Source organism: Nicotiana tomentosiformis, chromosome 9 (genome assembly GCF_000390325.3).
Source record: "Nicotiana tomentosiformis chromosome 9, ASM39032v3, whole genome shotgun sequence".
Lineage (NCBI taxonomy): Eukaryota > Viridiplantae > Streptophyta > Magnoliopsida > Solanales > Solanaceae > Nicotiana > Nicotiana tomentosiformis.
The window spans coordinates 85,073,132-85,145,220 of record NC_090820.1 but is presented as its reverse complement, the minus strand read 5'-3'; the positions used below and the strand labels follow the sequence as shown (position 1 = coordinate 85,145,220).

The 72,089-nt window shown below is 38.6% G+C and overlaps 1 protein-coding gene and 1 pseudogene across 5 annotated transcripts; one reads left to right on the top strand and one right to left on the bottom strand.

Moving 5' to 3' along the window:
- Positions 1-14,351: 14,351 nt before the first annotated feature.
- Positions 14,352-30,801, bottom strand: LOC104094482 (zinc finger CCCH domain-containing protein 41-like). 5 transcript variants are annotated; one of them, XM_009600426.4, is made up of 6 exons: positions 26,673-28,283; positions 23,452-26,502; positions 18,052-18,886; positions 16,486-17,685; positions 15,684-16,034; positions 14,352-15,161 (listed from the first exon to the last, which is right to left on the bottom strand). In XM_009600426.4, exons 3-6 carry the CDS (start codon positions 18,781-18,783, stop codon positions 14,619-14,621), a joined length of 2,826 nt encoding a protein of 941 aa, XP_009598721.1. In that variant the 5' UTR covers positions 18,784-18,886; positions 23,452-26,502; positions 26,673-28,283; the 3' UTR covers positions 14,352-14,618. The 5 variants fall into 5 exon arrangements, with proteins under 5 accessions (XP_009598721.1, XP_009598719.1, XP_018625723.1 ...); XM_009600424.4 differs by lacking the exons at positions 23,452-26,502; positions 26,673-28,283 and adding an exon at positions 30,274-30,801; XM_018770207.3 differs by lacking the exons at positions 23,452-26,502; positions 26,673-28,283 and adding an exon at positions 30,274-30,800 and having other exon boundaries at positions 18,052-18,727.
- Positions 30,802-60,289: 29,488 nt separating this feature from the next.
- On the top strand, positions 60,290-61,558 carry LOC104106874 (uncharacterized; annotated as a pseudogene).
- Positions 61,559-72,089: the final 10,531 nt, after the last annotated feature.

Genomic DNA, 72,089 nt, shown 5'->3' with positions numbered 1-72,089 from the left:
GGTCCCTTACAAATCGAGGTCCCTGACAAAATCGAGGTCCATAACAAATCGAGGTCTCTTACAAATCGAGGTCTCTTACAAATCGAGGTCCCTTACAAATCGAGGTCTCTTACAAATCGAGGTCCCTTACAAATCGAGGTCCATAATAATCGAGGTCCCTTACAAAATCGAGGTCCCTAACAAATCGAGGTCCCTTACAAATCGAAGCAGCCCATGATCGAGGCAACCCATGATCGGACTCCATGATCGGACTCCCTATGATCGGACTCCCCATGATCGGACTCCATGATCGAACTCCATGATCAGACCCCATGATCGAGGTTACCCTGGACATATCTGTAAGTTATAAAAACAGGGAGGCTTCGTCCATTTTGCCCTTTTTAACAACTTGGAGCTTGAGCAGAAGCGATATTTGATATATTTTCAAGGAAAAACATTGGGGTAAGTGATTCTAACTCGGATTTGGTCAATATACACGAATATATCATTGTTTTCACCATTTAATTAGTGTTTTGAGATTGAAATTTGTAAAATTTTAGAAAATCTCATAGAAATGAAAATTAAAGATTTGGAGGTCGAGTTGTTATCGGATTTTGATAAAATTGGTATGGGTGGACTCGTAATTGAATGGGTTGTCGGATTTTATAAGTTTCGCCGGATTCCGAGATGTGGGCCCCACGGGCAAATTTTGAGCTAATTTTGGATTTTAATGAAAACGTAATATTTTCTTATGAAATTGATTACTATAATTTTTGTTGACTGTATCGAATTAATTATGACTAGATACAAGTCGATTGGAGTCAGAAATTCGAGGAAAAAGCATAATACTTAGTTAAATTGGAGCAAGTCGAGGTAAGTGACTTGTCTAACTTTGTGTGGGGGAAATTTTCCCTAGAATTAATATGAATATGATTATTGAAATGTGTTGAAAGTCGTGTACACGAGGTGACGAGTGTGTACACGGGCTATATGTGAAAGATTATATTTTTAAATTGTGTAGATCACTATTGCGCATTTATTAAATTATTTTATCTTGTTATATTCTTCATCAATGATATGAGATATATACTTCAAATTTATTTGACCTTTTCCTACTAATTGTTTGGCCTGTTTAGTTGAAACTTGGTTTCTTTAATTCTATGCATTATTTGAAGGTTGATTTTCTTTAGATTAAATATTATTAATATGAAGTATTTGACATTTTTAAACTTGATATTGAAGCAACGTATTAAAGATTTTGAAATATTATTTTCCTGAATTATTTACTCCTGAATATTTTTGTACTCATTGTGATGGAGCAGTGAGCTCTTTATTGTGGAAAAATATTATTGTTGGATTATTTTGGCATGAGCCGTGAGCTCGTTATTATTGAAAAATATTGTTGTCGATTTATTTTTGGAAAAAATGAAATATTGGGCACTTGAGGTGCAAATTGTGATATATTGTGATATTGATACGCATGCGGTGGTATAAGGTCTGGGTGTTGAAACGCATGCGGTGAGATAAGGGTGGCTTGATACGCGTGGCTAGTAGGGGAACTACTAGAAGTCATGCGGTATGATAAGGGTGGCTAAAACGCGAGATGCTATTTCGGGAAAAATATTTTTTTTAAAAATAAATTGTGAAGGCTCCCGCGGTGATATAAGGAAATGAGATATTGTGAATTTATTTATGATTTGGGACTACGAGGCGGTACCTCGTGAGTGCCCTTGTTGATATTGATTTATGGCCATAGTTGCTTTCGATTAATTGTTGTGATTTTCATAAAGTTGAAGGAAATTCTGTTTTGATTCCACGAGATATTATTTGTAATTATTTGATGTCATTAAATGTGACATACTATTTGATTCATTTCCAATGTCATTTTATTTTACTACATTGATAAACATTTTACCATGCCATTATTATATTCCAGTAGGGTCTCACCTTACCTCGTCACTACTCTACTGAGGTTAGGCTTGGCACTTACTGGGTACCGCTGTGGTGTACTCATACTACACTTCTGCATATCGTTTTGTGCAGATCCAGGTATATTTTACCAGCCTAGACGTCAGTGAGTTACCTGCGCACGGAGACTTCGAGGTATATCTGCCAGCGTCCGCAGACTCCGGAGTCCCCTTCTATCATTTTATGTTGCTTCCTTATATTTTATTTAGACCTTGACATATAGAGACATTGAGAATAAATTCTTAGAAGCTTGTGACTTATTTCTACCGGGTTTTGGGAGTTGAAATTGTTTGAATTGTAGTTTATTTATTTCAGATATTTATTATTATTCCGCATTGATAGGCTTACCTAGTCTTAGAGACTAGGTGCCATCACGACATCCTACGGAGGGAATTTGGGGTCGTGACAGAGGTCTTAGAATACAAAATTAATTATTAAATTTAAAGATGATATTTTGGGTCATCACATCCTGGTTCGAGCCCTCGAATTGATTCGAGGTCAATGTTGGTTGGTCCTCGGATTATCAGCACGATAGGTTTACCTGCGTCATGGTTCGATTCTTGTTCGAGTTTGATTATGATACCGATCTCGACACGGACCGGCCTCCCCGGGTTCGAGGTTAGTTCGTCCCCTCTTCGGGATCTTACTTTGATACATCACCCTTCGAACCATACGGGACATGCCAAGGCTGAAATCTATTTCGACCGTATACAGATAGTCCCCTCGTTTCTCAGAAAGAATATGGCGAGAAACGATATGATTTCCAACAGCTCGATCAGATTATATCTTGTCGTTTCCATCGGGTTCGACCATGACGCATCTGGTAGCTGTCCCGTCGGTTTAGTCTTTCAAGGCATTTAATGCATGTCAGGTGGTGGTCGGCCACTGCTGATACTGAACCGCCATCGTTTGAACCTATAAATAACCCTTACTTTTATCTTTTACCATTTTTACATCTTCTATCTTCCAAAATTTCCCAAGTTCTTCTTCGTGCTCTCCAACTTACCAGTAAAGCTGTGATTTCTTTCCGAAAAAACCCATCTTCAATTCTACCAAATCTCTATCACTTTCTTCTATTCCTTACTTTTGAATACAAAAATGGTGAAAACATCGCAAACCATTCCTCAGAAAGAGAAGGCTTCATCTTCAGAGTGTGTCGCCGATGGGGCACCGGCAGAACCACGGCCTGAGGAGTGTATTCCCGGGGCATGCGTCCTTACTTCAGATTTTAAGGTTGATAAAGGTTCGTCGGTCCCTGGCTGGCGTGAGCCGGTATCGAGGTACATGTGTTCGATAATCGAGAAGCACCTCGATATGTTAAAGAAGGATAGCAATTGGGGTGAAAAAGAAGCAATAATACCTAACCCTGACGAAGATATCACTTCTTACGTGAAAGGGTTTTTGAACGTATATACTTACCCTTTCACTTTGGGTCCCCTCGATTCCGTCATTATTGACTTCTGTCGACAATATCAGGTAACCTTAGGCCAGGTCCATCCTTCTTTGTGGCGGATCATTATCCTGATCTGATATTTTGTGAGCAAAATCAAGGGGATGTCGTTCACCCTCGATCATCTTATCCGGTTGTACCGTCCCCGACGTTTTTGAGGAGGGTTAATAAAACTCTAGCGTCGGGCTACCAAGGCTCTGTTCTCGAGTATTGACGAGGACAGGGACCGGGGTTGGATGGGCAGGTTCATTCGAATAAGGACTTCGGACCTGATCCCGACTGAAAAGATGCCCTTTCCCGAGGAGTGGAATATGAAACGTAAGTGTGATCTTGCTGTTGCTTCTATTTTGTTCTTCCATTTATTCTCTTATCGACATTCCTCCTTTTGTGATGTAGCGGTTCCCTGGATGCCCGGAGCGGTTCCCGATCTCAAGAACTGGGTACGGGCTCTTGTTTCGACCTCCACATACGCCGAGCGCTCATGGCATGATTTGTCAAAGGGTCGGTGGGAGGCCAAAAATCACCGTAAGCTCATTTCTCGGACTCTGACGATCCGAATGAGGCGTTTCTCAAAATATTTTTTATAAGGTTTCCCATATGCAGGTTTGGGTAAAAATGCGGTCTTGAGGAGGATGTTTCGACCTCTGTCCCAAAGTCGGTGAAGGAAAATAAAAGGAAGAGAGCCTCGGTTCTTGAATATCCAAAATCGAAGAAGAGGGCGGCTCGTAAGCCGAACAAGAATGTCATTCCTTTGACTGTGGAATCCATTTTGCATCTAAGGGATGAAGAAGAAGAAGAAGAAGAAGAAGAAGAAGAAGAAGAAGAAGAAGAAGAAGAAGAAGAAGAATAAGAAGAAGAAAAATAAGAAGAAGAAGAAGAAGAAGAAGAAAAGGACAATGAGTCCGCGCTGGCGGTCCGAACGAAGAGAGCCACCGATGCCTCATCGCCGGTTGGATCGATGATGCCCTATTGGGCTCCGCCTCGAACTGAAGATATGCCGGAGAAAGATTCAGGTAGAGTCCCCGAACTATCGGAGGTCGAAGACGCCTCTCATCGGAGTCAACCGGCAGGGGTTACAGTCGAAGAGCCCCTCGAAACCCTGCGAGCCGAGGGGAACGCTCCAAGCGAGTCATTTGGGGCAGCAGTGATCGAGGATTCGCCTACCTTTCCCGCTTTTTCCGTAGGGGTGATTCGGGAAGCTCAAGCTCTGGGAGCCCTCGATCTAGACAGGCCTCATGATGAAGAAGATCCATTTCGTGACCCGTTTACCGGTATCGAGGACGTTGCTGGTGTTGGTGATGAATCAGATCTTTTTCACGGATTACGGCAGGCTTTGAATCAGGTGAGCCTTTAAAAAAGAATTTTTTTGTTGGTACTGCCTCTATGTTCGTTTTTCGTTAACTTCACTTCTTGTTTCTTTGTAGGCTGCGGCAGTCCATCGAGAACAATGTTCTTGTTCCCAGAATGAGTTGCTTCGATACGCAGCCGACCTACACCGTGCTACTAACGAGAGGAACTCCCTTAGACTTTCCTTAGGGCAGAGAGAGGAGGAAATAAAAGACCTCCGAGCTGAGCTGGCCAAGGCTTATCGAGATCAGAATGATTTGTTTGAGCGGGTAATGATGCTTTTGAAAACCTATGGGCTTGATACCGGAATGATAGCTAACATTTCAGTCTCACAGCTGCAGCAAAAAATTGAGATGATCTGGAAGCTTCGCGAGGAGGTCGACGTGATAAGGATGGAGTCCTTGCGGTGGAAAGAAGGTATGGACCGCTTTGCTGCAGAAAAAGAGACTGCTCGAGCCCAGTTATCGTCGTCTGAAACCCAACTTTAGAAAATAAAGGAAAAAGGCCTGGTTCAAGCAAGAAGAATTGAGGAGCTTGAGGCTCGGTTGGCCTCTGTTCTCGCCAAGGCCGAATCCGATGTTGAAAAGGCAAAGGCCGATGCGGACGCGCTCGTGGCCGTCTATTGGGCTGATGCTGAAGCTGACCAAGTCCAGGCAAGAGAGGCAGCCGAATCCGCCGATAGTCGAGCGCATTGGGTAGCCGAACTTGCTAAGTGCCGATCCAGAAGGGAAACTCTCGAGGAGATTCATGCTCGCGGCTTCGCTCTCGCGGAAGAGATAAAAAAGGCAAAAGAACTCGAAGCTGATGCTGAAGCTCTGGTTTCTGATGGTGATGACGACGACGATGGGAGCAAGAGCGGATTCGAAAATGGGGGGGGGAACCTGATAAAGAAGAGACCGCTCCCGATCGAGAAATTTAGTTCTTAGTTTTTACATTGTAATCACCCATGCAGATAAATTTGTGTATAGGCATATCTCCCCTTTCACCGACTTGCTTCTATTTTTGTTTCCCATCTTGCGAGGACTTTATTCGCCTTATGAATGTCTCCACAATGTTTTAAACAACTTAATAAAATTTGGACCTCGTAGTATCTGTGAGCGAGCGTTTTTTCAAACTTGGGGCAATGTAGCCCTTTAGGCTTATTAGTTGTCAATGATTCGATCTTGAAGAAATATGGCCCGCGGGCGTGATGGTCGAGCGAGTGTTTTCTCGGACTCGAAAATGTAGCCCGTAGGCTTAGTCGAGTGAATGATTCGAACTCGAATTAATGTAGCCCGTAAGCTTAATGGTCGAGTGAGTGTTTGCTCGAACTCGAAATAAAAAAATAGCCCGTAGGCTTGGTCGAGTGAATGATTCGAACTCGAATTAATGTAGCCCGTAGGCTTAATGGTCGAGTGAGTGTTTACTCGAACTCGAAATAAAAGATAGCCCGTAGACTTGGTCGAGTGAATGATTCGAACTCGAAGTAGTGTAGCTCGTAGGCTTAGTCGAGTGAATGATTCGAACTCGAATTAATGTAGCCCGTAGGCTTAATGGTCGAGTGAGTGTTTACTCGAACTCGAAATAAAAAATAGCCCGTAGGCTTGGTCGAGTGAATGATTCGAACTCGAATTAATGTAGCCCGTAGGCTTAATGGTCGAGTGAGTGTTTGCTCGAACTCGAAATAAAAGACAGCCCGTAGGCTTGGTCGAGTGAATGATTCGAACTCGAAGTAGTGTAGCCCGTAGGCTTAATGGTCGAGTGAGTGTTTGCTCGAACTCGAAATAAAAGATATCCCGTAGGCTTGGTCGAGTGAATGATTCGAACTCGAAGTAGTGTAGCCCGTAGGCTTAATGGTCGAATTGTATCTTAATTCTGATTGCACAATAAATCTCAAAATAGAGGAATTTTTATTGGATATAAGATGCCGATAAAAAAGAGAACTTTCTTCGCACATTATTACACGCCTGGGTTCGGGCCAATCTATATGAGCATGGTTCGCTTCGACCATTTGGCTCTTTACAGTTTTCCTATTGGAACCCTGTTGCTGTGAAATAACTTTCTTGCGAGTCCTTGGATATTGTTATAAATGCTGCACGACCAATGATTGCCTCATTAAAAACCTTGCCGAAAAATCCATTTGGGATAAAACCGTTCTAAGGGAAAATGAGTGCAACGCGTGCTTTCTGGCGAGAGATCTGTCCCTTGTTCGGACTTCTACAGGGGTCAGTTTCGAGATATAAACGAATATGGAAAAGGTTGTACCTTAACAGTAGTACCGTTTTAGATGTGATACATTCCAGCTGCTTGATAACTGTTTGCCGTTTATAACGCTGATCCTGTATGACCCCTTTCCGATGTCCTCGAGTACCTTATATGGTCCTTCCCAATTCGGTCCTAACTTCCCTTCATTCGGATTTCGGGTATTGATGGTAATTTTTCTCAACACTAAGTCCCCGGGCTTGAAATGGCGGAGCTTGGTTCTTCGATTATAATATCTTTCGATTCGCTGCTTTTGGGCGGCCATTCGGACGAGGGCAGCTTCTCGCCTTTCGTCCGATAGTTCGAGGCTAGTATTCATAGCCTCATTATTTGATTCTTCCATCGCGAATCAAAATCTGGCACTGGGTTCACCAACCTCGACCGGTATCAGTGCTTCGGATCCATATACTAAGGAGAACGGGGTCGCCCCCATACTGGATTTTGACGTTGTCCGATATGCCCAAAGGACTTCAGGCAGGATTTCTCTCAATCTCCCTTTAGCGCCGTTCAACCTCTTCTTTAAGTTTTGAATGACAGTTTTATTTGTTGATTCGGCCTGCCCATTCCCACTGGGGTGGTATGGCATCGACAGTATCCTTCTTATCTTGTGGTCTTCGAGAAATCTTGTTACTTTGCCGCCAACGAATTTTTTTCCATTGTCACATACTATTTCGGCGGAAATCCCGAACCGGCATATGATATGATCCCAAATAAAGTCTATAACTTCATTCTCTCTTATTTTCTCGAATGCCTGCACTTCAACCCATTTAGAAAAATAGTCAGTCATAAACAAAATGAATTTGGCTTTACCTGGGGTCGATGGCAGAGGGCCGATGATATCCATTCCCCATTTCATGAATGGCCACGGGGATAAGACCGAGTGGAGTTGCTCTCCGGGCTGGTGGATCATTGGTGCGAACCTTTGACATTTGTCATATTTACGAATAAATTCCTTCGTATCTTTGCCCATATCGATCCAATAATACCCTGCTCTGATTATTTTTTGGACTAATGTGTCGGCTCCAGAGTGAATCGAGCAGCTTTGGTCTGTAGGGTTTTGGAATCTTTAGGGTCCGAAGGGAGTTTTCCGCTTTTCAAATATTCAATATACTTATTTCTCCAATTCCAGGTTAAGCTTGTAGAATTTATTTCGGCGTGACCTTCTTCGATTACCGATCTCGAAAGTTGAACAACATTCCCCGAGCCTGTATCATCTACCTCGACCGACGACCCCAAATTCGCGAGCGCGTCAACCTCGTTATTTTGTTCCCGTCGTACATGCTGTAAAGTCCATTGTTTGAAATGGCGCAAAGTGATAAGCAGTTTATCTAAATACCTCTGCATTCTACCTTCTCGAACTTCGAAGGTTTTGTTTACTTGACTCACCACCAGCAAGGAGTCGCAGTTGGCTTCGATGACTTCTGCTCTCAAGTTTCTAGCTAGCTCGAGACCTGCAATCATGGCTTCATACTCGGCCTCATTGTTAGTAAACCTGATAGTTTTAATAGATTGCCTAATAATGCTACCTGTGGGTGGTTTCAAAACTATGCCCAGCCCGGACCCTTTTACGTTCGAAGACCCGTCCGTAAAAAGGATCCATACCCCGATGATGTACCTGATTTCAATAGATCTTTTTCGACTTCGGGTATGAGGGCTGGTGTGAAATCGGCCACGAAGTCTGCTAAAACTTGAGACTTGATGGTCGTGCGGGGTTGATATTTGATATCGTACCCACTGAGTTCGACGGCCCATTTGGCCAGTCGGCCTGATAACTCGGGTTTGTGCAAAATATTACGAAGCGGGTAAGTGGACAATACACATATGGGATGACATTGAAAGTACGGCCTTAACTTCCTTGAGGCGCTTATCAGTGCAAGCGCCAACTTTTCTAGGAGCGGATATCTAGTTTCCGCCTCCCCTAAGGTTCGACTCGTATAATAAACGGGGAATTGCGTACCTTGATCTTCTCGAACTAGGACACCGCTTACGGCGACTTTCGATACTTCCAAGTACAAACAAAGTTTCTCGTCTGTTTTTGGAGTGTGAAGCAGTGGCGCGCTTGATAGATATCGCTTTAGTTCCTCTAATGCTTGTTGGCACTCCGGGGTCCAAGAAAAATCGTTCTTCTTTTTTAGTAGAGAGAAAAATTTATGACTTCGATCAGATGATCTTGAGATGAACCGGCTTAAGGTGGCGATCCGACCCGTTAGCCTTTGTACGGTCTTCACGCTGTCTACAACGACGATGTCTTCGATGGCCTTGATTTTATCGGAGTTAATCTTTATTCCCCGATGTGATACCATGAAGCCGACGAACTTGCCCGAACCGACCCCGCAAGCACATTTCTCGGGGTTGAGCTTCATTTTGTATTTCCTTAAAATCTCGAACGTTTCCTGCAAATGAATTAAATGGTCCTCTGTGCGTAGGGACTTGACTAACATGTCATCAATATAAACTTCCATTGATTTTCCTATTTGTTCTTCGAACATTTTATTCACTAGGCGTTGGTAAGTAGCCCCTGTGTTTTTTAGCCCGGGCATCACATTATAACAATACGTTCCATATTTGGTGACAAATGAGGTTTTTTCCTGGTCCTCCAGGTTCATCTGTATTTGATTATACCCGGAATAGGCATCGAGAAAAGTGAGGATCTCGTGGCCGGCCGTGGCATCGATCATGCGATCGATATTGGGCAACGGAAAGAAATCTTTGGGGCATGCTTTGTTCAAATCCTTATAGTCCACGCACATTCTAAGTTTGTCCCCTTTTTTAGGGACTACAACTACATTGGCTAACCATTCGGGATATTTCACCTCCCGAATGGACCCTACTTTGAGAAGCTTGGTTACCTCGTCCTTTATGAATGCGTGCTTTCTATCGGACTTGGATCTTCTCTTTTGCTTCACCGGTCTGAACCTGGGGTCCAAACTTAGCTGATGCGTCGTCATGTCCGGCGGGATCCCTGTTATATCTAAATGGGACCAGGCAAAACAATCGATGTTATTGATAAGAAATTGAACGAGTTTTCTTCCTGAGTCCAGGGCTCAACCCTGTTCCCAAGTATACCTTTCGCTCGGGCCAGCGCTCAATTAATATGACTTGCTCTAGTTCCTCCATCATCGATTTTGTGGCGTCGGAGTCATCGGGAATCACGAATGATCGAGAGACCCTTTGATCTCCATCCTCTTCGATTTTCTGGTCGTCTGGCTGGGTTGAAGCCGATGTCTGTGATTGCTATTTGGTGTCCCGTTCTCCTTCTGGGCCCGATCCTTTTATCAGCGAAAGTGAGGACACTGGTTTAGCTTCGTCGACGGCAAACATTTCTTTCACGGCAGGTTGTTCTCCGTACACCGTTTTGACACCTCCCGACGTCGGGAATTTGAGGGCCTGGTATAGGGTCGAAGGCACGACTCTCATGTTGTGGATCCATGGCCTTTCGAAAAGGGCGTTATATCTCATATCGCCTTCGATCACATGAAACTTTGTTTCCTGGATGGTTCCGGCCATGTTTATTGGTAGGACTATCTCACCTTTGGTGGTTTCGCATGCCATATTGAACCCGTTTAGGACCAAAGTTGCGGGTACGATCTGATCCTGTAGGCCGAGCTACTCCACTACCTTCAATCGGATGATGTTGGCCGAGCTACCTGGATCGATCGGTCTCTGTTTGACCTTTGTTCTCTGTCGATATACTTTTGATTAATAACTGTCTTGTTCTGATGAACGGGTCCGTACATGGCCCCCGACTGATCATCCTCGACCCTAATTTTCGATTGATATCGGTTGTGCACATCTGCCCAAGTTACCGCTGGATACTCGATCAAATTTTGTTTCAGCCGATGTGATGTTGTCGAACTTAGCTCGTTCAACCCTTGGGTGAAATCTTGTACGACCCAGTCGTCTGTGACCGGGGGTAATTCCATGCGTTCCATTTGAAATCGGGATACGAATTCCCTCAGCATTTCTCCTTGCCTTTGCTTTACTTTGAAGAGGTCTGATTTTCTCGTTGCAACCTTTATGGCACCAGCATGTGATTTTACGAATGAATCTGCTAACATGGCAAAAGAATCGATGGAATTCAGCGGTAAATTGTGGTACCAAATCATAGCTCCTTTCGAGAGGGTCTCCCCGAAATTTTTCAACAGCACGGATTCGATCTCATCGTCTTTCAAATCGTTGCCTTTTATGGCATAAGTGTAAGAGGTGACATGTTCGTTTGGATCGGTTGTACCGTTATATTTGGGAATTTCGGGCATACGAAATTTTTTGGGGATTGGCTTCGGTGCCGCACTCGATGGAAAAGGCTTTTGTATGAATTTTTTCGAATCAAGCCCCTTTATCATTGGTGGAGCCCCCGGGATTTGGTCGACCCTGGCATTGTATGTTTCCACCCTCTTGTCATTGGCTTCGATTCGTTTTGTGAATTCCTCAAGCAATTTAGTGATTCCAGGAGTAGTCCCCGATTCTTGCTCGTTAGATTTCACTATGGCAGGCTCTGTTAGCGGATTGAAAATCGGCCTTCTTTGTGCACGAGTTTGGCTCTGTAGCTGAGCTATCACTACTTGTTGGGCTTGCAACATCTCGAAAATCATGCGTAAGATGGCCCCGATTTCCCCTGGGTTTTGGGTGTCTTGGGCTACGGATCAAGTACCGCCATGAATGCTTATTTCCGATTCGGAACTCTGGTTCGCTTCCAAAGCTATTTGTGAATTGACATCCAATGGTATTTCGGCTCGAATTTTGGGTACTTCGATTCGAGCCTCGGGTGATGCCAAGTTGTTGGTTTCATCTTGAAGGCCGGCTTCGTAATCAATCGGTGAAGCCATTCGATCGATGGCTATTCGTAGCTAGCCCTAAATTGAAGATGTTTTCGGAAATAAGTGCGAAGCACAATGGCGTGTTCTTTTTTAGATTTGTATCAAACGACCACTGCTATCCTCGGCCCCACGGTGGGCGCTAAACTGTTTACCCGAAAAATGGATAGAGTTGAATTTTTACGCAGTTCCGAAGATATGTGGCGCAACTTAATACGAAATGCAAGGATAAATAAAATGTGAATGTAGATTGGAGAGAATGCAATCTGGACAAGGCAATCAAGAACAATGAACCTTAGGATTCGACAAATAGAACCAATCTAAGAAACTGGAAGAGCCATTCTTTACTGTAGAGGAATATAATACTTTCATTACAATATATGTCTCGGCAAAAATCTGTCCTGCAGAAATGATAACCAAGCCCTTTTATAGTGGAGGGATTCAGCTCCAAGTATAATAAAATAAACATTCAGCGGGAGACCCATGATAAGTCAGCTTTTTCATAATTTCTGCCAAGATTCCCTCTAGTGGGATTGCAACGGTTTTTGTCTGCGAGCTCGATCTCGCTTAGAATCCTCGATTTTGGTTCGAGCTTGATTTCGGCTCGAACTTGTGATCTTGGTTCGAGCCCGATCCTGGTTCGAGCCCTCGAATTGATTCCAGGTCAATGTTGGTTGGTCTTCGGATTATCAGCATGATAGGTCTACCTGCGTCATGGTTCGATTCTTGTTCGAGTTTGATTATGATACCGATCTCGACACGGACCGGCCTCCCCGGGTTCGAGGTTCGATACATCACCCTTCGAACCATACCGGACATGCCAAGGTTGAAATCTATTTCGACCGTATACATTTCCCAATCACCCCTCCTTCACGTAATATTCATTCATTTTTCTGCTTATAATGAGTTGACTTTACAATTTCAATTCAATTTTTGTGAATCAACTATTTCTCTTATCATGTTTGATTTATTCATAAATCATATGGAATTAGAATACTTGTTATTGTAATCTTAATGAATTCAAACACTAGAAGAGTTTGTAGTATAATAGTGAGATTCCATATTGGTTTTCTTGAACTTGAATTTAATCCTTTTTAGTATTGCTTTGTATATCGAAAAGCTAGAAGAATAACTTCAAATAAAAGTATATATATTTTGTTAATTAGATTTAACTGCTTAAGATCTTTTAGTAAAGCTTGGCCACAAAATGGATTGAGCTGCCACTGAATAAATGCATCGTTAAATGATTGATTGATTAGCAATTAAATGTAGCAGTTTGCATGTACTACAAACATGCTTAATCACGATTTACAAATGACTCGTCCTATTATCCATGGCTTATGTACTATTTAAAAGAAAGATAGTATACAACATTCACGTAGGATCTATTGAAGTGTGATGTCGGCTTATGTACTATTCTTGGTAGAAAATATCAGTCCTAACCACATCCTATCTTCCCACGAGGATCAACTGTTTCATGCTTCTTTCTTCATAGTTTAACACAAAAGACCTGATGCCATCTAACTAAAGAAGGGTGATCTCAGTATTAAGATAGCAACACGTAAAAGGAAAAACTTATCAATGTATATTATATATAAGATGTATATATAGTATATCGAATATAGCTTATTATTTATATATATATAGTATATAAAATGTATATATAGCTTATCGAATATAGCTTATTACTTATATATATATATATATATACTATATATACATTTTATATCGATATATATAAGATGTATATATAGCTTATCGAATATAGCTTATTATTTATATATATATATATATATATATATATATATATATACATCTTATATCGATATACTATATATACATCTTATATACTATATATATTCGATATTAAATATTGAATATTAAATTTTAGGTCACAATTCTATAATAAAATTTACAAAGCATTGTCTTAGATATTTTTTTTAACATCCTTTTGTCTCTAATATCTATTTATTTTTTATTTTTTTAAAATATGTGGGCCCACTTAGCCCGTTTAGCCCGTGGCCCGGGACCAAACGGTCCCGGTCTCAGGCCGGTCCCTACAAAAAGCCCGTTAAGGCCCGGACCCGTTTGACCCGTTTAATTTGGGACAGGGACCAGGACCGTTTGGACCGGTCCACTTGGCCCGAGACCAGCCCACTTGCCAGCCCTAGATAATACAGATATCCATATTAACCGTCGGTTAACACATTTTTTTTATCCGTATTAAATATGAATCGGGCCGAATAATTTATTCGTTTTTTCATTACCCTTTTTCAACCCGCCAACATCCGACCCGCCCATTGACACCCCTAGGTATGACTATGATATCATGTTAAGGAAATGGACATTGGACTAACTCAAACCTAAGAACTAGGTCATAAAGTAAAGATTACCCAAAATTATATAAAGAGAGAACAACACTTAACACTCGAGCAGTCAACGTCAAAATATGGTTGCAATGAAAACTGAGCAGAAAAAACCACTCGCGAATCGAGATACAAGTACAAAAGCTATAGAAGAGAGAAAAGACCATACAGCCAAAAGATGTCTCATCTGCGTAAAAAGTTTTAGAATTATAGTCCTCAATCCAGGATATACTTATAAGCATCGAATGACTATCAGAATTCAATATAGATACCCTTCATGACTGCCATTTGGTGGTAAAAAAAAAATAATCAGAAAAATTCCTCTTTACATTTCCAGATAATTGAGATAAAGCAAAATTGAAACTAGAATGTGTAAATTGCTGCTACTCCTGAAATTACATAGAAGTGATTCAAAATTTTACGTCACTGTACAACTCTGCAATTGTGCCACAATCATGACCGATCAACAGAAGTAGAGGCTGAACTGGAGTTGGGAACTTCATTCACAGTCACATGTTCTATATAACCTTTTTCAGGTTCATCAATCCCTGCAGCATTTCCTTCCTGTAAACCAGTCAAAGGATCTTCTGGGATGGGCTGAACATTAGCATCTGCAGGCTGCTTCACGCGCTCCATGTAACCTTTTTCAGGTGCATCAGTCCCTGCAGTGTTTCCTTCCTCTGAACCAGTCGAATCTTTTGAGATGGGTTGAGCACTAGCATCTGAAGGCTGCTTCAAAGCAGGAGCAGCATCATTTCTGACACCACTATCCTTGGTAGAATTACTAGACTGCAACCACATAAACTGCAAAGCTTGGCCTTGCCAGATTTTGCCATTCAAAAATGCCCTCTCAGCAGACCGGCGCGTTGGAAAACATATCCTAGCAGATATGCTTAACGTCTCTGAGCCATTACTACTATCTTGAGGCTCCAAATCTTCCAGCTCAACAGAGGTAACGTCACCAAAAGCAGAGAAATGTTCCTTCAAGACAGCAACCTAGAAAAGGAAAACCATTCTTAATTTTATCATACAATGATAAGAGCAAGGAGGGAAAAGAATCTACAGATCAACCTGGACTATTGTAGCTAACCAAGGGAGATATAACACTAATGATAAGTACTATAAAGTGTCCTCAGATCCTTTCTCACACATCCAGAAGAAATATGTGGCACCTAAACTGGGAAGAAGGAACTTTACAGAAAAATAAAGATTTGCAAATATGAGAACAGATAGAAACACATGCAAATATCTCCTACCTTGACCATGGAAACTATGAGTGCATTGTATAAGAAAATAAAAGAAAATTTTCAATGTGCGGACATAAACTTTCGACAACCTATCCATGTGAGGAGAAGATGGTAATAATATAGGCATGCTCTAACACACTAACAGCTCTGCCTTGGAAGAAAAGTTAAGGCACATAAGAGGCATAAGAAGATGGAAGTAGAAAATATGCACATAATTATTTGCAAATACTGGCAAATTTCAACTATCTGAGAGAGGACTGAAAGAGATTACATTTGCAAGACCACATGGCAAAGGTGGAAGGACTTTGAAGGCAGTGGGACGATTGTCTATTTTGTATCTATTGAATACAAAAGGTGCACCATGTGGTGCCAGTGGACGAATTGACTGCTTCAAGCTGGAAGGTTCCTGTGTGGCCACAGTAGAAGATGATATAGAACAAGAGCGCTCCGCATTCTCTGTTGATCTGCTACAATCAGAGATTGCTTCAGCTTGTGTTGAAGATACATCATTATTAAGTTCCGCTGAGCTTGAACTTTCCACTTTTGCAGAATAAGATACTGGTTCTCCCTCCTGTTTCTTCAGATCCTGGTCTGAGACTGCTTCAGCTTTCACACCTACAGCCTGCATAGACGTAACCACATAATGGTGGAAGAGAGGACCCTAACATTAGTTTATTAAAGATCAATGAGATTATATCGTCAATATACGGAGAGGAAAAATAAAGAACAAACTGCAATAAACATGAGATCTGCTTACTCCGAGGACAAATTAATTGCTATAGTCAATCTTGATATAAGTTGTGGAAACAAGAATAAGAACTTTTACAGTTAACATAAAAGTTATATAAAAGTACTTCTACAGTTAACAACTAGGAAGCATATCAGATAACAACTTGCAGGAATGCTCCGAAAAGTCGGTTTGTTTAAAAGCAGGTTTCGAAAATGAATGTAATGGAATATTTCAAGTTGGTGAGAGAAAATAAAAAATAAAATCACTTAATCTCAGTAGATACTGAATATCAGCTTAAAGAACATTTTCTTTGGACAATTTTGAAAAAATAACAGACAATCACCTGCTTCTCCAGTTTAACCAACTGACGTCGGAACTCATTCCGCTTCTGATCAAGCAGCTCCTGCTTCTTGCGCAATTCTTCCTTCAAAAGTTCTAAACTCTCCACCTTTTTTTGCACCACTGGTGCAGCTTTGGGAACATTATGAGCCACAGGCTTAGGTAGACCAGAAGAAGGTAACAGAACAGCAGGAACCTGTTCAGCAGCTTTTGAGGCCAAGGACTGGATATTGTCTTTTCCTTTATAAGGAACAGATAGGTGGGGTTGAACCACACTGGATGTTACTCCACGAGGAGTCAAAGGTAAATTAATGCCACCATTTAAACCATGATCCATAATTCTATCCCTGTTTGCCCAGAAAAGCTTTATAAAACGGTTGCCCATCACAGCATCAGGTGCCCTTAAAGCAGCCTCAGCTTCTTCTCTCTTAGAAAATTGAATAAAAGCTCGTTCACCACTCTGTGGGATGTGGATGTCAATGACCTCCCCAAATTTTTGAAAATGTGAAAGAAGAGCATCTGGTTTGTTGTCTTTCTGTGGAATGCCTCTCACAAACAGAGTACGAAGTGCCTTTTGAGAAGGTTTTCTCATATTATGTCCAGAACTACTTTGGGGCTTGAAAGATGATTCTGTCATTTTTTGCTTCCCTGGATGGGAGTTTCCTTGATTGCTGCAGGATAATTCCAAATCTTTTCCCGTTTCATCATAACTTGAAGCATCGCCTGTAAAATCAGTGATCTCTTTCACATTCGACTTATTTTTTGACCTTCTGATTCTTTCCCACACACTCTGAGATCCTGAAGCTGCCGTAGCACCTTTAAGTGGATGCTCAAGTTCAAAGGCATCACACTGCCCAACTTGATCATGATCAGAGGAGTCTGCATCTAACAAAGGCCCAGTATCATCAATTTTAGATGGATTTAAATCCTGGAGTACTGCTGAAGTTTCAGAACGATCATTTGACCATAAAGGCTGATCAGGATCATAAAAATCAGCTCCCCCGGCCATAGAACCATCAACAAAAGCATCAGTCAAACCCAATCCATCATCAATCACAGGAGGTTTGGTACTTTTGTTATGTAAAGCTTTGCCACTAACCAATGATCCAGAAGGGCCTATCACAGGTAAAGATCCTTGTGCAGTAGCTGGTCCTAGCATGTGTGCATTAGGAAGTGACACTGGAAGATTAAACTGAGAAAGGCTCTGCAATTTGGAAAACAATAACATAAAACCAAAGTGCCCAGGCTAAGAAATTGCAAAGTATAAGAATAAAGTGTTGACAGTAAATGAACGGGGGATTCCTTTGCCAAAATAATTCATCGCTTACTTGTATAGACGAAACATAATGTGTTTTTATAAAGAAGAATGATCTAATAAGGGAGTCCTGACTCAACTTACAAAAGCTTAATTGAAAGAGATGAAAAAATCAAGTAAGCAAACACTCAGCATTTCGATGAAGACCAGAGATAGAAACACCCTAAACATAAAATATTAAAGAAAACCATTCCCTCCCATAACATATAATGAAACAGACAGTAATAACTATTTGTCAGCTGAAAGTCCACACACCTGAACATCTTCAACAACAATACGATTTACTCCATGCTCCATCGGGCACATATCTCCTCTTAGGCAAAATCCACGCTCCTCAAAGTCTCTACATCGCTGCCTTGGAAGACCCATACCCACAGTAGGATTCAAGGGTGGCCTGAGTGTTCCCTGGAAACCGAGGGAATGAATTGTATCAAGGCCGCCATTAGACATTCCTAGAACCATTCCAAATGCACTCCAAGATGAACTCTGTGCATTAGAAACGTTTTGCACCCCTCTTCCAGTAAAGAGACCAGGAGTAACAGGGCCCTGTGGAAACAGGTGAGATGCAATATCAGCCGAGCCAAACCTTGAATCACGTTGGGCCCAAGCACTATGTTCTCTCCCTCGACCCCTACCATTACTAGCTTCACCAGACAGTGATTGGTTCAGCCTCATTCTTTGGTATGAGTCCAAAGGGGCCCTGGAAAATGAACCCATTCCTCGTCTTCTTGGGAACCTGGTTTCACTAAACTGAGAATCTCCTCCACCATAAGGATGTCCATTCTCAAAAGGCTTTCGTTTTCTGAATGGTCTACTGAAAACTGGTTCAACGGCATCAGTCTCATCAGATTGAGAATGTAGTTCTCTCCTACGATGCTTATGATTGCGATCATCATCATCCTCTTCACTGATTTCTTTCTCTTCAGGATCACTGTTGCAATCAGAAGGTAAAAGTGTTGGCTTTGAAGATGAAACTTTAAGCTCCATGAGTAAACACTCAACCTTGTTTATGATCAAAATTTGTATGCCCAGATAAATAAGATAAATCAAATTATTTCAATGGCCCACATCAATTAAAAGTGACCAGTACCTGAAAGGGGGGACAACAATGCGGAAGACTATTAATATTACTTTACGCAAGCATGAAAATCTGAACTTGACAGTTCTATTAAGGTCATTGACATTTTCTCACATACACAACAAAAGTGGTAGGTCTAAAATAAACAGTTGTAAGAGACAGCACTTTGGCAATAAAAATGCAGTTGATTTTTTTTTTTTTTTTGAAAAGGTAACATATCCGGTATATTCATAGAAAAATCATCAGCACAACACATGTGCTGGAAACCAAAATAGGAGTGTTACATAAAAAAAAAAAAAAAAAAAAATACAATCCTTGTTGTTCTAACAAGGAGCTTAAAACATCTTATAACTGAAACGGGATCATCTATGTATTCTGATTTACACCAAAAACAAAAAAGAAGGATACACTTCATCTTAATTTTTTTTTGACAAGGTAAATTGTATTAATCAAAAGGGAGAGAACTCCCATATACACAAGGTATACCAAAAAATAGAGAATTTACATCAGAACATGATTCTCTACAAAAGACGCCCAATCTTCTATACAAGTAGGGGCTAAATGAGTGCATCAAAAAACGATCAAAGATAAAAGGCTATTCTTAAGATGTGAAAAAGGAGACTCAATCCCCTCAAAAGCTCTCCTATTTCTCTCCCCCCAAACTATCCACATGAGAGCTAACGGGGCGAACTTCCACGCCTTTTGCTTTCTTCTTCTACGGAAACCGGCCCAGCTATATAACATTTCCTTTACAGTGCTTGGCATCACCCATTGAACACCAAAGAGATTCAGGATTGCCCTCCACAAAGCCGAGGACACAGGGCAATGCAACAAAAGATGATCAACTTCTTCCCCTGAGCTTTTACATATGTAGCACCAACTAACAAGTGTAATTCCTCTCTTTCGAAGATTTTCAGCAGTCAAAATAACTCCCCTCGCCGCTAGCCATGCAAAAAAGCACACCTTCGTGGGCGCCCTAGAAATCCAGATCGAGGAGTATGGAAAAGTGGCCTCCTCTCTCCCCAACATACGCTGGTAAAAGGACTTTACGACGAACAAACCATCGCCACGCAAACCCCATCTCCAAGAATCACAAGATGGCTGGGACCTGTCTTGCCCATATAGCAGTGTCAACAAGTCTTGGAGCTCCACAATCTCCCAATCTTGCATGTTCCTTCTAAATGAGAGGTCACATACTACCCCCTTCATGCTCCTTACGAATCTGTTGGACCATCAATTCCTTCTGGTTTGAAACTCTGAAGACGTGGGGGAAGTAGACCCTCAGAGTATCCTTTCCACACCACTTATGATTCCAGAAGCTGATTCTCCTTCCATCTCCCACCCTGTAAGTGATGTTGCCACTGAATGCTTCCCAATTCTTCATAATGCTCCTCCACATGCCACACCCGAAAGGTGTTGTGATTGCCTTGATCCTCCAACCCCCTCCCGTGGAATCATACTTTTCTACTATAACCTCCCTCCATAGGGCATGTTCTTCTATCCCGAATCTCCACAACCACTTCCCCAATAAAGCTATGTTGAATACTCTAAGATCTTTTACTCCAAGTCCACCCCACTTCTTTGGGGAAGTGACTGTCTGCCAATTCACTAGATGAAACTTTCTAGTTCCATCCGCCGCATCCCATAGATAATTCCTTTGAAGCCGCTCTAGTTTTTTTGTGATGCTCACCGGAGCTTGCAACAGGGACAAGTAATAGGTGGGCATACTCGATAAAGTGCTTTTAATAAGCACTTCCTTACCGCCTTTTGACAAATACCGTTTCTGCCAGCCTGCTAATCTTTTTTCAACCCTTTCGATCACCGGATTCCAAACCATAGTATCCTTATGCGAAGCGCCCAATGGGAGGCCCAGGTAAGTAGTGGGAAGGGAGCCCACCTTACATCTGAGAACATAAGACAAAGCATCAATATTAGCAACCTCACCCACCGGGAAAATCTCACTTGCCGAGGTTGATTTTGAGTCCTGATACTATCTGAAACCACTGCAGGACCTGCTTCAGATAGGTCAACTGATCCATATCGGCATCACAGAAAACCAGGGTGTCATCCGCAAAAAGCAAATGAGAGACTCTTAGGGCACTGAGCACCCCGATCGGAGCTGAGAATCCTCTCAAGAAGCCTCCGCCCGCCGCACAATCCATCATTTTACTCAGAGCATCCATCACTAGAATGAATAGCATGGGGGATAGGGGGTCGCCTTTCCTGAGACCCCTGGAGCTGCCAAAGAAACCACACGGGCTATCATTAACCGAGACAGAGAATCTGACGGAGGAAATGCAGAACTTGATCCATCCCCTCCATCTTGCCCCAAACCCCATCCGCATCATAAGGAAGTCCAGGAACTCCCAATTTACATGGTCGAAAGCCTTCGCAAGGTCCAACTTGCATAGTAAGCCGGGTTCTCTATTTTTCCTTCTGGAGTCTACAAGTTCATTTGCCACTAAAGCAGCATCCAGGATCTACCTACCTTACACAAACGCATTCTGGGAGGACGAAACAGTCACGTCAAGAACCTTCTTAAGTCTTTTGGAAAACACTTTAGAAATAATCTTGTAAATGCTCCCCATGAGACTAATAGGCATGTAGTCTCTGATACAAGATGCACCTTCTTTCTTTGGCACAATAGTAATAAAAGAAGCATTGATACTTCTCTCGAAAACATCTCGAATTCCTTTCTTTCCAAATTGTCCACCAAATAGTTGCTAGAAAAAACTTTCATCTGTCTTTGTATGTGGCAAAGTTTGCCCCTGAGTTCAAACTTAGTAAGAGTTTAGAAGTTCTCCCTGGCATTACCCATCTAGTACCTCTGACTCTGAGGTTGATAAACAAATCTCATAGTTGGCTGGTCACTTTACAATGTAGAAACAGATGGCTAATTGTCTTAGCATCTTGTCCACACAAATAACACCTAGATACAGTTGGTATACCCCTCTTTCTTAGTTTCCCTGAGCAAGTACAGCTTCCTTAACCACCAACCAAGAAAAGCATGCTACTTTATAAGGCACATTTACTTTCCATATGTGCTTCCAAGGACGTAAACTAAGTTGAGAGCACTCCTGGTTCAAATCTCTATATGCTGAGCTGACTGAGTAAATTCCAATACTATGCTTCTGCCATCTGAGTGTATCTTCACCTTCATGTAGTCCTTTGCCTTGTTCCAAAGTGTTATAAAAATTATTTTTTTACCGTCTTGCTTAGGAAAGACACATCTCCGTCCAGACAAGATCCTTAGATGATCCTTGTTGTACTGTTTGTCCTGTCTCGAAGAACGTCTTCCGATCCGAGATAGATCAACAATCGTGGAAGGCCCAGAATGCTATAACGTCTTTTTCGGCACGATAACAAGGTCCAACGATGAATCTAACGTGGAATATGGTTATTGTTCCTTAAATAACGGGATATAAGCTTTAAAGAGGGTTTTCATGAAGGATTGTGGGATAGCCTTTCACTCGGACTTGAGATCTTTCCCCCGGCTCTCTCCCCACTATATGGCAGCTATCCCTTCTAACCTATTTATTGTAGGGCTCTCTTACCCATTGGACATTCACCATCACTGCATCACCTTCTTCACCGAAAAAACCCTGGTCGGCTATTCGCACCAAATGGGTGTGATGAAAACTAAACCACTGTCTTCAATCATCACCTCCTTCGGAACTGAACCACCATCTCCTCTAACTTTAATTCTTGCACACTTTAGGTGATCCTTCAGCGAAGTTTCTTCCTTTGTTTCTAGCCATCCTCCACAGTGGTCTCCAATGGCTTTGAAGACTTTTTCTGTCCAGAAGTGCAACAAAAGATCCATAGCTCTAACCCATGTTTCCTTCTGTTGTTGTCTGAGCAACAACCAGCTGCACCAGTCTAGATGAAATTTTGCACGCTTCCACCACCGCTCCCCTTTTAGGGTGTGTTCTGCCATGTATTTTGTTAGAAATTCAAAGAGAAAGTGACACCCTCCTATCTCATAAACATTAACTCTAAAAGTGTTCTTCCCGGTACTAACAGAGACAGACCATCTTCTAATATCGGCTAGTGTTGGCTTCTCCTCCAAGTCTTTCTTGAAATTCCCCACCACACCTCTTCCCAGTAGCACATTTTCAAAAGACTCCCCTCCTCCAGATAATATGATTCTATTGTTGTTGGTTTTAATCGTGGCTGCATTGGAATCTTTCATTTGCCATTTATTGGTTCTGACAGACTCTGCAAAGGGAATACTGGGAGCTACCTTTCTGGGAGCATTTGCAATAAAAGTTGTTTTGTTTTTATTAATGAAGTTTCGAATCTTAAATGCAATGTCCTTCCACACTGCACTTGAATGTAATCTCTGGAATAATAATTACTTATCTACTTTCTCCTTATACTGATATGATGCTTATAAATCTTCCAAAGTTTTTCGCATTTCTCATCAAGCAAATAGGGAATTTTTTCATTACTTCAACTAGTACTGATTGATGGGAGAGCGTGGATTAGTACAATTAATTCTTTATTGGCATATGGATTCCAAGAGAGATTGGGTCTGGTTTTTCAATCCGATCCATGTATATAATGGAATAAAGTACCTTATTTCTTTTTATCAAATTTGATTGTTCTTCCTTTAGTTTCCATCTTTTGACATAGTTGTCAGCAACTCTTGATGCTTCATGTAAAACAAAGCACCGCCACTCCATGGTTTTCCTGAACATAGTTCTCCGCATCAAGTTACGACTCCTTCCTATCCATTCTAACTAGACTTCAGCCCTCGATATGATTCTGGTGATATCATAAGATTTGTAACCCAATGCAAAATAAATCCTTTCTACTTCCATATTAATAGAAACCTTACAAATAAAACCTAGTAAAAGAGGAAAGAGAAAATTTCTAAAAGATGACGCCGGAGGAAAGAAACTGATTATAGGATGTCGCCAGAAAAGAGAAAATCTTTTCTGGCCTCGTGAAATGTGTCTGCAGTTGATTTATACATTCCTCAACCTAAGCATGACAACTTCGTGACCAAGCTAAAATATTTCCTGCAATAAGAACTTGTTAGGCTTCAAACCCACAAAGCCTACACGGATGTCTCAGAACTTTAATGGTGAGATGAGATAGCATACCGGAAGAATTGATTTAACATGGCATAAAACATATGAGATTGAGCTTTTTAAGGCACCCATCACGCAGGTGAATAGTTTCAAGAAACTATCAGAATGCATAGATACTACGAAATGTAGACCTCACAAGTTGGAATCAACACACATCAAATATTCTCCTTTTTCTGGAAGCGGAGGGGAGAGAATGCCAATAAAGACTTGAATGTTCATGAAGCTTTTTCACTTTTCTTCACCAACCAAGAAAGACTTTAAATTTCACTCACTAACTATTACCAAAATGCAAATGTATTGATACACAAATAATTACGTGCTGTCAAATAATCACTCTACTTTAGCCAAATCATGCTCATAGCAGCATGAAAAAGGAAAACTGAGACAAAGACAACTATTCGCATAGAACAAGTGGATGATAAGGATATCTGAATTTTTAATGAGGCATTAATAGAGAAATGGTTATGGAGATTCGGGATAGAGTAGCACGCTCTTTGGAGGGAGATGATGCGGAAAAATATGGGATTGTGGAAGGGATCGGCAAGAGTTTAGCCAAATTATCACTTACATGATACAGGAACGGACCAAGGTCAGTTTCTCGAGGCATAGGTGGTATGGAGATAGCATTGAAATTCTTATTTCTCGACACTTGCAGCATTTCCAACCAAGAGGAGAAAAGATCCCAACAGGGTTAGAGGTTATGAAAGGGAGTTTCACTAGGACTTATGGTTAGAAGGAACCTTCAGGATTGGGAGGTTGCAAACTTTGAAAGTATGGTTGAATTGCTTTATAAATAGTTTTTTGCATAACAACAAGGATCCTTGGAGGTAAGAGGCAGGTAGTAGTGGGTTGTTTTCGGTAAAGCCTTATTAAAATAAATTGTTGATCATATAAGAGGCAGGATACTGGAAGACGATTATAGATACTAAATTTGGTGCCCCAAGGCCACTGGTGTACCAAGGAAAGCACATTACCATATGGGGTTGGAGTTTGGAAATACATCAGCAGTCACAACAACGAATTTTTCCAAAACACATCCTTCAGAGTTGGAAATGGTCTACATATTAAGTTCTGGAAAGACAAATGGATTGGCAACACAACCCTATAGGAATCCTACCCAAGGTTATATCAGCTTGCACATAACAATGATGCTTTTATTGCCCAATACAGAGAAAACAATAGCTTGAATCCCACAATCAGAAGGAATCTTCAAGATTGGAAAATCAATGACCTACTCACACTCCTTGCAGCATTGGAAGACTATAGCTTTAATCCACACCAACCTGACAGAATCCTATGGCGAATCTCTAAAGAAAGGAGGTACACAGTCAAAGCTGATTATCATCATTTGTTCTCTCAGAATGGCATCCTTGAGGATTGGCCATGGAAGAATACGTGGAAGATTAGACTACCTCTAAAAGTCTCATGCTTTTCTTGGATAACACTCAATAGAGCATGCCTAACATAGGACAACCTCACAAAAGAGGCATAACCTTAGTAAACAGATGCTTTTTGTCCCACCAAAGTTCAAAGAATGCCAGCCACCTATTTCTATACTACCTACTCACAACTGGTCTCTGGAACTTCTTCCATTGTATTTTTGGTTTACATTGGGTCATGCCTCAAACCATCAAGTAAGCATTTAAAAGTTGGCATTTTCCGAGAGTTGATAAAACCATCAAAAGGATCTGGAGGATGACCCCAACAGTAATTGTTTGTTGTGTCTGGGCTGAAAGGAATAGCAGATGCTTTGATGGGATCTGAAATCCAACTTACACTCTTAAGGCCAAATCTTAGTTAGATTGTTTAGTTGGCATTTTCATTCCCCTATAAATAACGTTGATAATATTTTGGATTTGTTAGCTCCCTGAGCTAACTTACTTAGACATTGTTCTGGAGCTAACTTTTTGCTACCTTGTATTCTACATCTTTTGGATGCCTTTTTAATAATGATAATTACTTAATTCATTAAAAATAAATTGTTGATCATAAAGGAATCAACATTTCCACATCCATCGATTAAGAATCTCAGGATGCCAAATACCGTGTAATTCTTCAGTTGCTTGGCAGCAAGGGAGTACTTCTGACAACTAAAAACTTGAGGAAGAGGAGAATTACATACGTCAGCGGGTGTTTTATATGTAAGAGATCGGACAAAAATGTGGATCACCTCTTTATACATTGTCAGGTAGTGTCTTGTTTATGGTGGGAGATCTTTAGATGGTTCGCGTTGCAATGAGTGATGCCATGCACCGGGAAGGAGACACTGCTCAATTGGACATTTAGAAGACAGACGAGAAGATGAAAGACGTGTGCTATTCTAGCAGTATGTGGGTTGTATGGAAAGAGCGAAATATGATAGCTTTTGAAGGGATAGAAAATGGTTTTGTACATTTGAGAAATAACCTCATTTAATTTTGTTGTATCCATGAGATCCCAATTTGTGTCGAAAACCATATAAACTTTCTTTGTAGATTCTCTACTTTTGGTTATGAGAGATTTCTCTCCCCATTATCAAAAAAATTATTTTACCTTATTCCAAAAAAAAAAAAAAAAAATTAGGCAAGTCATACATAGTAAGAAATTTAGACAAATCTAAATGAAAAAGAAACTTGTAGCCCATCTTGATTAGTCTCTTTCTAACACACTACAATCAAAAAATAAAATCAATAAAAAAAAAGATAAACAACAAGTCGAGTCACAAACGAAGCTTCAGAATGCTAGAGGAACCGATACATAAATAAAGAATATGCTTTGACATGAAAGTGTACAGAGATGTTGTGTTGTTCACAAAAGACCTTCCTTTTCAAAGTATAAATTTTATTTTCCCAATTTTCACACTTTCTTTTTTATATAATTTTCATTTTCACACTTCTACTTCTTCACTTAGGAGAAACGCATGAGAAATGAAATTTTTGTTGCTCATGGCTCCCCTTAAAAAAGGGAAAGAAGTAAGAGAGCCATTCAGCATATTTCAATACAAACACCGACAAACGGCAATAACTGTTTTTTTACTAGAACACACAGACATGCGAAGATACATCCATTCTTTTGCTTTTCAAGTATTTCACATAAATAATGCTTTGAATTAGGTGAAAGAGCCTACATCCGTGGAAGGTTTACGAGTTACGCTGAAAATTCCAACCCATGAGCCAATCTTTTTAATTATTTTTGACAATTTCCACATGAAATTAACATTGGTGCATACAACCATTATGACATAGGCATTGCAATGATCATTTAGAGTCCATCACTAGAATTGTCGAATGAATATGGTGTTCTATTTTGCATCGGTGCATTAGATAAATTTGAACAATTTCAAGACTGTGTTATTTTTGATTGAGCCCAATCTTGTTGGCAAGTGCACAAATGTTGTCCGATTGGAGCTACCAAACCAAGGGCTATAGCCTCTCTCGTGGCAACCAGTAGCGTAGCCAGGAATTTATATAAGGGGATTCAAAAAATACTAGAATCTCATAGTTGGCTGAGATTAAACTTGTGACTTAGTGCAACATTAAACCCCATTTACCAAAGCACTAGAATTTTTTCTTATTTTCAAAGGGATCCAATAGTTTATAAATAACCCAAAAATTTCCCCTATTTTGCCAGTATAATATTTCGATGAAGGGGATTCAATTGCCCCCTTCCTTCTCTTACTAGCTCTGCCCCAGGTGGCAACATGTCTTCGGTCAATGGTACTATTAACAAGTGAAAGCATTCAAAGACTTGGAAAGGACATTGCTAATCATAACAAGCTCTCACCTTCATTCAGGAAACTGAACAACAAGCGAATGGAAGCCGGTAAAGGCTAGAATGGTCAAAATACCCTAAGGTAGTGAAATTAGAAGAAAAGTTTCTCTCTCATTGTGGATAATATTCTTCTCTAATATGATGAATCGCCAGATATTAAACAAATATGATTCATATATCCAACCCTAACTAATTGGGATTAATACGTCGTTGATTGATTGAGTTTTAAGACTTTGAGTAATCCTATCTATCAGAGCTATAGTTTCTGGATCATTGTTATTTAACAAAAAACAAAAAAAAATTACGAGATCATTTTTTACATCTAATACTAAAGTCACTCGGCACTTAAAGTCTAAATGAAACCAGTCCATTTTACACGAAGCTCCAAAACGTTTCCAAAAGATTCAAAACCCTTCTTGAACACTTACCCCAAAATGCACCAAGCTCTCTTTCTCGTCAATTACAGTTGTGACTTAGTGACGAGAAGTCTATTTTATTAATAATATTATTAATCGTATTTTTCTTATTGTGACTTGTGACTAGAAGTCCTTTTGCAGTGATAATTTTAATCTTATCATTATTGTGACTAGTTTATTCATTAACTTTTTTCACTGTCACATTCAAATATCCATGAAAATAAACAAATATACTATATAATTAGTAGCAACTTTATGTCAAAGAAAGTGAGCACCAACGACCATAAAATCGTAGGTCTGCCACTAAACATTATTCTCTTGAAAAGTTTGTTTGCCAACTAAATATAGATGAATGTTAAATGTATCAGAGCTATAAGTTACTGTATCCTTTTATTACTAAAGTCACTCAGCACTTGAAGTTTATACCTATAACGATAACAAAGAAAAGCACCATTGTATCACCTCAGCCAAATTTGAGCCAAAAACTCAGTTTCTCCATAATTAAAACAAAAGGGATAAGATTGGTTCCATTTTTATGCTATCGAAACATCCAAACAACTTAGGAACCCAACATACCACCAAGCCAGATTAAGGCACTAACTTACAAATCCATCCAGAACTACCACAATCGACAATTAAAGGTCATTTACCAAATTAAGTAAATGAGCACAAACAATCATTTCTTTATTCCCTCAGTTGGAATCATGCTGAAAGAAAGCTCCACCACTACCCACTCGAGTCGTAAGTATCAAATGACAAAATGAATAATCAAATAAAGACAAAACTCAAATTACTAACTCTTTTGTCCTCTAAAAAACTAAATTTACCAATTTCAGCGCAAACCCCTAACTGAATCGAAGCAAAATATAATTACACACTTAACAATTAATTCTATACCGAAGATTAAAAGAAAATTACTTCAAAAAATATACTAAGCAAAAGTAGAAGAATAGAACCTGAAAAAGAATTGGCTATCTTAGGGTTTCGAATTAATGTCCTCAATTCGGCAAATATGAAATATATTGGCGAATAATGGCCGGACTGTAAAAGATCTCTTTTGTATATTTTCTGCCTCTGCTTTCTTCTTTTTTTTCTTTTTTGAGAGAGAGGGTTTTACAGTCCCATGCGGTTTGCTGCCCACCTCGACTTCTCTTGGAATTTAGATTTTCACTTTCCTCTCATTGTAAAGTTTATTTGCCAAATAAAAATAGATGATTGGTACATGCCCTTTATAGTGTTATTTGGTGATGCCGAATTTTTAAATTGGTTGATCTCATGTTCTAGGGGTTTCAAAAGATATGAATTTAATAAGGAGTAAAAATATATTTAAAAACTCGAGAAAAATAAATAAACCTCTTTCTATCGCGGAAGACCGAAGCCTAACATCTTGTTAGGATGGTTGTTACTCATTGTATCGCATTGTATTGTTATCTCAAAACAATATTTGTTTTGATTGTTTCATTAAAATTGGTTGTATTGTATTGTTAAATCCATTGTTCCGGAACAATGAAAAGTCCCATTTTGTGAAATAACCGATTTGGTGTGGTGGGATTGTTTACTCTTTTTCTTTCCAGTTATACCCTAACTTATTACTCCACAATTCTATTTTACCCTTCTTTTTTTTTCTTCTTTATTTTAACTCCAAATCTCCCACGTATAACCTACTTTGTCTTCGTCCCCTTTTGTTTTTCCAGAACTTCTACCGCTTCCAAATCCAACGTAAAATTGCTAATTTTGTTAGAATTTGCATGAATTTAATTGCTTAATCTATTTATACGACATATTTGGTGATAAATTAGTAGAAAAGAGTTTTCTTAAATTATTTTTATGCATAATTCTTGATAAATTTAATATTTAAACAATTGAGGGTATTTTAGTAAACTTATCAGTTACAGTATAGTACGACACAGTCAAACCAAACTGTAAAATGTTATTAACAACCGCAAATAATACAATCTATCCAAATGTTGTATTTATAAAACGATACAATACAACGCACAATACATTATAAAACAATGGGTAACAACCATCCAAACAAGCTGTAACTTAATTTTGGGAAACGCCCCCTAAGTTAACTAATTATGGCTCTTATCATAATTTAATCACACCATTAATAGAGTAAAGAGGAAGAATGGACCTGAGATGTGCGAAATTCCTTCACTATATAGGAAAACCAGCAAGTACAGGGATTTCGGCTCTGAAGTTCAACTGAACGAACAACAGGAACTTGTTCCAAGAACCGGGAACCAGCAACAACGCTCGAACGGCGCCGGAGAAATCGAACTCACCTCGAACTCAATCGAACTCCATATTTTGATATCCAAAAATCTAAGAAAAGAGAGACTGAAATCTCTTTTGTGTTTTCTGATTTTGAAGTAAAAAGAGAAACTGAAGAAACTTGCAATTTTATATATATATATGAAAGAACTAGGAAAATCAGAAGAAGAAGAAGAAGAAGAAGATCGAAAACCAAAAGCAAAAATCCTAGAACTTTTCGCTGCCTCCTCTCTTTCCGAAAATCCCCTCTAATGTCTGTTCATGCCCTCAATTCTTTTCTACTCTGTTCCTCTACCCTCTGTTTGTTTCCGTCACTTTGTTCTCTCTCCCTTTCTTGCGTTTTTTTTTTTGGACTATCTCCTTTCCTTCTGTGTATATTTGTGCCTATGAAAATGGGATGTGAATAAGAATGAAAACAAATAGCCTGTTGGCCAAGGGCCAAAAGTGTTTTTTTAATTTCAAAAGTAAAAAAAAAAAAAATAATTAACTTAAGTGTTTGACCAAGTTTTTTGGGTGAAAAAGTATTTTTAGGAAGAATTAGAAGTAATTTTTGTGAAGCAAAAAAAATAGTTTCTTTTCAAAAGTAAAAGTACTTTTGACTTTTTTGCTTATTAAAAATACCCTTAACAAAAATAGTATATACCAAAATAACAGTTAAACCTAATATTTAGGATATTAATGTATATTTCTTATTATTTTTAGTATAACTTTCTAATATATATATATATAGTGACTTTATGAGTGAATATTTTTATATTTATTGAATGATTTTTAATATGTTTAACTTGTATTAAAAGAAATAAGTACTTTTAAATTTTATTTTCATATTTTACTTAAATAAAATGAAAAGATTTAATTATTGCCTGTAAAAATAAATTTTTAAGATTATTTATCTACTTATAATATTAACTATTAAGTAAATCTATTCACGTCCTTATTCGTAATTTGATACTTAAAAGCACATTCTGAAAAGTTTGGTCACACACAAATTATTGCTCAAAAGCGCTTTTGAGAGTGATTAGCCAAACACAAATTGCTTCTCTCCCAAAGTAGTTTTTTCAAAAGCAATTTAAAAAAAAATTCTCAAAATAAGTTGATTTCTCTAGTTTGGCCAAACAGACTAAGTGGGCGTTTGGACATAAAAATTGTAAAATTCCAAAAAAAAATGAAAAAAAAATTCAAGTGAAAATGATATTTGAAAATTAGAGTTTTGATTGGACATGAATATAATTTTGGGTTGTTTTTGAAGTTTTGTAAGTAATCTGAATGAAAATTTTGAAAAATAGCTTTTAGGAGTTTTTCAAAATTTCAAAAATTTTAAAATACATTTTCAAGCGAAAATTAAAAATTTTATGAACAAACGCTGATTTCGGAAAAAAAAGTGAATTATTTTTTGGAAAAAAGAAAAAAATTTCTTATGTCCAAACGGGATCTAAAAATCTGTTCACGTGAATGGGATGATGTGGCAACAAAGCATTGGTAAAAGAAAAGTAAAGATAAGAGAGAGGGCACGTGGGTATGGGGGCAAAAATAAGGGAAAATGTGACCTACTTTTCTTGCTTCTGCTCTTACATTTCGTTCTTCTTCTTTCTTTTAGTTTCTTTCTTTCTCTTTTTTGTTTGTTCTTTCTTTTGGTAAATAATATTAAGTAACAAAACTAATTAGTTGGATATATAAAGGAAGATAATCTGATTGCTACTTCTAACAATTCAAATAAGTTTTAAAAGAAGCATAATTAACTAAAATCTACACCTTCAATATTATATTAAACTAAATTAGATGTATTTTTGTAAAGATTTTCTTCTTATCTTTTTGGAAAATAAAATGAAACTAACTAGAAAAAATACCAATAAGCTAAAATAAGGAAAAATATTTCTGTAGTTTTCAATTTTAAGATAATATAAAGCAAAAAGTTAAAAAAAAATAGTGAAAATAGTACTATTAGACCTAAAACTAATATCTATGCACTAAAAGTTACAAAATTCAAGGGAGAGTCAAAAATTACATGTCTACAGGCACACTAAACTTTTCTAGGGCAGCAGGCCAAACAAGATTTAATCTTATCCATATGAAAACCAAACCTTCAAGCTTTTAACCGTGGAAGAACTCGAAAACAAATGAAAATAGAGATCAATTAGAAAAGAAACATGGCTTCTTAGTTCGTATGAGATTTTTAGACTATTGTTAGGTTTGGTTGGTGATGATAGGTAAGAGCAATCAAGGCTCTATTTATAGTGCCATTTAATGGCTTAGGGTTTCAGCAAGATTCAAACTTGGTAGTGGAGTGTGACCAGATGATGCCAGTAAAATCGAGTGAAAATCTAAGCAACAAAGGTGAAATCAGTGAGGGATTTACCTAAGCGAGAGAAGGTTGACCGTTGGAAGCAGAAATCAACGCACAAAGCTCGGAGACCCATAGGTCACTGCGTTTGACCTCTAGTTATAGAACACTCATCATGAGATCTTTGAAGAAGCTCTATACATGCTTTGATTCAACGTAACACAAGCGAAATCTGAAGAGTTGATATTGCATCGTTGTATTTAGGGTTTAGATTTGGGTATTTGAATTTTGGATGATGAAATGAGAAAGAGTCGTTGAGAATCGCGAATAGAGAAGGCAAAAAGGATAATTCTCTGTTCGATTTGTGACCTTGCACAAATTTGTGCAAGGTTTGTGACTGATTGATCATGGCGAGTTGAGAGAAGTGAGAGAGAAAGCGGAAAGAAGGGCGACTGGGCAGGGGGGAAATGATTTTTAGGGTTTGGGTAATTTAGGATGTCTCTAGGGTTAAGGATAAGAGATGGGATTTGGGACGTTGATTATTTAGATCAACAACCCTGATAATTCAGGGTTTAAGAGATTTTAAAGAGAAAATGCGGGGGGCGTTGGATCTCCTGGTTTCAACGGCTGAGATTAAATCGGATGGATGTTTAAAATTAAAGGAAAAACGGAGATAAAATGAGGGTCGTTGATCTGTTGGATGGACGACCTAGATTGGTTGTGTTTCTTTTGTGAGTGATAGAGACATGTGACGTGGCGTGCTCTGATTGGTTCTCATGGATTAGGGCGGATTGCCAAAGTGGAAAGAAGGGAGTGGACTTGGATTGGGTCAAATGGGATTAGGCTTGGGTATTGGGCTGGTTTTGATTTAAAGAATGGCCAATTTGTGTTTAATTGTTCAATTGCAAATGTAGCCCTTTTAATCTTTTAACCCTTTTGAGATTACTTTGAATAAACTTAATTAATTTCCAATGAAATGTAGTAAAATTACAAATATCAAATATACTATTAATTATTGTAATTAGTTATTTATAAAATACTTTATTTTCTAAATTACAACACTAGTTTTGAATTATTAACATAGTAATCTAATTAATCAAAAATTTTAAGAAGTAATTAATTATAAAGCCTCTGTGGTGTGTTTTAAAATTATTTTAATAGTACTAAAATAGTATATATATTTGTAAATATATAATACTAACACTAGGTGATTAATTTCAAACTAATACTTAATTTAATTTGCAAAAATAGGTATTATTGATAGAAAACTACTTTCAAAACATTCATTGTAAATTATAAAGTATAACTAAATTAATTTTAAATGGGAGGGTCAAAATTGACCATCAACAATAATCACTTAGCCCAATAATGAGGCTCGTGCACGCGTCGCCACAAAACAATAACACTCAATCCAATATGGGCCTGGCGTATGCGTCACCTCATAATCAATACCAAACGGATCTAAGGCCCAAACTCAGTCATTAACCGTTCAAGTCTCAGATGAATACATCTCAAATTCAATTAAGCAATTTTACCCTTAAGCGATATCAGCAATATGTGAGGAATCAAATGAGAAGTACTGAGACAGAGTTATCATACACGAATATAGTATCATGACTGAGAACATGTGTGCAAATAAGGTATATAACTCATGAACAACAAGAATAATCCTATCAAGTCTCAAACAGTTAGCACATAGCCTAGACATGATGTCTAGCATGATTCACAAGTCAAATAATCAAACAAGTAGAGGGGACACGGGGATAACATGATATGACAACAAAACAAGCCCGGTATTAGCCTAAAGGCCTCTCCAAACCATGAACAAATCGGTGCACACACCCACGCCTGTCACCAAGCATGTACGTCACCTCAATATCTTTCATATAACACGGTCCTTAAGGTTAAATACCCTCAAATCCAAGTTCAGATGTGTTGCATACCTCAAACCGCGCAAATCACAACTCCAACAAGCCTTTCCCACGTGTATCTGCCTCCAAGCGACTCGAATCTAGTCACAAACAACTTAATATCAACAAATAATGTCGTAGGAAATAACTTCAAACAATAAAGTTTCAATCTTTATCAAAATAAAAAAGTCAACCCCGGGCTCGCACCTCGGAACCCGACAAAATTAACTAATTTTGGATATCTATTTGGTTACGAGTCCAACCATACCAAAATCATCCAATTCCGACCTCAAATCGACCTTCAAACCTTCATTTTTCATTTTTGAAATGTTTCCACCAAATCCCATATTTCTTCACTTTAAATCACTAATTAAATGCTAAAACAAGGATGGAATCATGATACAACAAAAAAATCCATGTCAAAACACTTACCCCGATCCAAGATGTGAAAATCCCCTCCAAAATCGCCCAAAATCGAGCTCTACAACTTAAAATATAAAAATAATACTCTAACCCTCGATTTGGGATTTTAATATATGTTGCCTAGTTGTTCCTCTTCGCGATCGCAGAAAGTCCCTCGCGATCGTGAAGAACAAAAGTTCAGTGACCTAAATAATTGTAACGACCCGACCGGTATTTTTGAGATCTAGCATGTCGTTCGGCTGTTTGAGGCCTTGGGTAACTTCACTTAATGTTTTATGACTTTTACGCGTAGTCGGAAATAAATTTCGAGGAAGTTCGGAGTTGATTCGGATTAAAAATTCTCAATTCGGAAGCTTTAAGTCGGAAGAGTTGACCAAGGTTTGACTTTTGAGAAAATGACCCCGGAATTGTAATTTGGAGGTTTCAATAGGTTCGTATGATGATTTCGGACTTGGGCATATGTTCGAGTTGCGTATCGGGTGGTCTGGAAGCATTTCGATGCTTATTGTGGAAAGTCGGTATTTTGAAGGTTTTAGAATTTCCTATGATTGATTTGAAGCGAACTTTGATGTTATTGATGTCTGTTTGGGATTCTGAGACTTGAAATAGGATCGTTTCGTGATTTGTGACTTACACGTAAAGTTTGGCATCATTCCAAAATGTTTAAGTGTAATTCAGATGCGTTCGGCGAAGTTTGAATGTTTGAAAGTTGAAAGAATGGTATTGATCGTCGATTCGTAGTTTGGATATTTTTTGTGTGATTTGAGGTCTCGAGCATGTTTGCATCATGTTTTGGAATGGTTGGTATATTTGAACCGGATCCGAGAGGCCTCGGGTGTGTTTCGAATGGGCTACGGTCATTTCGCCATGTTTGAGTTGTTGTTTATGATATTTGGTGCATCCTTCATCGCGACAGCAAAGAAACGGTCATGATCGCGAAGAGCAAAGTGTTGTTTCGGGCCTTGTGAATCGCGATCGTGGAAGGAAGGTCGCGATCACATATAAGGAATTTCTACTATCAGTAGCTTGACTTCGGGAGCCTATATATTGCAATCTATAAGAAATTTGGGGATGATAAAAAATGAGAGTTGTAGCCTTTTGAATCTAGTTTTCCAAAAATCAAACTGTTTGTCATTTGGAATTTTGTACAAAAATTTATGGCCATTATACCGATGGGTGTCTGTGAAGAAGAAACAAAATTTGTACATCGCGATCGGGAGATTTTGGCTGCGATCGTGATGAAGGAAACAATGCCGGAACTTTTGTTAATCGTGTTCGCATGGATAATGACTGCGATCGCGAAGAAGGAGGCCTGGCAGGTGCATTAAACATCTAATTTCGAGATTTTGAGCTCATTTTATCAATTTTAAGTTCTTGGAGCTCATGTGGGGCAAATTGGAGTGATTCTTGAAAATCATTTTTGCCATATATCATAAGGTAAGTTATTCCTACTTGTTTTGAGTTAAATATATGGATTTAACATGGAGATTTGATAGGAATTATGGAACTTTTGGAAAAAAACCTAGAAATGGTATTTTTAGATTTTGACCACGAAATTGGACATGCAATTAGGAATAAATTATATATTTGAGTTCGTGGTATTATGGGTAATATTTATCTTCAACTATTTTCAGAATCCGGGCATGTGGTCCCGAGGGTTGACTTGGTTGACTTTTTGAGCGGAGTTAAAAATTATTATAAATTGATTAATTATGCGTATGGGAGTATATTTTTATTAGTTTGTACGTTGTTTGACTAACTTCGGATCGATGGGAATTGGTTTGAGGTGTTAGAGAGGCGTTGGAGCCGGTTATGGAACTTCGTTGCGAGGTAAATCTCATGTCTAACTTTGTGAGGGGGAATCTGTCCCGTATGTATTAAAATTGTTATGTGCTACTAGTTGTGGGGTGTTGCGTACGCACGAGGTGACAGGGGTTTGTACGTAGCTAAAAGCATATTTATGTCCGGGTAGACTTAGGACTTTATCATGTAATATTTAAATTATTTGAACTCATTTTGCTAGCTTAATTAAGTGAATTTATAATTGAAATTGATTTGGGAATATATTAGGCCGAGCTTTCTCACCTTGAGTTGTTTGGTGAGATATTTGATAAACGGTAAAAATCATGTTTACTTTATGCTCCTGCACCTGTGTTGTAAGTACGCGATTCGTAATTTGATACGTTTCATCCTTTCTTGTGGATCGGGTGGAACGCCTCGGCAGTATATTGAGATGCATCTCTGGTTTACGTCGGTCGACCCTCGGCAGTGTATACACCTCTCTGGATCGGGTCGTACGACCTCGGCATAATCGTGCGTTATACCGCTAGCAGTCCCCCATTCACGAGATCCCCATTCTATTGAGGCCTGGAATTTTATATGGTATTCCTTATTCGTTTGAGTTGCACTTGATATTTCAGATCTGTTGAGATAACACATGATATTTGAGAGAATTATATCGTTAAAAGAAATTTTTGGAGGATTATGGTAGTTACAGTTTTTATTTCACTACTATTGTTATGCTTCATATCAGTTATGAGCTATCGTATTGATTTATTGGACCACTAGTAAGTGTCGATGTCAACCCCTCGTCACTACTTCTTTAGGGTTAGGCTAGATACTTACTGGGTACGCGTTGATTTACGTACTCATACTACACTTCTGCACTAAGTGTGCAGGATTTAACAGGTTCATTTGGTGACTATATTGGCGCGTAGGCGCAACTGCCGAGGGGACTTTATGGTGAGCTACTTTCTATGCTACGCAACGCAGTCCACAGAGTCTCCATATTATTTATTTACTTTATTCTATCTATTTTATATTCCAGACAGATGTTGTATTATTATTGCACTCTTTAGTAGACGCTCATGCACTTGTGACATCGGGTCTTGGGATGTTCTAGAAGTTGTTTGTGGTTTTGCTTAGAATTTACACACTTTTATTATCTATTTTATTTAAATTGTAAGTTTTCATGATTTTAATGCGTTGACTTCTTTATCTAATAAAATTCACGATTTTCGAAAATAATAAAATGCATAATTAAGTTAGTAGTTCACTCTTGGCTTGCCTAACGGCGACGTTGGGCGCCATCACGACTTATAGTGGGTTTTGGGTCGTGATAGCTTGGTATCAGAGCACTAGGTTCAATTAGGTCTCAAGAGTCATGAGCAAGTCTAGTAGAGTCTTGCGGATCGGTATCAAGACGTCTGTACTTATCTTTGAGAGGCTACATGGATGTTAGGAGAACTTCCCTTCCTTGATTCCTCATCGTGCAATATGATTTCGTTTAACCATATGCCTTCGGTTTATTTCCTACTAACTCGTACGCGATGTTAGGCACTTTTTATCAATTGGGCACCGACGAGTTGTGAAAATGCTACAGATGCGGTGCATGATGTTTTTCCCTGAGTATGCAGGCGGACTATTATTGTCGCCTTGTGAAGGAGTGTTCTGTCATTTCAGCCTAGTATTGATGTTGCCTATGGTATTGAGGCTATGCACAGTGTATTATGATGTTCATGTATTGTTATCGCGTAGTGACAGTGTGAATTGTAGGATGCTTACTTATGTGTCGCGACAATGAATGATTTGGGAGGAGGATTAATCGGTTCAAGATCGGGATATTCGACATTTGATTCCAGCGGAAGAGAGGCAATTAGACTATAGATGTTCATGCACTGGTTGATAGTGTCTCGAGATTGGATATTTCCTAATTTAGTGGAACTCTTGTTAATATTGTGGTGTCATCGTCCTTGTTTGAATGCATTGAGGCTCGTCGGTGATGGCCTTCTTTGGTTTTCTTTCGGGGCAAAGTGTTGTGGAATGGTACTTAAGAGGCGGTTATCAAAGATGGTGATGTGTGGCGGATTCGTGGGTCGGATCGGTGCTTCTGGTGTTGAATGGTTCGTGAGGGATGATCTTTATGGAGGCTCAGAATTGGTGGAAATTTATCAGTTTGGGTGCTACAGAGATATATTATGATTTGAGGCAGTATTTGGGTAGCGAAAGATGAGTAAGGACATAGTGGTAGGTGTCTCGCGGATGTTGAATTTCTAGAGGTCGAGTAGTTCGCTTCGAAAGATAGTTAACTCAGAGTGAGAATGTTAGCCTATCGTATGGATTTCGTGGTAGGATGGCCACATGATTCCAGAAAGCTTGGAGCGATTATGGCCATGTTAAACAAGTGTCTAAATCTGTGTATTTCGTTCGAGATGACGGCTTTGTGCTTCGGAAGTTTGAATATGATGGAAAGAGTTTGCTTGCGATGTAATATGACGTCGAGTTTTGGATGCATCGCTAGACCTTCATTTGATGTTTATAGCAAAGAGCGGGCGCTTTCGACTGGTGGGCGAGCGTGGGTTCAAGAGGATTAACTAATTTTGTAATGGTTGTAATCAGGGAAATGTCATTGGAAGATGTCAATATGGGGTCACTCAAGTGGGCTATCTCCTGTGAGAAGTTAGGAGTTGCGTGATTCCTAGTAAAGGTCCTCTGAAGAACTTTATTTTTTGTCCAACATGAAGTATGTACTACGATGTGAGCTGGGATCGCTTGAATAAGATGGTGTAACGGTCAGGAGGTCGAGTGTGTGTTTGGAGATGGTAATTTGAGTTATGTCATGAAAGTTTAACAAGAGATTGTGAGGAATTTGGTGGAGTGACGGTGCGAAATTATGGTAACCAAAGAGGAGGAGTCATTGTAAATTATGAATTTATGTAATTGTGGCTTGAAGCTAAGTGGGGGAGCCCACCGTTTACGATTGGGTGACGTGGTTGTGTGCCTTAGCAGCATCGAGTTATTGGTACGTTGGTGGATTAGTTATGATTAAGGAAAGAGAGTCATTCGATTGCTTCTTCTGGTATTCCTATGCTACCAGAGCATTGGTTGCTAGCTATATATTCGGGACCAGGTCAAAGTGGGTGACTCTCAACAATTGTTCTAGTGGGTTCAAGAAGTAAAGTGTGGTGCCTAAGTATTTTTGAGTTTGTCGTGTGACTATGGAATTAGTTTTGCAGCGAGGTGTGAAAGAGGCTTGGAGTATTTCTATGAATGTCACCAGGTCTGTAGTGCGATGTTAAAAAGATGGAGGAAACAACTTTGGATTCACAGGAGGTCTTTCAGAATGGGTGTATCCGTTGGAGATACTATTGAGTGCATAAGGAGGGTATAGGATGTATGATGGGTATTGAGTTGATGTGGTCTCGTGATTTGGGTCACTCAGGATGAGTGTTATTTGAGATCTGTTATGTGTTTGAGTAGAACTATTATTACGAAGGCAAGTCAAGATTAAATTAGAAGAAGTTGTGTCAGTTAGTAGTGGTTTGAATCAGTATGGTTGTGGAAATGATCGATTCCTTCGGGGTGGTAAGGCTATATAGGTGATTCGTGGTTGTACATGCGGTCTTGACAACCACCGTAATTTGATTGATTTGGAGGTATTTGATTATGATGGCCTTGTTATGTGTAAATGAATCCCATAAGAGTTATGGCAGTTTAGACGACGACTTGAGGCTTGCATTTTCTGGGGTTATGGGAATTTGGTTGCGTGTTGCAATTGTTCCTCTGAAATGTGTTGAGTGAAAGGGTTCTAGATGATGAAGTGTTTATTCAATTGGTGGTTCAGGAGTTATGATGAAATTCTTGTACTCTCGCGTAGCGACATGATAGGTGCAATGAGCAGTATGGAAATTTGGAAGTTGAGGATCAAGGTTACAATTTGGTGTTGATAAGAATGTCACGAGTTCGGAGGAGCGGGGGAGGATTTTAGATGTTCAGAGTATGCTGACACTATTTTCGGGCAGCCCGAGGATGGTCTATTTTGTGGTAGGAGCGTTGGGTTATTAAAATGGGGATACTTGGCTAGTATTATAGAAATAGCATGGTCGATGGCCATTAATGTTTAGATTTTACTACCTGGTGTGGAAGGTTGTGGGAGTATATCCCACGGGAAGATCGTATAAGTGTGGCATGCTAGTCATTCGATTGAAATCAGGTATGAAGATTTTGGTATTGTCACCAATGGGAGAGGTTATGACTGATAGGCGCTCTATTTCTTGGGTTGTGGACTGTGGGAGTTTGTTCTGGATTTGATGACTGCTCATATGTGTCATGAATAGGGTCATCGTGGATCCGTGAAAGGTTATTGGCACAGTGTGGGATGATTGGAATTGGCTTCAGGTCCGTTAGTAGATCTAATGTGAATGCATGCTCTACATCAGGTCAGATGTGTTCATTCATATAACATTGCTTATGAAGGAGTCTTCGGGTGTTGGATGTTATTCCTTTTATCAGCTATTCTATGTAATAAATATTATGCCATGTGGGTTGTGAAACGTCTTGATTATTCGCACATGTGTTGTGATTATATGCGCAAGACGGCTCTCTAGATACAGGTCATTTATTGCATCTTAGTCGTGCCTGAGTTTTTGTAGCGCATGGCACTATCTGTCATCCCAGGGTTGTATTTATGCACTTGGCGTGCTTGTGGCCGATATTCGGGTATTTCGTAGGTATGAGCATTATGGCTTGATAAGTATTTCCTTATTTATTGTTATGTGTGGATCAACTCGCATGCCGCCACGGGTATGTTGTTTGGATCATGTTGCACCCCGCAATAGTGTCATATTTGGATCGGGCTGCGCGCCACAACAATGTCATTTTTGGATCGGGCTGCACGCCGCAACGGTGTCATGTTTGGATCAGGTTGCACACCGCAATGGTGTCATGTGTGGATCGGGTTGCACGCCGCAACAGTGAGATGTTGAGTATGGATCCTTATACTTATTTTGTGTGCCTTGTTTCTCATCTCTAAGATAGGTTTATAACATCTGTTTGGCCGTTTTATTTGGTACGCGTGCTGGATGGTTCTTGCCAGAGTTCGTTCTTCCTTATGGGTCACATTCGAGTTTGTAGCTTGTTGGCACATTGATGGCGTCATATGAGATTTTTGACGGTGTTTGAGGTGGCTTATTGCCCGGGCAGCTTGTACTGGGTGAGACGAGGTTATTGGACCTGAAATCAGTGCAATCAAATTTATATAAGGTATATTAGAAGGAAGATGTCACTATTCAGTTCAGAAAGAGGCAAAAGTTCTTATTGAGCAGAGGACTCCATGATTTATTGATTTGGCAGGTGGTTAAGAGCTTCTATGCGTCGTTTTCATCGTTGCAGTATCGCGAGGGTTGGATCAGGGCTTATGCGCATATAAGGTATACTACGGGTATCAGGTTAGTAAATCTGCGGCTTTTATGGTTGGAGGATGTTATTATGGGCATATAAATTATGCGGTGCATTGTGTGGTTTCAGCATGGGTGCATGATCATATTTCGTACATCAGGTTGAGATTGATATGGTGTTCATATGTTAGAATCAGGTCTCGTAGAGAATTCCGGATGTTGGAATTTGGTTCTAAGGCTTGTGGGCTAAGGTAGCAGGAAGGATCTTTAGTCTGGCTTGAGCTAATGTATTCACATGGTTTGTGGTGGCACGGGTAGGTGCACGAGGTGTTAAACATTGGTTTTGGGAAATTCCGGAGCGGTTCTTGGCACGTTCGAGGACGAACGTATGTTTAAGTGGGGGAGAATGTAACGACCCAACCGACTGTTTTGAGCTCTAGAGCATCGTTCTGCGGTTTGAGGCCTTGATTAGCTTCACTTCATGTTTTATGACTTGTACACGTAGTCAGAATCGAATTTCGGGAAGTTCGAAGTTGATTTGGATGGAAAATTCTCAATTCAGAAGCTTTAAGTTGGAAGAGTTGACCAAGGTTTGACTTTTGAATAAACAACCTCGGAATCGGAATTTGAAGGTTCCAATAGGTTTGTATGATGATTTTGGACTTGGGCATATGTTCAGGTTGAGTATCAGGTGGTCTGAAAGCATTTCAACGCTTATTGTGGAAAGTTGGTATTTTAAAGGTTTTAGAATTTCCTAAGATGGATTTGAAGTGAACTTTGATGTTATTGATGTCCGTTTGGGATTCCGAGCCTTGGAATAGGTTTGTATCATGATTTATGACTTGCACGTAAAGTTTGGTGTCATTCCGGAATGTTTAAGTGTAATTCGGATGCGTTCAGTGAAGTTTGAAAGTTTGAAAGTTGAAAGAAGGGTTTGATCGCTGATTCGTAGTTTGGATATTTTTTGGTGTGATTTGAGGCCTCGAGCAAGTTTGCATCATGTTTTGGGAATGGTTGGTATGATTGGACGGGACCCGGGGGGTCGGGTGTGTTTCGGATGGGCTACGGGTCATTTCGCCATGTTTGAGCTATTGTTTATGAGATCTGATGCATCCTTCATCGCGATCGCAAAGAAACGACCGCGATCGCGAAGAGCAAAGTGATGTTCCAGACATTGTGAATCGCGATCGCGTAGAAGGAATTTCTGTTGTTAGTAATATGACTTCAGGAGCTTATATTTTACAATCTATAAGGAATTTGAGGATGATACAAAAATATAAAAGTTGTAGCCCTTTGAATCTAGTTTTTCGAAAATCAAACCGTTTGTCATTTGGAATTTTGTACAAAAGGTTATGGCTATTATACCGAAGGGTGTCTGTGAAGAGGAAAAATATTTTGTACATCACGATCACGAGGTTTTGGCCGCGATCGCAATGAAGGAAACGATGCAGGAACTTTTGTTAATCACTATCACATGGATAAGAAGGAGGCATGTCAGGTGTATTAAACATCTAATTTTGGGATTTTGAGTTCATTTCATCAATTTTAAGTTATTGGAGCTCATCTGGGGCGATTTGGGGTGATTCTTGAAGATGGTTTTCGCCAGATATCATAAGGTAAGTTATTCCTACTTGTTTCGAGTTAAATACGTGGGTTATATATGGATTTTAACATGGAAATTTGATAGAAATTATGGAATATTTGGAAGAAAACCTAGAAATGGTATTTTTAAATTTTGACCACGAAATTTGACATGAAATTAGGAATAAATTATATATTTGAGTTTGTGGTATTATTGGTAATGTTTATCTTTGAAAATTTTCAGAATCCGGGCATGTGAGCCTGAGGGTTGGCTTGGTTGACTTTTTGAGCGGAGTTAAAATTTATTATATATTGATTAATTATGAGTATGAGAGTATATTTTTATTGGTTTGTACGTTATTTGACTAGTTTCGGATCGATGGGCATTGGTTTGAGGTGTTAGAGAGGCGTTGGAGCCGGTTATGGAGTTTTATTACGAGGTAAGTCTCCTTTCTAACTTTGTGAGGAGGAATCTTCCCCTTAGGTATTAAAATTGTTATGTGCTACTAGTTGTGGGTGCTACGTACACACGAGGTGATGAAAGTCCGTACGTAGCTAAAAACATATTTATGTCCGGGTAGACTTAGGACTTATCATGTAATATTTGAATTATTTGAACTCATTTTGCTAGCTTAATTAAGTGAATTTATAATTGAAATTTATTTGGGAATATAGTAGGCCGAGTTTTATCGCCTTGAGTTGTTTGGCGAGATATTTGATAAACGGTAAATGTCATGTTTACTTTATGCTCAAGCACCTGTGTTTTAAGTACGTGACTCGTAATTCAATAAGTTTCTTCCTTTCTTATGGATCGGGCCAAATGCCTCGGTAGTATATTGAGATGCATCTTTGGTTCGCGTCGGTCAACCCTCGACAGTGTACACACCACTCTGGATTGGGTTGTACGACCTCGGCATCATCGTGCGTTATATCGCTAGTAGTCCAGATATTCACGAGATCCCCTTCTATTGAGGCGTGAAATTTTATATGGTATTCCTTATCCATTTGAGATTGTACTTGATATTTAAGATCTGTTGAGATGACACATAAGATTTGAGAGATTTATATCGTTAAAAGAAATTTTTGGAGGATTATGTTAGTTACAGTTTTTATCTCACTTCTATTGTTATGCTTCATATCTGTTATGAGTTATCATATTGATTTATTGGAGCATTAGTAAGTGTCGATATCGACACCTCGTCACTACTTCTCTGGGGTTAGGCTAGATATTTACTGAGTACGCATTGATTTACGTACTTATGCTACACTTATGCACTAAATGTGCAGGATCTGACAGGTTCATTTGGCGGCCATCTTGGCGCGTAGGTGCAACTGCTGAGGGGACTTTATGGTAAGCTGCTTTCTATGCTACGCACCGCAACCCACATAGTCTCCATCTTATTTATTTACTTTATTCAGTCTATTTTATATTCCAGGCAGATATTGTATTATCATTACACTCCTTAGTAGATGCTCATACACTTGTGACACCAGGTCTTAGGATATTGTAGAAGTTGTTTGTGGTTTTGCTTAGCATTTACACACTTTTATTATCTATTCTTTTTAAATTGTAAGTTTTCATGATTTTAATGCGTTGATTTCTTTATCTAATAAAATTCACGATTTTGAAAATAATAAAATGCATAATTAAGTTGGTAGTTCACTGTTGGCTTGCCTAACTGTGACGTTGGGCACCATCACGACCTATAGTGGGTTTTGGGTCGTGACAATAATGGTCTACACGAAAGCGAAAACACTGTCGTGAACACGATTCTAAACCAACCTGACCCTTCGCGAACATAGGAATAACTACGCGATCGCATAGGCTTAAAGTCTGACTCTCCAGTTGACCACTCAACTACAGGAACGTGTGAACCTTAATGCGATTGCGATGACCTAAGACCTCAATGATTCACGAACGAGTACCAAATATCGCTAATGCGATGAATAACTTCCACCATCCACCAAACAACCCTTCGCAATCGCGGACCTCCCTTCGCGATCGCGTACAAGGAACCCAGATACAAAACATTCCGCAGTTCAACAAGTCCAAAATGAGTCAAACATGATCCGAATCACACCTGAGGCCCCCGGGACCCCATCCAAACATACCAATAGATCCTAAAATACTATACGAACTTAGTCGAAGACTCAAATCACATCAAACAATATCGAAATCACGAATCGCACCCCAATTCAAGCCTAATGAACTTATGAACTTCTAGTTTCTAAAACTAATGCTGAATCATACCAAACCAACTCCAATTGACCTCAAAGTTTGCACACAAGTCATAAATGACACAACAGACCTATTCTAACTCCCAAACCAAAATCCGAACCCGATAACAATAAAGTCAACTCTCAATCAAACTTTTCAACCTTCCAAACCTTCAACTTTCCAACTTTCGCTAATTTAAGCCAAAGCAACCTACATACCTCCAAATCAACATCCGGACATATGCCTAAGTTCAAAGTCACTATACGAAGCTTTCGGGACCATCAAAACTCCATTCTAGAGTCGTATACACAAAATTCAAACTCCGATCAACTTTTTCAACTTAAGCCTTCAACCTTGGGACTAAGTGTCCCCATTTCACTCCGAAACATTCTCGGAACCCAACCAACCACCCCGACAAGTCACATAACTACTAACAAACGTATAATAAGCAATAAATAGGGCAAAGAAGCTATAATACTCAAAACGACCGGCCGAGTCGTTACACCATCACCCATTGCTCATTTGCTTTGCAAGGTTGAGGGGCAAAACAGGTGCATGTAATGTCAACAAGCCTCTGATGGAACACGGGAAGACATTCAGGGACCATTTTCAGCAATATACAACTTTCCAAGAGCAAATTCTTCGTAATAAACTCGACATAGTACCGTTCCTGGCATTGCAATAACAAGAACCAGTGTTGGTCATAGTTGTTCTCATCTTCCAAAGGATTGTCATGCGCGAATTTAGAGCTCATTTTTAGCTTATGGTACCTGTAATCAAAGTATTGGAGTGAAAATAAGGTATGGCTATGAAATACATTGCAAAATGAGTCAAATATGCTAAAGAAATGATTGGTACAGTCGAAACCGAGCCTTAGAATAAATTTCAGATTTTTCAAGTTAGGAAAGTCAAGCCTCTAATTGCGACAATTTCAACGCAATTGCGAAGGTAGCAGACACCTTCAGAAATTGGAATTGCGAAACAATCATTGCAAATGCAAAAATTTCTAGGTCTAATGATTTTTGCAATTGCGGTACCCCCTTCGCAAATGCGAAGCATTGCAAATTCGAAGAAGCTATCGCAATTGCGGTGCCATCGTCCCCAGAAGCCCTTCAAACCCAGAATATTTCAGCCCCAAATGTTTTGATCAAAGGCATGTTTTCAGAGAACCCTATCCGTTTTTAGGCACAATTTCATGTAATAAACTTCACACACAACCACGAATTGAAGAAATTTCAATGATTCGGCCTAGAATCTCATTCGAGCCTTTCATCGAACACATAGTAAGCACACAAAATCACTCCTATTTTAACAAATTTATGGGTATTCATACTTCCCCATTTTTCAAGCAAAGAAAGAAGCTCACACTCTCAACCAATCCTCACCTAGAAATTACAAAACATTTGAGCTATTTTCAAACAATTCCGTAAAGAAGAAAAGGGCCACTTTGAAACCTAGTTTTTGAGAGTAAAAGGAGAGAAGAAGAAGAAGAGGATGTTACAAATCATAAAGAGTACAAATATTAAGCGTTAATACCTTGAGTCTTAAATATAAGGGTTAAAATTGATGGGATTTGAAAGTATGGAGAGAAGGAGAAAATATTTCGTTAGTTGAGAGCACCCAAGTTTTTCTTGACTTTTGCCCAGAAAGAAGCAATTTCCCGTTTAAGACCCCTAATGTCGCAATTGCTACCCCTTGCTCGTAATTGTGAGAAGAAAAAAATCAACAGAGGTCACAATTGCGACAAATTCTTCAATTTTGCGACAAATCAGGCGTTCGCAAATGCGAACATATATTAGCAAATGCGATATCTAAGCATGGACCTGCTATTTCCTCATTGCTAAATATCCCCACTTGTTGTCTCAAACACTTCCAAACTTCCTGCAACTTATTAGATTGATAAAAAATAATAAAATAAACTATTCTAAACAGAAAAATTAAAAAACAAAATGAAAATGTTAAAAATAACTAAAAAGTTGAAAACGATGGGTTGCCTCCCACTAAGCGCCCCATTTAATGTCGTGGCATGATGTAAGTCAACTTTATAACTTTTCTCTCCACTTTGAGGATATGAATTGGGCACCCAACTTGGAATCAAGTTTGTGACCACGAGCGGCGGGGGATGGTAAGTATATGATAAAGCCAAACTTTAAATTCTTCATGTTGTATTTCTTGGCTTTCTTTTGAGGAATGTCAGTTTGCATTTTTAAACTTTCAAATTGCAAGAAGTATGGGCTCTTGTCTTTCTTATTTCCACTCCCATATGGATTCACACGACTTAATTCCCATATCACATGAAATTCCAAAGTTAAAAAATGCTTGGAATGTGATATCAAACCTTCAAATTGTAACTCTTTCCGGGGTTTGACATCCTTTTTATCCCCCGAACTAGAGTCAATTTCAACCATATTTTCAACTACATCGGTTGACTCTAATTCCATATTTTTTTTGGCATCACCAACAAGCATGGAGTCGGTTGGCGGAAGTTCAATTATTGATTCCTCAAAATAAAGCTCAATTTCTTCCTCGAAGTTGGACTTTTCTTGAGCTCTTTTCACACTCTCAAGTTGGTGGGCATAATGAGCCTCAACCAATATTTTTATTTGATCTTCCAAGGTGCGGATAGTATTATCATTTTGATTTAGTGCTTGTTTCAAGTTCTCAAGTGCCAAGTTTTGCTTTTCCTCATTTTCAAGAATGGCCTCCAACATGAGCATTAACTTCTCATTTTGAGCATTTGAGAGTTCTTCTTGATTATGATCAAGTGCCAAAGAAGAATTTTCGGCGTCAACCTCTAAGGAAGGTTCTTGGTTATCATTCACTTCCGAGGATTTTTGGACCTATAAAGCTTCAAGTATTTCTCCCATTTGCGAGTTTACCTTTTAAGCGCCAAATCATTTTGGAGACTATTTTCCAAAAGCTCCTCCAAGGCTTTTTTCTCTTTGTTTCCTCCTTCAAGTACACATCCTATCATGAGCTTGAACTCTCCATTTTGACTATGCTCAATTTCTTCCACTTCCATATTCCTATAATTGTTATCACCAGAAGTAGAATCATCATAGCGGGGGTTTGGGGAAGGGGCAGACAAATAAGAATAATTAGCCCAATGGCCATTTTGACTACCACACTTATCCCAAATAATCCACTCATGGGTTTGATATTGTGCACACAATCCACCATTGTGAGAATTTAAATAATTTTGCTATGAGTGTGGTCCTCCACAATAAGGATAAGTGTCATCAAAGTATGAACAACTACCATCCGATAAATTTTTATTATGTGATACCATCATTCAAAACTACGAAAATACACAAGAAGACAAACAAGAAAATAAAAAAAATAAGAAAATAATTACATAAATATTCACAAGTTTAGACCAAAGCACGTACACTTATTTCTCAAACAACCTAAATGAGCCAAATTGTTCCCCGTCAATGGCGTCAATTTTGATGACGTCCAAATTCACAACTAAAAATTAAATAGACACAGTTGCATGCAATATAATATACCCAAATATAAGTTAGGGTCGAATTTCACGAAGAACAATATGTACGCGATTATGCAATATAAGAGAATTATCGCTTATTATGCTAAGCCGAACACTTAAAAGGGTTTTGAGAAAATATTTATGTCTTAATGCGAAAATGTAAACTAATCTAGAAAACGAGTATAATGATCAATGGCTACAAGCATAGATACACGAGTAATTACACTCAAGTAACGATCCAATGTATTTCGGTATTTTATAAATATGAGCGAGTTTATATTAGTTAGCCTCGGATAATAATTCTTTATTAGCTTCTTTCAAAGGCTAACATGACTCCCTAATTGAATTATCCCTAAAACAATTAAGAGAATTAAGTACATCCGATTTGGCTACAAGCAGTTCAATCCTATCCCTAGGTAAAATCTATAAAATGAGGGTTAACGCCTCAAGTTCTTGTTAATTAATCTTTTCCAACCCCAAATTATCTTTTTCAAAATTGATCCGAAGTTAATGGGCGAGTCCTAGGGTTAGCTAATGCCTTTGAAAATATTTACAAACAAGAATAATTAAAAAAACAATAACTCACTTTAATATCTAATGAAAATCATTCAATACATAAGCACAACAAGATATTTAATCCACACTTTAAATATGAATAATCCCATAAACAAAATTCAAGTGTTTGAAAAACTACTACACACTAAGATATTCAAAACAAAGCAGGAAAATGAAGAAATGAGTAAATATGGGTAAGACGTTCTCAACCAAAAGCTTCAAATCTTCAAGACCCAAGTATGTGTGTAAGAATCCTAGCTCCAACGCTTGTTTCTCTAAGTCCAAAAACTGAAAATAAGCCAAAGATGTATGCCCAAATGAGCTAGATCGTGTATTAAAGGTTTTGGGAGCAAAAAAAGTGAAATTACATAAGTGTCCAGAACTTAAGCGCGATATTCGCATTTGCGAAGGAAGGCTCGCAATTGCGAACCTTGACTATACTGTTGACTATCACATTTGCGATCTGGAAGTTCACATTTGCGAACTAGGCACTGTGCACTTACTTTCGCATTTGCGAAGGTTGACTTGTCTGGTTGACTTCGCATTTGCAATACTATAATCGCAATTGCGACTTCTGCTGAAATAACTAAGGCTTCGCATTTGCGAACAGAAGCTCGCATTTGCGATATCTGAGGCCATTTTGCAGTGACTTGTTTTCACTTGGTTTCTTTACCGATCACTTCTAAATCACATAAACCTATAAAATAGAATTAAATGCCATTGAATACACTATTTTATCAAGCAAATATAGTAAAAATCTAAGATTAAAGAAGAGATAAGTTGGTAAAATTCCAACTTATCAACAGGTCCAAGTAGACAGGTTGATGGGCCTCCCTAGTAGTATATCCAGCTAAGCAGTGGTGTGAAAAACTCCATTCTTCCTAGAGTTGTTGTAGTGTGTCAATATGCTATGCGATCTATGTATTTTGGTATGACGGGGACCTATCCCGATCTTCTTGTCCTATATGATGATCTTAGAGGCTTGTAGATTTGGGTTGTATGTCTTGTTATCATGAAGGGCCTTGCCGGCCTCTCTGTTGGTCAGTTGACCCATATAGTGGACTTGTCAGCCTTATGTATGTATAAATGTTTTGGGCTGCTCCCCCCTCCCCCCTCCCCCACCCTTTTAGGCTATATGATCAGATGGCCTTTTTGATGGTCATTGTTTGGCCTTATAGGCCTTATACGAGTGATTATCATTCTATTTATGGATTAGATATGCCACGCCCTTGTTGGCCCAATCTTCTATATGTTCAGAGTATGAATTCACATGTGGTTCGCTCGGACCAGTAAGGCACGGGATGGTGCCGGCCTCACCCCCTAAGGTTGGGTTGTGACATTATACCATTTGCCTCAAGTGTCATTTTGTCAATAAATTTTAAAAAGATATTCTTATAAAATAATATGACACTTCATATGTTACAAAATTTTGAGCACATGGTGACATCCGCATCCTCTTGTCCCCACAAGTACGAACACATATTTACAAATTATTTTATGTATTAACTCGAAACATACTTTTTGAGAAAATCCTTCAAGAATAGTAAGTTTAATAAACTTATCTCGATTCGCTCCAAATTGCTCTCCGACGCTCTAACGTCCTCAGAACGTCCGACATATGCTCCAATACATCTTAATGTAGTAAAACTATATATTATAATATATACATGTCATTAACAGCTCATAATCTAATTATTCAATTCATTCGGCTACTTATCACTCAGGCTTAAGGTTGTTAAAATCCCAATTCATCCATCCCAGGTCAAATTCTTAGTTAAATATTTTATCAAACACCTAAGGTGCTCTAGTGTTACCAACCTCCATAAATGATAATTTTTTGGCCTATCAACCATCTCTCATGTTAATAATGAATTATTAATATCCATATGGTTATCGTTATCGACCATTAGTAACCCTCCATCCAACAAACAACATCAGTATATTCATTACTACCAACCATCATTCACCATTTTCTTTAACAGGATCTTTAGTGGCAATATATATATTTATTCTTATCACTTCCACTACTCATCAATAACATTTAAACACACATTTATATTCAATAAATAAGTTAGAAGTGATAAAAATTACCTTTGAATAAGAACCTTAAAGGTTTCCTTTTTGACTTCGTGAAAGATTTTGAAGAAACTAGCAAATTCAATAGTGTCTTAGTGTTAATAATACAATGAACCTTAAGTAACATTAAGAATATCGTGGGAACTCACCTTGGTTGGTGGATAGAAATTCTTGATCAGGTTTTCCTCCATAGCTCTCCAATCTTAGCCAAATATGTGGAAAGATAACATTTCCATACAAAGGGACTATTTGTAAAACAAGCAGATGGTTGCAGCCCTAGGACTCACGGTTGCAACACCATATGACATCCTTAGTCTCGTACTAAGTGCACGTGCGATACTTGACAACTCTCTCACGTTCTTGCACAACTTGCTCATAATTTTGCTATGCCAAGTCAGTCTAAAATACTACACTCAAGATCGCTAAGGAAATATTAGATAAGAAAGACAAGGGAAGTTTGCCAAAGAAGCTTTTGTATTTTAGAGAACTTGATTGTTTTGCTTGGTGAGTTACAGATAAACGACTCTTTTATATATTAGTATCCAAGGGGCTAGTCATTAAATATTAATTGCTGCACAAGTCCTTAATATTTACAAGATAAGAGTTTTTTCTAGAATTCTCTACAAGGCTAGAAGATTACAAGGACTTTCCTGATAAATCCATAAGAATCTAGGGTCCTCCAAGGGAAATATCTATATTTTTCTAGAATCTTCCCACAAGTGCTAGCCTTCCTCCTATGTATGCCTCCAAGTGGCATGAATATATGCCAAATGGCTCTTATGTTGTATGATGAGATAGCGGGTTATCATACTCTCTCCTACTTAAGATTGCAATGACCGTGGCCCAATGCTACTGCATAAACTCTCGGATCTTATCTTTGAATTTCCACATGTCTTCATATCGTTTACACGTGGCCTCCTCCAGTGATTGCCCCTTTTAATGGATGAGGAACATGGCAACGACTTTTTGCCCTTGTTTTTGCCTGGATTGGTAATCAATGATAGCCTCAATATCTCGATCATGTGAGGCAGTAATAGTAATAGGCATGTGACTTAATTGGCCTATACGAGGATCATCCTTATCTTCATGGTATGGCTTAAGCATGCCGGCATTGAACACAAGGTAGATCTTAAGATGTGGTGGAATATCAAGCTTGTATAAGATATTGCCACTTTCGCTATGATCGTAAATGTCACCTCTTACTTGCGAATCAAATTTTGATGCATGGCCCATAGTGTTATCTCGTGTTAAACTTCACCATGACCATGTCCCCAACTCTAGAGTCTGTGAGATGTCGCTTGCGGTCTGCAAACTTCTTCATTTTCTTAGTTGCCTTGTCCAAGTAGGACTTAGCAGTGTCAAGCTGCTCTTACCATCCTTTAGCCATATGATGAGCCCCCAAAATCTTCCCCTCGAACGCTATAGGTAGTAAAGGTAGAGTCTGTCTATTGGCCTATGGCTAGATCAAATGGTGTCTACCCCGTGGACTCACTCCGATGCAAGTTATAAGAGAATTGGGCTATGTACAAGAGTCTTTCTCAATCATTCTGATGTGCACTAACATAATGCCTCAAGTAAAACTCCTATAAGGCATTGACCCATTTAATTTGTCCATCCGTTTGCAAGTGGAAACTAGTGGAGAAGTGCAGCTCTATGCCAAGTATATCGAACAACTCCCTCCAAACGTTTCTCGTAAAGAGAGGGTCCTATCACTGAGGATATACCTTGGTAAGCCCCAATAATTTACCATGTTCATAAAGAATAGCTTGGCAGTATCCTTGGTTGTGCAACGTGGTGAGGCGGGCATGAAAGTGGCATACTTAGAAAATCTATCCACGACCCCCAAAATAGTGCAATAACTGTCGGACGTTGGTAGACAAGTGATAACGTCTATAGTCATGTTCTCTCATGGATGCTCCACAACTGGTAGTGGCTCCCAAAATTGCTCTGGGTTGTTGTTTCTGAACCTTGTCATGTTGGCATACCAACAAGTTTGCTTATAACACTTTATGTCATCTCGCATGCGGCCAATAGTAAACTGACTCAACCAAGGCCCTAGTGCGATATTGGCCTGGATGATCAGCCGATATTGTGTCATGACTCTCCCTTATGATCCACCGTCTAGTATCTACAAACTTAGGCATGTAGACCCGCCGACCCATGATAAGCAATAGGCTGTCTTCTACCCAAAAATGTCTCGTCATGCACTGGGTGGATAACTCCATAAGCTATTTGGCTGCTGGATAAGGTTGCATGCCTTCTTTTATAGCCTCACCAATGTCCTAGCTTGCTGAAGTGATGGAAGAAATCTCGGCTTTCCTTCTCAAGGCATCGGATACAACGTTACCTTTTGCCCGGCTTATACTCCAACACGTCACTAAACTCGGCCAAGAAATATTGCCACATAGATTATTTTGGTGTGACTTTCTTCTGCGTATGAAAGGATCTAGTAGCCATATTGTCGATCTTGACCACGAATCTCGACTCGAGCAAATAATGTCTCCAGGTACAAAGGTATTGCACAATGACAGCCATCTCCTTTTCATGCATCGTGTAATGCTGCTCCGTCTTGTTCTACTTGTGGCTCTCGAACGGTATCGGATGCCTATCCTGCATCAAAGCACCCCAATGGCAAAATCTTAGGCATCTGTATGCACCTTAAACGTCTTGGAAAAGTCAGGTAATGCAAATACTGGCTCCTCTATTACAGCTGCCTTAAGGCCTTCAAACGCCTTTTGACAGTGCTCCGTCCAAACCCATGGCTTGATTTTATTTAGTAACTTAGTCAATGGTGTGTCCTTGGATAAGTAGCCATTGATGAACCGACGATAGTAGTTAATAATACCTAGGAAGGATCTCAACTCAGTTACCTTGGTAGGTGTTTCCCACTCCTAGATAGCCTGTACCTTAGCCTAGTCCATGCGTAGCTCACCATTGCTAATGACATGGCCCAATAAGTGCACCTTATATTGTGCAAACTCACACTTCTCCCTCGTGATGTATAACTCATTCTCCCGTAATACTTGAAAAACGTTTCTTAAGTGCTTCATGTTCTCTCCAAGGTGTTGTTGTAGATGACTAAGTCGTCTAGGTAGTCTCTGAGAGGTACAATACAACAATGTTGATCTTGGCCTCGTCATCCCTCACTTTGGCGTGCCTGAAGTATTTCTCCAAGTTCCATAGGAAGTTCTCCACTTTTTGTGCATCACGAACATCTTTGAACACCAAGGGTTTTGGAGCCTCGATCTTGGCCTCCATCGTCATAACAATATTGCTAGTTGCCTCGGTCATGCCAGCGCAACATGCTCCTCGAGTAACTCTATCTTTGTCTTCATGTCATTGATAGTACTCAACGCCTTCATAAATCTAGACTCCAAGGCAGTGATGGTTTGCCTTAGCTCCATCTCAGTCTATGTACGTCCCTCCAAGTCATTTCAAATACTCGCAATCTTCTCAAGAGTGTGCCCCTCAAGAATGCTAGGGGTGCCTTCTACCTTCCCCAAGCATTAGCCAAAGATTTTCATGGCATCCATCCCTGTATTCACCTTCATAACCCACTCTTTACCGAGCGAGACATCATTGGGTTGGACCTCTACTTCATCCTCGCTCGCCTCAATGGGAGATGGTTCTTGTGATGAAAGCCCTTCATTTGACATAACCTCGAGCGACACCTTCTGACTCTTGTTGATGGCATTCCTCTTTTTGTTACGGTCCTTCTTGCCAACAGTATTTTGGATGACGTTTGTGTGTTGACAACGTTAATTTCTTCGGTGTTCGCCATTCCGTTAGTTGCAACCTTGCTATGATACGACGTTATCATGTCCTTAGTCTTGAACTAAGCGCACATGCGATATTTAACAACTCACTCACGTTCTTGCACAACTTGCTCACGATCTTGCTATGCCAAGTCCGCCTAAAATACTACACTCAAATTGCTAAGAGAATGCTAGATAAAAAAGACAAGAGAATTCTGGTAAAGAAGCTTTTGTATCGTAGAGAACTTGATTGTTTTGCTTGGTGAGTTACAAATGAATGACCCCTTTTATATACTAGTCTCCAAGGGGCTATTGTGTAAATAGCAATTATTGCATAAGTCTTTTATATTTACAAGATAAGGGCTTTCTCTAGAATTTTTTACAAGGTTAGAAGATTTCAAATACTTTCCTAGTAAATCCATAAGGATCTTGGGTCTTCCATATGGCATCAATATATGGTAAATGACACCTCTATGGCATGATGACATAGTAGGCCTCACAACGAGGCCTGAAAACTGAAGCTTCTTGTTTCGGCTCATGGCTGCAATGACAAAACTTAGCGCTATAGTGATAACCTTGGGCAAGAATCCTGTCGATCAATTCCTTTTTCCTTCACAAAACTTCTCTTATGCAGCATAAAGAAACGTTGCTTAAGCCCTGAACTCCTTCAACTTTGTCAACCTCCAAAATTGATATTTTTAAGTACGGAAAAGGGCCAGAATTACTCCTGAAGTATTGGAATTGATACAAAATTGTCCTCCGTCCACCTATTTGAATAAAAATATCCATACTGTTATTTTTTTGGCTCAACATTACCCTTATTACTAACAGAAAATTCATTAAAAATAAATAAATAATATTCACGTGTCACCGTCCCATTGGTCTAACATAAACCCCAACCCATAACCCGCCCAGATATTGACCCGCCCCAATTTTAAAACATAACTCTCTCTCTCTCTCTCTCTCTCTCTTTAAAACATAACTCTCTCTCTCTCTCTCTCTCTCTCTCTCTCTCTCTCTCTCTCTCTTCGCTATTTCATTTTAGTGAGCATTTACTTACGAGTGTATGTCTACTATTATTCATGAGGCAAACTCAAAATTGAGTTCTCTATTAGAATTATTTTTATGGAAGATGGAAGGAATTGTCATATTCTTCTTAATGCAAAAAGTTTAGATTCTTTTTGTTTATGCAAGGGGTATTCTTTATTTTATAATTTTTTTTATTTGAAATTTGTGGGGGGTTACTTCACTATTTTTTGTCATTCCTCTGTGAAAATTTGAGGATTTGTTTTTCAATTTTTTCATTGTTTAAGTGATGTGTATTTCTATTTTTATTTATTTCACTATTTATTCAATTAATATCTAAGCTTTTCTACTCCGTGTAACGGGTATTGTGCAATTATCACATTTCATACACATTGGGTTCATATGATGTACTAATAATAGTTAACAATTTTTTTTAGATAATTTCTTCAGTATTTATTTTCTTATTTTGATTGTTATCATGAATTCAATTTTTTCGATTAGATTATTGTGTTAAGTCTAGTAAAAAAAGAATTTTCTATTCATAATTTGCAAATGAGATAGGCTACTGTGTACGTTTCTATTTCCGGCGGAATTCCGCCCAAGTAGCGACAAGGCGGATATATATATATATATATATATATATATATATATATATATATATATATATATAGAGAGAGAGAGAGAGAGAGAGAGAGAGAGAGAGAGAGAGAGAGAGAGAGAGAGAGCTGTGTGTTAAAATCGGAGCGGGTCAATATTCGGACGGGTTAAGGGTGAGTTTAGTTATATTTTTGTTGAAGTTTAAGTTAGGCCAATGGAACGGTGACACGTGGATATTAATTAAATATCCCTCCCCTCTCCCCCCCCCCACAGAATTTTCTGTTAGTAATAAGGGTAATGTTGAGCCAAAAAAATAACGGTAGGGGCATTTTTATTCAAATAGGTGGACGAAGGCCATTTTTGTATCAATTTCGATACTTCAGGAGCAGTTTTGGCCCTTTTCCGTTTTAAGTATTCCCACATACTTATATGTACTTATACACTTCTAAATTATTGTGTAAATATTTTTATACACTCCACAATATTACTTTTCAGTTTCTAATATTTAAAATGTAAACTTGAAGACTTTTTATATTTTTAAAATTTTATTTTTTCAAATGCAACTGTATTTTTACCAACATAGAACTGCTATCTCTGTTAAGCAACAATAGATATATCAATTCAACATCTATCAAATATTTGAGTCAATATCACTCTTCTGTGGTAATGTTCTTGATGTCTCAGTCAAAAAGCAGTTAATCAGTTTACTCATTTGATTGATATAATAAAAATAAATGCTAAAACAATATAAATGAGGATAAACTATGTTCTTTTAGCGCATATTTCCAACAATATATAGATGACTAATTTTTGAAATAACAATCCTTGTTGGAACACTCCTCCAAACAAGTCTCTCTTTGCTTGTCATTTACATCAAATTTAGAACACTTACCCAAAGCACAGCCAATCTTACAATAGTAAATTTGATATTGCCCATTCACAGGTACAACACAGTGATTTATACAGTCATTGAAACATTCTTGATCATTGCCACACTTTGCCTGGCATTAATGAATGCATCTTTGTACATCAGTTTCCCCTTCTGCAGCAAAACACATCATCAATATGATTGCAATTCCCAAGCCCAGCTTCATGTTTGCTGTTTTTTCCATTTCTTGTGTAATTTGTATTTCAAACTTCTTCTTGTTTTCTATCTGAGAAATTGATTTGATGGTGATGTTAATCTGTCATGTTTAAATAGAATGATATAACTGGATTATGGAAATAAGATTCTTGGAGAAAATCTAACTAACTATACACAACAATTATCATGTTACTTAAATGACTAGAACATAATTATTTTCGGACTAATTATACACCACATTTATCATGTTACTTAAAATGACTAGAATATAATCCAATGACTTTAATTTTTATACTTTTTTTAATTTTGACTAATAGAGTAACTTTAAGGATATTTTTCTCGAAGTATTTTCTGTCCATTCGATATGGAGTTTTGTCAAAATCAATAGAAAAAAATAAGATAATTTGCTAACAATAAGGGTATGAATAACTAAAAAATAATAATAATGGTCCCTAATAGTCGGGATAAGTTCAAAGTAGTACCTTTGATCTTCAGAGATACTCCCTCCATTTTAATTTAGATGAGTTAGTTTGACTCGGCACGGAATTTAAGAAAAAATAATAAGACTTTTGAAACTTGTGGTCTTAAAAGTTTAAGGGGTAAAAACTTTGTGGGGCCGTAAGATTTGTATGGTTATAAAAGCTTCTCATTAAGAGTAAAATTGGTAAAATAAAGAGTTTAAAGTTGAATTATTTTCAAATTTAAAAATGTGTCATTTATTTTGGAACAGACTAAAAAAGAAAGTATCTTATCTTGTCTAATTTAAAATGGAGGAAGTATTCAATAACTCTGATTCGTAAATGCTAAAATGAAAAAGAACTGAAGTTTTCATTTCTTAGAGAAACTCCAACCTTGTCCCCAAAATGGGAAAATTTCACTCCAACCCTCCCCCGTTTTTATCCCCAAAATGGGGAGTAAATAACGTCTCCCCAAATTTGGGGACACACTATTCATCTCCCCATTTACTATTTCCCATTAAAATATTATTATTTTTATTAATTAGTCTTTTAATTTATCTTTTTATATATACTTAATTATGTTTATATAATATATTTACCTAATTAATTTTTCATCTTAACTTTGACATATAATTTTGAAAAATTAATTATCGTGCATCTATTTTTTTTATGTAAATTTGGTAGTTAATTTTATTATGAGTTATAATTGTATGAAAAAGATATAACCATCATAAAAAAAATAAAAGGTGCAAATATAAAATATTTGGTGTTGCTAAAATTGAAATACATTAAAATTGAAAATACATTAAAATTGAAAATACATTAAAATTAGAAATACATTAAAATTGAAAATACATTAAATTAAAATACATTAAAATTGAAACTACGTTAAATAGCATAATAATTTAGTAGCGAGACATGTCGTTTTCAGGTACACAAAAATTATTATAGTACTGAGTGAATGTAGCAGATGATTATTGTGGTTGTGACTGTTGTGGTTGTTGACTTCTTTTATACATTATTTGTTGTTGTTCTTGCCGGAAATATTCACGACGAACTGGATCCAAAATAGAATCAACATCCATGGACATAATTTTACGATCATATTTCAATTCTTTTAGTCTTACTTTTTCTCTTTCAATGTCATTTGTTTCTTTTTGTCTCTCAGTTGCACTATTCATTGCCTCAACAATTTGATTATTTTGTGATTCGACTATCTTCATATAACCATCATCGATTTTTCTCTCCAGATGAACAATTATGTATTGCAGTGTTTGCACGATCAAAATAATGATGCTATCAGAGTTGGCTCTGTTCCTGGTCATGTGGTAATCAATCGAGATCGTGAAGGTGCTGATAATAATTTATTTCTGGATTATTTTTCAAAAAATCCACACTATAATGATTGCCAGTTTCGTCGTAGATATCAGATGTCCCGTAATTTGTTCCTCCGAATAGTTGATGAAGTTAAATTCATGATATGTACTTTGTACAACGCGCCGATGTCATGGGTAGATTTGGATTATCTACTCTACAAAAAATTACAGTCATGTTTAGAATGCTGGCATACGGTTTGCCAGCGGATGCCACTGATGAATATGTGAAAATTGGAGAGTCGACTGCAATTGAGAGCCTGAAGAGATTTTGCCGAGCTGTCATAGAGGTTTTTGGCGAGCAGTATTTGAGATCACCAACACCTAACGATGTTGCAAGGCTTCTGCACATCGGTGAACAACGTGGCTTTCCAGGAATGCTAGGCAGTCTAGACTGCATGCATTGAAATGGAAAAATTGTCCAACAGCATGGGCTAGACAATATGCAGGTCGTAGTAGATCCCCAACAATTATTCTTGAAGTTGTGGCTGATCATGACCTTTTGATATGGCATGCATATTTTAGTATGCCCGGCACCAATAATGACATTAATATTTTAGAGTCATCACATTTATTTTCTGATCTTGCTGCAGGTACTGCTCCTCCCGCCCATTATGTTATTCAAGGACAAGAATATAATATGGGTTATTATTTAGCTGACGGTATATATCCAAAATGGTCAACCCTTATACAAATTATTCGTGAGCCACATTCGGCAAAGAAGAAATATTTTGCGATGAAACAAGAATCATGTCGAAAAGATGTTGAACGTGCATTCGGAGTTTTGCAACAACGTTTTGCAATTGTTGCAGGACCGTCACGTTTTTGGCAAAAAGAAGTGCTACATGATATAATGACTACATGTATTATATTGCACAACATGATAATCGAGAATGAGCGTAATCTTATTGCATCAATTCAAGATGATTTGGAAGGTCCACCTCCAACAGTAGAAATGGAAGTAGATAAAAATCAACGATTTCAAGAATTTTTAGCTCGACATAGAAGAATTAAGGACAAAGATGCTCATTTTGCACTTCGTAATGCATTAATAAATTATTTATGGGAGAATACTAGAGGTTGAAGTTGAATATTTATGTAGTATTTCGAATGAATTTTATCGTTATGTAATATGTATTTAATTAATCTTGTATTGCAATGATTTCACTTTTATTTGAATTATTAGTTAATCTATAATAATTGCTTACAAATTATATTATTTAAAATTTTATGAAATTGTTTTAATGGAAACTACAAATTAATGAAAATAAAAGATGGAATTTGTTTAATGGAAATTAAAAAATAAAATTGAAATAAAAAACAATAATATAATATAGAAGAGAGAGAAAATATAAAAAAGAATATTCTCTTTTAGGGGAAAAAAATGAGGGAATGGTTTTGTCACGACCCGAAATTCCCACCTTCGGACCGTGATGGCGCCTAACATTTCACTTACTAGGCAAGCCAACGTTAGAATAATATTAACTAATTTTTAAATAATTTTTAAATTATTAATAATCAAAGAAACAAATGCGGAAGCAAAATTTGAAATATAGTGAATAATCCATAAAAATAATTGTATCTAAATACCATCCTAGAATTGGTATCACAAGTGCACGAGCTTCTAAAATAATACAAATAAAGGTCTGAATAAAATGAAGCTGTCTGAAAATAAACACACAGCTAAAGTAAAATAGACGGGGACTTCAGAACTGCGGACGCCATACAGTTATACCTCACGTCGTCTCCGAGTAGCTTAAATCCGAGCAAGTCTATGGCACGCCGCTGGGACCAACTCTGAAATCTGCACAAGAAGTGCAGAGTGTAGTATCAGTACAACCGACCACATGTACTGGTAAGTGCTGATCAATTCTGTTGAAGCGTGAACCCCCGCTCTCACAATATATTCACATTCGGTTCTGTTGCAGCGTGCAACCCGCTCTCACAATATATTCATATTCAGTTCTGTTGCAGCGTGCAACCCGCTCAATCTGATCCCCCAATACATACATACATATATATATATATATATATATATATGTCGACTTTTAAATAAGTCTGTTGCGGCATGCAACCCGATCATCCAATATGGACTTTTAATAAGTCTGTTGCGACGTGCAACCCGATCCTCCAATATGGACTTTTAATAAGTCTGTTACGGCGTGCAACCCGATCCTCCAATATGGACTTTTAATAAGTCTGTTGCGACGTCTAACCCGATCCTCCAATATATTCACTATAATTAATTCTATTGCGGCGTGCAACCCGATACTCTAATATATTCATTATAATCAATCCTGTTGCGGCGTGCAACCCGCTCCTCCAACATATTCATTTACCAATTCTTATAGAAGAATTTCCCCAATAAATACAACAATTAATATAAAATTATAAGACAACAAGCATACAATAGTTATGATTTAATTACGAAACATACAAAGGCAAATAGTAAATTATTATAGAAATCAAAGAGAAAATAGGTAATTTAATATTTAATATGCTAAATGTCAAATAACAATTAAGACACATAATTCAAATAGCATGTAACAATTAATGCAAGAATTTCAAGAATTAATATTTGACAAAGAATAGGAGAGAAATAATTATTATAATAATTAATTCATGATTTAAAATAATTTATAATTTTTCAAGTAATAAGGCAAACAATTAATTTGACAACGTATAGACATTCGTCACCTCGCTTATACGTCGTTCAATTGCAATTCACATTACAATTAATTTAAAGGTTCTATTCCCTCAAGTCAAGGTTAACCGCGACACTTACCTCGCTTTGTAAATTCCAATCAATTACTCAACCACAACTTTTCCTTTTAAATTTATCTCTGAAAGCTTCAAATCTATTCACAAACAATTCAATATACTCAATACGAATTATAGGAATTACTTCCATATGAATTTACTAATTTTTCGGATAAAATCCAAAATTTATTAAAATATTCGGCAGTGGGACCCAAGTCTCAAATCTCGGAAAAACTTACGAAATTTGAACACCCATTCCGAGATGAGTCCGGATATACAATTAGTTTTGGAATCCGACCTCAAATTGAGGTCTAAATCCTCAAATTTCGAAATTCCTAAGTTCTACCCAAAAATCCTAATTTCACCATAAAAATTCTAGATTTTAGGTTGAAATCTTGTTATAAGATGTAAAAGATTGAAATAAAAGAGTTAGGAATCACTTACCTATGATTTGGGAAAGATTTGGTATTTGGAAAATCGCCTCTTAAGGTTTAAGGTTTTGAAAATATGAAGAATAAATGAAAAATCCCGTCTAATCCCCTTTTACTCAGCTGCAGGTGTCGCAATTGCGACCTGAGCTTTGCAAATGCGAAGCTCGCAATTGCGAAGGAACAATCGTAATTGCGATGCCCTTCACAATCCCGCTGCCTTCGCAAATGCGAGGAAAGTATCATATTTGCGACCACTGAACCGCGCAAATGCGAGTAAATGTTTGCATTTGCGAACCTACCCTTCCCAGACTCCCTTTGCAATTGCGAAGGTAACCTCGCAAATGCGAGAACTGCTGGCCCAGGCTTCTGATCACATTTGTGATGAAAGCCTCGCAATTGCGGACCCTGTTATGTTCGCATTTGCGATGCCTGATCTCGCAATTGCGAGATCAGAGGCCTGCAATAGGTTCATTTATACCAGCAAAATTTATAAGTTCAAAACATCCCGTGGCCTATCCGAAGCTCACCCGAGCCCTCGGGGCTCCAAACCAAACATGCACATAAGTCTAAAAATATCATACGAACTTGCTCGCGAGATCAAATCGCCAAAACAATATCTAAAACTACGAATTTAACACCAAATCAAATAAAATTCTAAAGAACACTTTAAAATTCATATCTTCTCAATTGGACGTCTGAATCACGTCAAATCAACTCCGTTTCTCACCAAATTTCACAGACAAGTCTTAAATATCATAATGAACCTATACCGGGCTCCGAAACCAAAATACGGACCCGATACTAACAATGCCAAATATCAATCAATTCTTAAAAACAAATAATTTCCAGACTTTTAATTTTTATCAAAAATTCATAACTCAAGCTAGGGACCTCCGAATTCAATTTCGGGCATACGCCCATGTCCCATAATTCGATACGGACCTACCGAGACCATCAAAGCACGGATCCAGGCCCGTTTACCAAAACATGTTGACCGAAGTGAACAAAAATTAACTTTTAAGGCAAAAATTCTTATTTTCATTAGTTTTCAACGTTAACACTTTCCGGAAACCTGCCCGGACTACGCACGTAAATCGAGGAGGGTAAAAATAAGATTTGTAAGGCTTAAGAGCTCAGATTCGAGTTCTAAAATATAAGATGACCTTTTGGGTCATCACATTCTCCACCTCTAAAACAATCGTTTATCCTCGAACGGACATAGAAAAGTACATGGGATGGTAAAAAGGTGGGGATATCTACTCTGCATATCGGACTCGGACTCCCAAGTAGCCGTCTCAATAGGCTGACCTCTCCATTGCACTCGAACTGAAGGGTAACTCTTTGATCTCAACTAGCGAACTTGCCGGCATAGAATTGCCACCGGCTCCTCCTCGTAAGTCAAATCCTTGTCCAACTGGACAAAGCTGAAATTTAACACATGGGATGGATCACCATGATATTTTCGGAGCATAGACACATGGAACACCGGATAAACCGCTGATAAACTAGGTAGTAATGCAAGCCTGTAGGCTACTTCACCACCCCTTTAAGAATTTCAAAAGGTCCGATATACCTAGGGATCAACTTGCCCTTCTTTCCGAACCTCATTACACCTTTCCTAGGTGAAACCCAGAGCAATATTCTTTCTCCAACCACGAATGCAATATCACGAAATTTACGATCGGCATAACTCTTTTGCCTATACTGAGCTGTGCGAAGTCGATCCTGAATAATCTTGACCTTATCCAAGGCATCCTGTACCAAATCGGTACCCAACAACTGAGCCTCTCCCGGTTCAAACCAACCAACTGGCGATCGGTATCGCCTTTCGTATAATGCCTCATATGGAGCCATCTGAATGCTCGACTGGTAGCTATTATTATAAGCAAACTCCGCAAGTGGCAAGAAATGATCCCAAGAACCTCCAAAGTCTATAACACAAGCGCGGAGCATATCTTCCAATATCTGAATAGTGCGCTCTGATTGTCCGTCTGTCTGTGGATGAAATGTTGTACTCAACTCCACCCGCGTGCCTAACTCATGCTGTACAACCCTCCAGAAATGTGAGGTAAACTGCGTACCTCGATCTGAAATAACAGACACGGGCACCCCGTGAAGGCGGACAATCTCACGAATGTAAATTTCAGCTAACCTCTCTGAAGAATAGGTAACTACCACTAGAATGAAATGTGCTAACTTGGTCAACCTGTCCACAATGACCCAAACTATGTCAAATTTTCTCTGAGTCCGTGGGAGCCCAACAACAAAATCCATAGTGATACGCTCCCACTTCCACTCACGAATTTCTAACTTCTGAAGTAAACCACCAGGTCTCTGATGCTCGCACTTAACTTGCTGACAATTCAGACACCGAGCTACATATGCAACTATATCCTTTTTCATTCTCCTCCACCAATAATGTTGCAGCAAATCTTGATATATTTTGGCGGTACCTGAATGAATAGAATACCTGGAACTGTGTGCTTCTTCAAGAATTAATTCACGAAGCCCATCTACATTAGGCACACAAATACGACCTTGCATTCGCAAAACTCCATCTTCCCCCACAGCAACCTGTTTGGCATCACCGTGCCGCACCGTGTCCTTAAGGACAAGTAAATGAGGATCATCATACTACCTTTCTCTGATGCGCTCATATAAAGAAGTCCAGCGACTGTGCAAGCTAGAACCCGACTGGGTTCTGAAATATCTAACCTCACAAATTGATTAGCCAAAGTCTGAACATTTGCAACTAATGGCCTCTCACTAATCGGAATATACGCAAGACTGCCCATACTCACAGCCTTTCTACTCAAAGCATCAGCCACCACATTGGCCTTTCCGGAGTGATACAAAATGGTGATATCATAGTCTTTCAAAAACTCCAACCATCTTCTCTGCCTCAAATTAAGATTTTTTTATTTGAACAGATACTGAAGGCTACGATGATCAGTAAATACCTCACACGAGACACCGTAGAGGTAATGCCTCCAAATCTTCAGCGCATAAACAATGCCTGCCAATTCTAAGTCATGAACAGAATAATTCTTCTCGTGAACTTTCAACTGCCGCGACACATATGCAATTACCTTGCCATCTTGCATTAATACTGCACCAAGCCCAATGTGAGATGCGTCATAATATACTGCATACGATCCTGAACATGTGGGTAATACCAACACTGGCGCCGTAGTCAAAGCGGTCTTGAGCTTCTGAAAGCTCAACTCACACTTGTCTGACCATCTGAATGGGACACCCTTCTGGGTCAATCTGGTCTTAATAGTTGATCATGATCAATTATAGAATCGTCAATTAACTTCATGTTAACAAAAGTCTCGTTTCAAACCTTCACAATACTAATAACGAGATGCGAGGCATGAAGACCTCATAATTATTTACCCGAATTAACGAGTCACATTTAACGCCACCTGGGCGGGCACCTACCTCGTAGGTTACAACTCAATATTACAACACGAATTTGGCAAGTATGCACAGAGAATTTCATACAAAAAAGTTTCAAATAAGCCTAGCAGGCATGACTCCCTATTAGTACTATAGTACAAATTTAATTTTCACAAGGGAGAATTTAAACACAAGAATTTTTATCACAAGGATCTCGTCCTTATATAACTTCCACCGCAGCTCATAGCCCGGTTTAAATATATCAATTTATTTTAAAATGCGAGGACCTCGGCCTCAGTTCTGAATCACAAGTAATATGCACATCTTGCCAATCGAAACTTTCCATTTTCTCCTTTTAAATAACTTTCGTTAAACAAAATCACAACACATAAATAGGGCATATAATTCACAATTTGTAATTAATTATCTGGAAATACATCAAAACATACCGAAATAAGTACTAGAAAGGCACCTTTAGTCTCACAGATCTTATTAGAGTCCATCATGGAATGATAGGTGTAGTTATCTCCATAAAACCTCCCAACATAAGTAAACACATAAGTAGATTATAGAATTACGAAGCTCACTCATTAGTGGAGCACAATAGGAAGACTCGTCTTGATACTCAGAACCGAATCAAGTTAAGGAAAATATTCCTTTATTTTAAATCGAGGTCGTACCTATAATGACACTATCTGATGTAACGACCTCCACCATACCATAAAACAAATATAACAACGTCTGGGTCTCCACCTCTAGGACGCCTTCTACCCGCCTGTCCTCTACCCTTAACTGATCGTGTGAGTGGTGTAGTAACTGTAATGGGGCACGTAGCCTGAGTGCTTTGATGAAATATGCCTCTCCCAAGTTTGGGACAATTTTATCATGATGTGCCTAGTATCGCCGTATTCATAACTTTGTGGTTTTGGCTGCTCATATTGAGTCTGTGCCAGATAACTGGGATAACCATTGTAGGAAACTCATGTCAGTGGTGCATTAAAAGAACTTACTGGAGCACCTCGATTAATCCGATGTGCGAACTGGGCTGGCCGACTACCCGAGCCCCCGCCATAATGATTTATACTCACAGAGTAGAATCCACTAAATCCCCCAGAACCTCGAGACGTCTTGGTCTCCTTAGTTTCCTTTTTTTCCTTACCCCTAACACGTTCTAATATCTTGGCAATTTCTACCACCAGTGGAAATGAAGTATCAGTCTGTAGCTCCCGAGTCATACAAAATTTTACGATCATAATTAAGTCCTTTAATGAGTCTGTGGACTCGCTCTCTGGCTGTAGGAAGCAAAGTAGGAATATGACGGGCTAACTTATTGAACCTGATGGCACATTATGACACTGTCATGGTGACCTGACGCAATCGTTCAAACCCTATGCACCATGAATTACGGAGAGTCCGGGAAACAAACTCTTTCAAAAGTATTTCTGAGAACCGAGCCAAGTGGGCGGTGTTGTATTGGCTGGTCTGCCCTCTTCATAGGCTTGCCACAGACACCTGTGGAGAATTATCTCTCCCAAGGCCAATTTCTTCTTTTGTTATGCTGACTCAATACTGTTGAGCTGACCCATTTTTTAACATACTCTTCGATTCTTCTTTGGGGTAAACTTTATCCCTATTTATATACAATGATCACAAAACTAGAGCTCCATACAGACAATTCTTAGTCCACAATCTCGTCAACCACTGTACTTCCTCCGAAGCACCCCAAAATCCGCAACCGTGACGTCCATGCTGAGTAGACCTTCTGTAAATTTAATGTTATTTCTTTAACTCCTTTGGTACTGAAGTATAAGATTATTACGGAGGCGGACATACCGCAAGTCCCAACCTTATTCTCTATAAGATCTCAGGCCTTAAACACATGTAAATTTTGAGAGAACCTTTCAGTACCACATATATACATTTCAGGCCAAAACTGATATAACAAATGACTCGCAATCCATTCATTGATAGTGGACTCCCCCACTCGGCATGAAGTCATAGTTCACCACGTCTGATGGTCCACAATATTAACCTTCACAACTCGTATAAATCAACCAGATGCCAAGGTACGTTGCACCCCCCACATTATTCACTAGGTGATCTCTTTATACGTCTGCATCTTCAGTCGGAATCACACGTTGAGGCAATATTTGAGCATCTCTAGCTCCCTCGTAGTTCATCTGCGGCATCACGAACCGTCGACGCACAACTGATACCGAGTGCGCAATGTCATACACGAGTAGATACAAAGGAATGTGAGATATAGGTTTCAAGCAAAATCAATGCCGCACGATAAGGAATGAAAGAGGTGGTATTGTTCCTAAACTTCATAGTATGTGAGAGATAAGTACAGACGTCTCCGTATCGATCTTTCAGACTCTACTAAGCTTGCTCGTGACTCGTGAGACCTATGTAACCAAGTGCTCTGATACCAACTGTCACGATCCAAAATTCCCACCTTCGGACCGTGATGACGCCTAATATTTCACTTGCTAGGCAAGCCAACGTTAGAATAATATCAACCAATTTTTAAATAATTTTTAAATTATTAATAATCAAAGAAACAAATGCGGAAGCAAAGTTTGAAATATAGTGAATAATCCATAAAAACAGCGGTGTCTAAATACCATCCCAGAATTGGTATCACAAGTGCACGAGCTTCTAGAATAATACAAATAAATATCTGAATAAAATGAAGTTGTCTGGAAATAAACACACAGCTAAAGTAAAATAGATGGGGACTTCAGAACTGCGGACGCCATGCAGTTATACCTCAAGTCTCCTCCTAGTAGCTGAAATCCGAGCAAGTCTATGGCACGCCGCTGGGACCAACTCTGAAATCTGCACAAGAAGTGCAGAGTGTAGTATCAGTACAACCGACCCCATGTACTGGTAAGTGCTGAGCCTAACCTCGACGAAGTAGTGACGAGGCTAAGGCGGTTTACTTACATTAACCTGTACGCAATATTAGTAACAACAACAATAATAGAAATAAATCAGGTAACTCATTTATAATGATTGAAGCCAACTCAGCAGTTATAACCAATTATCATTTCCATCAATTATGTTGCAGCGTGCAACCCACTCTCACAATATATTCACATTCAATTCTGTTATAGCGTGCAACCTGCTCTCACAATATATTCACATTCGGTTCTGTTGCAGCGTGCAACCCGCTCTCACAATATATTCACATTCAATTCTGTTGCAGCGTGCAACCCGCTCTCACAATATATTTATTTTAATCAAGTCTGTTGCGGCGTGCAACCCGATCCCCCAATATGTATGTATATATATATATATATGTATGTATGTCGACTTTTAAATAAGTCTGTTGCGGCGTGCAACCCGATCCTCCAATATGGACTTTTAATAAGTCTGTTGCGGCGTACAACCCGATCCTCCAATATGGACTTTTAATAAGTCTGTAGCGGCATGCAACCCGATCCTCCAATATATTCATTACAATTAATTCTGTTGCGGCGTGCAACCCGATCCTCCAATATATTCATTATAATCAATCCCGTTGCGGCGTGCAACCCGCTTCTCCAACATATTCATTTACCAATTCTTATAGAAGAATTTTTCCAATAAATGCAACAATTAAAGTAAAATTATAAGACAACAAGCATACAATAATTATGATTTAATTACGAAACAAACAAAGGCAAATAGCAAATTATAATAGAAATCAGAGAGAAAATAGGCAATTTAATATTTAATATGCTAAATGTCAAATAACAATTAAGACACATAATTCAAATAGCATGTAACAATTAATGCAGAAATTCAAGAATTAATATTTGACAAAGAATAGGAGAGAAATAGTTATTATAATAATTAATTCATGATTTAAAACAATTTATGATTTTTCAAGTAATAAGGCAAACAATTAATTTGACGACGTATAGACACTCGTCACCTCGTCTATACGTCGTTCACATGCAATTCACATAACAATTAATTTAAGGGTTCTATTCCCTCAAGTCAAGGTTAACCGCGATACTTACCTCGCTTTGCAAATTCCAATCAATTACTCAACCACAACTTTTCCTTTTAAATTTGTCTCTGAAAGCTTCAAATCTATTCACAAACAATTCAATATACTCAATACGAATCATAGAAATTACTTCCATATGAATTTACTAATTTTTCGGATAAAATCCGAAATTCATTAAAATATTCGACAGTGGGACCCACGTCTCAAATCTCGAAAAAACTTACGAAATCCGAACACCCATTCCGAGACGAGTCCAGATATACAATTAGTTTTGGAATCCGACCTCAAATTGGAGTCTAAATCCTTAAATTTCGAAATTCCTAAGTTCTACCCAAAAATCATAATTTCACCATAAAAATTCTAGATTCTAGGTTGAAATCTTGTTATAAGATGTAAAAGATTGAAAGAAAAGAGTTAGGAATCACTTACCTATGATTTGGGGAAGATTTGGTGTTTGGAAAATCGCCTCCTAAGGTTTAGGGTTTTGAAAATATGAAGAATAAATAAAAAATCCCGTCTAAACCCCTTTTACTCAGCTGCAGGTGTCGCAATTGCGACATGAGCTTTGCAAATGCGAAGCTCGCAATTGCGAAGGAACAATCGCAATTGCGATGCCCTTCACAATCCCCATGCCTTCGCAAATGCGAGGAAAGTGTCGCATTTGCGACCACTGAACCTCGCAAATGCGAGTAAATATTCACATTTGCGAGATTCCCTTCACAATTGCGAAGGTAACCTCGCAAATGCGAGAACTGCTGGCCCAGGCTTCTGATCGCATTTGCGATGAAAGCCTCGCAATTGCGGACCCTGTTATGTTCGCATTTGCGATGCCTGATCTCGCAATTGCGAGATCAGAGGCCTACAATAGGTTCATTTATACCAGCAAAATTTATAAGTTCAAAACATCCCGTGGCCTATCCGAAACTCACCCGAGCCCTCGGGAATCCAAATCAAACATGCACACAAGTCTAAAAACATCATACGAACTTGCTCGCGCGATTAAATCGCCAAAAAAATACCTAGAACTACGAATTTAACACCAAATCAAATGAAATTCTAAAGAACACTTTAAAATTCATATCTT

What these genes read in the sequence shown, in the direction of transcription:
- LOC104094482 (XM_009600424.4), bottom strand. Translation starts at nt 18,783, where the DNA reads ATGGAGCTTAAAGTTTCATCTTCAAAGCCAACACTTTTACCTTCTGAT. An exon ending in TTGTTGTTGAAGATGTTCAG is followed by an intron (nt 17,686 to 18,051) that starts GTGTGTGGACTT and finishes TCCAAATTGCAG; the next exon opens with AGCCTTTCTCAGTTTAATCT. An exon ending in TGGTTAAACTGGAGAAGCAG is followed by an intron (nt 16,035 to 16,485) that starts GTGATTGTCTGT and finishes ACGTCTATGCAG; the next exon opens with GCTGTAGGTGTGAAAGCTGA.